General features: G+C 46.2%; 3 protein-coding genes across 3 annotated transcripts; 1 reads left to right on the top strand and 2 right to left on the bottom strand.

Moving 5' to 3' along the window:
• Positions 1 to 29,511: 29,511 nt before the first annotated feature.
• Positions 29,512 to 40,444, bottom strand: LOC123497069 (uncharacterized). The gene is made up of 3 exons (XM_073508399.1): positions 40,154 to 40,444; positions 30,995 to 31,078; positions 29,512 to 29,770 (listed from the first exon to the last, which is right to left on the bottom strand). The coding sequence occupies exons 1-3, from the start codon at positions 40,353 to 40,355 to the stop codon at positions 29,667 to 29,669; spliced, it is 390 nt and encodes a 129-aa protein (XP_073364500.1). The 5' UTR covers positions 40,356 to 40,444; the 3' UTR covers positions 29,512 to 29,666.
• Positions 40,445 to 40,553: 109 nt separating this feature from the next.
• Positions 40,554 to 47,395, top strand: LOC109742113 (NADH dehydrogenase [ubiquinone] flavoprotein 1, mitochondrial). Its single transcript, XM_020301187.3, has 2 exons — positions 40,554 to 40,800; positions 45,672 to 47,395. The coding sequence occupies exons 1-2, from the start codon at positions 40,747 to 40,749 to the stop codon at positions 47,133 to 47,135; spliced, it is 1,518 nt and encodes a 505-aa protein (XP_020156776.1). The 5' UTR covers positions 40,554 to 40,746; the 3' UTR covers positions 47,136 to 47,395.
• Positions 47,396 to 63,774: 16,379 nt separating this feature from the next.
• On the bottom strand, positions 63,775 to 64,560 carry LOC141040911 (uncharacterized). The gene has a single exon (XM_073507025.1). It carries the CDS (start codon positions 64,558 to 64,560, stop codon positions 63,775 to 63,777), a length of 786 nt encoding a protein of 261 aa, XP_073363126.1.
• Between the last annotated feature and the right edge of the window lie 7,529 nt (positions 64,561 to 72,089).

Raw genomic sequence — 72,089 nt, 5'->3', positions numbered from 1 at the left:
GGAATGCAAAATCAAGGAACATAACACCGGTATGACGGAAACTAGGGCGGCAAGAGTGGAACAAAACACCAGGCATAAGGCCGAGCCTTCCACCCTATACCAAATATATAGATGCATTAATTAAATAAGAGATATTGTGATATGCCAAAATATTCATGTTCCAACATGGAACCAACTTCAACTTCACCTGCAACTAGCAACGCTATAAGAAGGGCTGAGCAAAAGCGGTAACTTAGCCAAACAACGGTTTGCTAGGAAAGGATGGTTAGAGGCTTGACATGGCAATATGGGAGGCATGATATAGCAAGTGGTAGGTAGCGCAGCATAGCAATAGAGCAAACAGCTAGCAAAGCAAAGATAGAAGTGATTTCAAGGGTATGATCATCTTGTCTGCAAGGTTCCTAGAGTTGTCGAAAGTTTGCTCCTCGTAAGCGTTCTCAACAGGTTCCTCGTAAGCGTACTCGTCTCCCGACTCTACCCAAAGCAAGAACACAAGCAAAAGAACCAACAATCAATCACGGGAAATGCACAAGCAACATGATGCAAAACATGCATGATATGCGAGATGTGATATGCGATGCATATGCGTGCTCGGGAAGAAAAAGAATGAACAAGGCATCAACTTGGCAAACCAAGTATGCCTCTAGAAAGATGAGATGATTTCGGTCGAAATCGATATAAAGATCACCGGAAACGGATGCACGGTTTGCAAATGGCAAGCAAAACAAGAATGACACAATTCTGCGATTAACAGCACGATAGCACTTAGAATACATAAAGTAACTATGCTACAGCACCCCAACATAGCAACAAAGCATATGGCAGTGATCTACAAGAGATGCTTGACAAAAGATGCACACTGAGATACGGCTAGATCGCACAATAACAGGTTCAAAAAAGCATGGCAAAAGTGCAAAAGATATCAGCTTCCCAGACTTGGTGAAAATACTGAACATGGCTGAAACAGCACCAGGTAGCAATGTTCAGAGCAAGCAATCAACATGCTACAGGAACTTATCATCGGAAAACAAGGCATGGGATGAATCTACTAAAAGCATAGAACAGAAGTCCCTTACTGGCCATGAGCCAAAAAGGATCAGAAGATATGATGGCACCCATCTAAACATAGCAAGTTCCGTTAACAGGTTTCATACTTGGCAGAAAACAGAGGATGGCATTAACAGAATTATGAAGGCATCTTTGTGAGCTCGATTCACTCATCACAAAGCAATGCATGACAAAACAAGCATACCTACAGCAATAAGACATGTTCATGAAGGTATCCATGGCAAGAGCAAGTTCATAGCATGTATGAATCAACTACAACAACCTTGGCAAAATTGAATAGCATGTTAACATTCTGCCAGTAACATTTTATAGCAAAAGTAGAGCAAGATTGAGACATGCTAGGGCACTCCACAATTGCAAACAGGGCCATGGATGGATAGATAATAACCATAGGTTCAAAACATCCTTAATGAAGTATCTCAAAATAAGTATGGATCTCACTGTAGCATCAAGTTTACAAGGCATAAAAATAACAGCAGGTAAAGGACTTGGCAAAATCCTAAGTCCCTGAAAACAGAAACATCACGAAGCCTAGTTTGCATGCTTGTGCTAGTCACCACATAGATCACAAAACTACATGGCATACACCTCTATAAATATGGCATGGCATAGATCAAAACACATGTAGAGTTGATGCTCATAAGACGCACACATCAAATGCAACAAAAATAACAAAACATCAAGTTCTGATAAGTAACAGCAGTAAACAACATATAGCACTCTTGAATCAGAGATTTGGGCCTCCAGATGGACTCAAACGAGCATGGCACAATGGAACAAAATGAATAGTATCTCATGATGAACATTTCGATATATCACACGCATGAAACGGAGCAGTATGCAAGGAGCTATGATGCGATGAATAGAGCCACATAATATGAGCAATTTGGGACTTAGCAGAAAAATGAGGGGGGGGAGTCAACCTCGATCTAGGGTTTGTGGGCACGCGAGCTCGCCGGAGATCGTCGGGGACGGCGGAGGGACGGGGCCGGCGAGGTCGGAGATCGCCGGGGCCCGCCGGATCTGGCCGGGCGCGGTCGCCGGCGAGGGGAGGCGGCGCACGTCGGCTCGGGGAGGGGCGCGCCACCGGCGACCCGTCGGAGGAAGGACGGGGCCGGCGCTCGGGCGAAGGGCGCGGTGGCGGCGGTCGCCGCTCTCGGGCGCGGACGCCTGCGGGCGGCGGCGGCTAGGGAACGGGCCCCGCGGGCCAGGCGTGGGCTCGGCGGGCCTCGGCGATGATGGGAGGCGAGGAGCCACGTGTCGCTGCCTGACTGGCTCGGGGCGGCGGCGGCGGCGATTTGTCCGGCCGGACCGGACGTGTCCGGCGGCGGAGAGGGAGCGGCTAGGGTTTCGGGACCCGGATTTGGAGGAGGGTGCACATATTTATAGCTAGAGGGAGCTAGGAGACTCCAAATGGGGTGTAGTTTTCGCCCACACAATCGTGATCGAACGACGGAGAGCATGGAAGTGACTTAGATGGGTTATTGGGCTGTTTTGGATGGGTGTTGGGCTGCAACACTCAAAAGGCCTTTGCGGTTACCCGGTTAACCGTTGGAGCATCAAACGACCTCCAAATGGAACAAAACATGACCGGTGGCCTACCGGTGGTGTACCAAGGCCACTTGGCAAACCTCGGTCCATTCTGAGAACGTTTAACACCCGCTCACGAAAAGAGACAAGAGGGGTGGGCCGGTGCATGTGGGAGTGTCGGATTGCAAAACGGACAACGGGGAAAATGCTCGGATGCATGAGACGAACACGTATGCAAATGAGATGCACATGATGACATGATATGAAATGCACGACATGAACAAAATGCAAAACGAAAGACAAAACCCGACCACGAAGGGAATATCGTAACACATAGCCGAAAATGGCAAGGGTTGGAGTTACAAATATTGCAAGTTACATCCGGGGTGTTACAACACTCCACCACTACGAGAGGATCTCGTCCCGAGATCTAGGACTGAAAGAACTCCGGATATTCGGAACGGAGGTGGTCCTCGCGCTCCCAGGTGGCTTCTCGGTCAGAATGGTGTGACCACTTCACTTTCAGGAATTTGATTGACTTGTTGCGAGTCTTGCGCTCAGTTTCTTCAAGAATAGCAACGGGGTGCTCATGATAAGACAGATCTTCTTGGAGGTCAATCTCTTCGAAGTTGATGGTGCACTCAGGAGTCTTGAAGCACTTGCGAAGCTGTGACACATGGAACACATCGTGCATGTTCGCGAAGTTGGAGGGAAGCTCAAGTTGATAGGCGAGGTCGCCTCTTTTGCCAATGATCTTGAAAGGACCCACGTATCTAGGGGCAAGCTTCCCTTTGATACCGAAGCGACGAGTGCCTTTCATTGGAGAGACGCGGAGGTAGACATGGTCTCCGATCTCGAAAGCCAAGTCACGGTGATTGCTATCATAGTAACTCTTCTGGCGCGATTGCGCGGCTTTGAGATTTTCACGGATGACTTTACACATTTCTTCAGCCTCTGTGATTAAGTCATTGCCAAGAAGTTGGCGTTCACCAGTCTCTGACCAATTGAGAGGAGTACGACACTTTCTGCCATATAGGATTTCGAATGGGGCCTTGCCCGAACTCGCTTGGAAGCTGTTGTTGTAGGAGAACTCGGCATATGGAAGACAATCTTCCCACTTCATACCGAAAGAGATAACACAAGCCTTGAGCATATCTTCAAGGATTTGATTGACTCGCTCGACTTGGCCACTAGTTTGAGGATGGAAAGCTGTGCTGAAGCGAATGTTGGTACCCATGGCCTTCTGGAAGGAGTCCCAGAACTTGGAAGTGAAGATGCTTCCACGATCTAAAGAAATCACTTGTGGAATGCCGTGCAAGGAGACAATCCTGGAGGTGTATAGCTCTGCCAACTGAGCTGCTGTGATAGATTCTTTGATTGGAAGGAAATGAGCCACTTTAGTAAGCTTGTCGATGACAACGAAGATAGCATCATTTCCACGCTTGGACTTAGGAAATCCAGTCACGAAGTCCATTTCGATATGATCAAACTTCCATTCTGGAATAGCAAGAGGTTGGAGGAGACCAGCTAGTCGTTGGTGTTCTTCTTTCACCTTTCGACAGACATCACATTCGTTCATGAATTGAGCGATTTCTCGCTTCATTCGAGTCCACCAATACGACTGCTTGAGGTCATGGTACATCTTCGTACTTCTAGGATGAATGGAAATAAGAGAATTGTGCGCCTCGTTCATAATGACTTTCCTTAGATCACCTTTAGGAACCACAATCCGGTCCTCGAAGAATAAAGTGTCTCTGTCATCAATGCGATAGCACTTGTATTTGGAAAGACCCTTGTCAATACCACGTTTCACCTTCTTCACCATGGTATCCAAGAGTTGTGCCTCACGAATTTGATCTTCCAAAGTAGGAGAGACTAGGAGGTTGGCAAGAAAGCCTTGAGGAACAACTTGTAGATTCAGTTTGCGGAAAGCTTCGCAAAGATCCGGTTGGAATGGCTTGAGAATTAAGCTGCTGCAATAAGCCTTCCTGCTCAAAGCATCTGCAATGACATTGGCCTTGCCTGGAGTATATTCAATACTCGGATTGTACTCTTGAATCATTTCGACCCATCGAGTTTGTCCGAGGTTGAGGTTGGGCTGAGTGAAGATGTACTTGAGACTCTTGTGATCGGTGAATATGTCCACTTTCCTTCCCAACAAGAGATGTCTCCATGTTATTAATGCATGGACAACTGCCGCCAACTCAAGATCATGAGTGGGGTAGTTCTTTTCGTTGGGCTTCAACTGACGAGAGGTATAGGCCACAACTTTCTTCTCTTGCATTAACACAGCACCGAGACCTTGAAGAGAAGCATCACAGAAAACTTCGAATGGCTTGGATTCGTCAGGAGGAGTTAAGACAGGAGATGTGACTAGTTTCTCCTTGAGAGTGTTGAAAGCAACGTCACACTCAGGAGTCCAGACATACTTGACATGCTTCTGGAGGAGGTTGGAAAGAGGCTTTGCAATCTTAGAGAAATTCTCAACGAATCTTCGGCAATAGCTTGCAAGACCAAGGAAACTACGGAGCTGCTTGACATTCTGAGGAGGTTCCCAATTCACAATTGCAGACACCTTCTCGGGATTAACAGCGATCCCCTTGGCAGAGATGATATGACCAAGGTAAAGAACTTCATCAAGCCAAAACTCACATTTGGAAAACTTCGCATAGAATTGATACTCTCTGAGCTTGTCGAGCACCAGTCGCAAATGTTTGGCATGGTCCTTCTTATTCTTGGAGAAGACCAAGATATCATCGAGATACACCAGGACGAATTCATTGGTATAGGGGTTGAAGATGAAGTTCATCATTCGAGAGAATGTTGGAGGAGCATTGACAAGGCCGAAAGACATGACAGTATATTCATAAGAACCAAAGCTTGTTCTGAATGCTGTCTTGGGAATATCTTCTTCAGGAATGCGAATCTGATGATAACCCATTCGAAGGTCAAGCTTGGAGAATACTTTAGCACCCTTGAGTTGCTCGAATAGCTCATTGATGTTGGGAAGTGGATACTTGTTCTTTATTGTCTTCTTGTTCAATGGGCGGTAGTCGACACAAAGTCGGTCCGTGCCATCCTTCTTCTGGACAAAAAGAACACCACAACCCCACGGAGATGAACTCGGTCTGATCAGACCCAGACGCTCTTGTTCATCGAGCTGTTTCTTCAATTCTTTCAGCTCCTTGGGTCCAAGCTTGTAAGGACGCTTGCAAACGGGTTCAGTGTCAGGCTCAAGATCGATAACGAACTCGACTGGCCGGTGAGGAGGCATACCCGGAAGCTCTTCTGGAAAGACATCTTGGTACTCACAAACGACTGGAATCTGAGAGATTGCGTCTAGCTCGCCCTTCTCATTGAGAGAGAATAACCGAATGGTCTCATCACGAGCGGCATAGATGATCACATCCTCAGAAGAGTGTGTCAATTGAATTTCCCTGGCAGCACAATCAAGTTGAGCCTTGTGCTTAGAAAGCCAGTCCATCCCGAGAATTAGATCAATATCTGAGTCACCAAGGACAATTGGCTTAGACAGAAATTTATAGTCCCCCATCTTGATGGAAACATCCGAACCATGTAGCTTGCGTTCATGCATTTGCCCGGAGAGACAACTGCTAACGGTCTAGGCAATTCTTGGAAATGCAACTCATGCTTAGATGCAAATGGTCTTGAGATGAAACTAAGCGATGCACCAGTGTCAAAAAGAACTTTTGCAGGAAAGTCGTTAACAGGAAGATTACCCATTATCACTTCTGAAGAGTCCTCTGCCTGAGCTGCGTTCATCATGTTGACCTTTGCAAACTTGGGATTATGCTTGACCACTGCATTGCTGGAAGATCTCACAGGAGGAGGAGGCGGAAGGCGCCTTTGGTTGAAGCACTTGTTAGCATAGTGACCTTTCTGCTTACACTTGTTGCAAGTCACCTCTGAGAGTGGACGATGATAAGGAGCATTCGACTTTGGAGCTTGATTCTGAGACTTGTTCTGATAGCCAGGGTTGGGTGGGTGGGAAGATCCATGGCCACCTTTGTTCTTCTGCTGGAAAGGCTGACGAAACGGAGGAGGAGGAGGCAACAAGAACTTCTGTTGCTTAGCAGCCACTAGTGAGGAAGAAGAAGACCGAACTGCGTCCCTGACTCTCTTCTTAGAAGCCTCACACTTGAGCGGAGCAGCCTCTTGCTTCAGTGCCATGTTGTAGAAATCATCATACTTGGTCGGCTCAAAAAGCACGAGAGGTAATTGCAGATCTTCTCTAAGGCCACCTCTGAATTGATAGATCATACTCTTTTCATCGGGAACGTCTTGCTTAGCAAAGCGAGCGAGTTTCTGAAACTGGGTATTGTATTGATACACGGACATGCTGCCTTGCTTGAGATTGCGGAACTCCTCACGCTTGCTCTCAACAACACTTTGTGGAATGTGGTGAGCTTTGAAGTCTCGGCGGAAATCATCTCAGGTAATCACACGACCTCCTCTGGAATCTTTGTATTGTTGATACCACTCGGCAGCTTGATCCTTGAGTTGAAAAGAAGCAAACTTGACAAAGTCCTTAGGCCTGACATTGCTACATTCAAAATGCTTGTTTATGTCCACAAGCCAATCATCGGCGTATGTGGCCTCGGCACAGTAGTTGAAAGACTTCGGCTGATTTGCGTGGAACTGGTTGAGGATAGCGAAGTGAGGCTGATTGTTGCCTTGGCCTTGATTTCCTTGGTTGTCTTGCCCTTGGGTCCGCTCTTGCAAGAGTTGCAAAATCATCTGAGCATTGGCATTGGTGGCAGCCATGATAGCTTGCCATGCCTCCGGAGGCGGAGGTGGTGGCGGCGGGTTCGCCTGACTCCCCTCATTGCGTTCCGGATTCTGACGCGTTGGTGGAGCCATCCTGAAGAGGGTGACATCCGTTAGTATCTTGATAGACAGATAGACAAGTTGAATCAATGGATAGAAATTGCAACATATAGTCTTCACAATAAACATTTGAACGAGGATGAACGAATGAATTCCAAAGCTAACATCACACGTCCATTAAGGTGAGAAGCCACTTGATAAGAAATTGATGAATGAAATAACAAGGTGCAACTGGAACAAATAAGTGGTAAGGATTACCCAATCACAAACCAAATATCTGCGGGAAGAAATGCTAAGAGCTACTTGAATCCCACCTATAAACTCCCGAAACTTTCTGGTTATGCAATCTGGTGTTGGGGATACAGGGGACACAAAATATATCACCCAAACTAGCAATCCCTAGATCCAGCTGTATCCATCCGTCAACACATAACCAAGAAACCTTCGGAAATCGTGTACCTCAACCTTCGAAAAGCATCCGTTATACGAGTTATGGCAATACTCCCGAACTCCCGCCCCAGTACTGGGTGGCGTCGAGGTGATCTCACCAACAACTGCATAAAAGAGATTTTCGATGTCGGCGAAACTCAGGTATTCCAGAACTGCAACGATAAAATTGTGACGACAACACCTCGGAGCTCAACTCCCCGGGACACTGCCACAACCCCTAAATGTCAGGAGGCACCAAGAACAATGATCTCGTCACAAAACCATCGGAACGATTCCAAGATACCCGCGTGATCCTAAAACAAATTAGTGAAATTTGAGGAGAGGGAAGTCAAAACTTCTACGTCAGGAGGCCTCACCAGAGCGACGAAGGGACTGAGGAGTAAAAATAATCCTACTCTCCGATATATATAATCCTAAGACTCAAAACATTTTTGTTCTAGACTCAACAACGCCAGCGATTCGATCAAGCAGGGGGCTCCTAAGTCGGGGATGACTCTGATTACCAACTTGTAACACCCACGATGCGGCTATATCTCCCACGTGTCGAGGCACGACTTAGAGGCATAACCGCATTGTAGGTATTGTCGCAAGAAGGGTCATCTTCACACAATCCCATGTAATGAACAAGAATGGGATAACGAGAGTTGGCTTACAATCGCCACTTCACACAATACATAAATTAATTCATACATCAATCAAAATCCACACATAGACCGACTACGGTCAAAACCAAATGAAAAGAAGATAACCCCAAATGCTAGATCCCCGATCGTCCCAACTGGGCTCCACTACTGATCATCCGAAAACGAAACATAGTAACGACCATGTTCTTCGTCGAACTCCCACTTGAGCTAGGTTGCGTCATCTGCACTGGTATCGTCGGCACCTGCAACTGTTTTGGTAGAATCTGTGAGTCACAAGGACTCAGCAATCTCACACCCGCGAGATCAAGACTATTTAAGCTTATAGGAAGGATGGGGTAATGAGGTGGAACTGCATCAAGCACTAAGCATATATGGTGGCTAACATACGCAAATAAGAGCGAGAAGAGGAGCAACGCAACGGTCGCGAAGCTAGAAATGATCAAGAAGTGATCCTGAAACTACTTACGTTCATACATAACCCGAACCGTGTTCACTTCCCGGACTCCGCCGAAAAGAGACCATCACGGCTACACACACGGTGGATGTATTTTAATTAAGTCAAATGTCAAGTTCTCTACAACCGGATATTAACAAATTCCCATCTGCCTCATAACCGCTGGCATGGCTTTTGAAAGATAATACCCTGCAGGGGTGTCCCAACTTAGCCCATTATAAGCTCTCACGATCAACGAAGGATATTCCTTCTCCCGGGAAGACCCGATCAGTCTCGGAATCCCGGTTTACAAGACATTTCGACAATGGTAAAACAAGACCAGCAAAGCCGTCCGATGTGCCGACAAATCCCGATAGGAGCTGCACATATCTCGTTCTCAGGGCACACCGGATTGTCCAAACTTCCGATAGGCGAGCCCAGAGTTGCCCCTGGTGGCCACCGGCGGCTGACAGGTTGGACCAACACTCAGAGGAGCACTGGCCCGGGGGTTTAAAATAAAGATGACCCTCGGGCTCGCGAAAACCCAAGGGAAAAGGCTTAGGTGGCAAATGGTAAACCAAGGTTGGGCCTTGCTGGAGGAGTTTTATTCAAAGCGAACTGTCAAGGGGGTCCCATAAATCACCCAACCGCGTAAGGAACGCAAAATCAAGAAACATAACACCGGTATGACGGAAACTAGGGCGGCAAGAGTGGAACAAAACACCAGGCATAAGGCCGAGCCTTCCACCCTATACCAAATATATAGATGCATTAATTAAATAAGAGATATTGTGATATGCCAAAATATTCATGTTCCAACATGGAACCAACTTCAACTTCACCTGCAACTAGCAACGCTATAAGAAGGGCTGAGCAAAAGCGGTAACTTAGCCAAACAACGGTTTGCTAGGAAAGGATGGTTAGAGGCTTGACATGGCAATATGGGAGGCATGATATAGCAAGTGGTAGGTAGCGCAGCATAGCAATAGAGCGAACAACTAGCAAAGCAAAGATAGAAGTGATTTCGAGGGTATGGTCATCTTGCCTGCAAGGTTCCTAGAGTTGTCGAAAGCTTGCTCCTCGTAAGCGTTCCCAAGAGGTTCCTCGTAAGCGTACTCATCTCCCGGCTCTACCCAAAGCAAGAACACAAGCAAAAGAACCAACAATCAATCACGGGAAATGCACAAGCAACATGATGAAAAACATGCATGATATGCGAGATGTGATATGCGATGCATATGCGTGCTCCGGAAGAAAAAGGATGAACAAGGCATCAACTTGGCAAACCAAGTATGCCGCTGGAAAGATGAGATGATTTCGGTCAAAATCGATATAAAGATCACCGGAAACGGATGCACGGTTTGCAAATGGCAAGCAAAACAAGAATGACACAATTCTGCGATTAACAGCATGATAGCACTTAGAATACATCAAGCAACTATGCTACAGCACCCCAACATAGCAACAAAGCATATAGAAGTGATCTACAAGAGATGCTTGACAAAAGATGAACACTGAGATACGGCTAGATCACAAAATAACAGGTTCAAACAAGCATGGCAAAAGTGCAAGAGATATCAGCTTCCCAGACTTGGTGAAAATACTGAACATGGCTGAAACAGCACCAGGTAGCAATGTTCAGAGCAACCAATCAACATGCTACAGGAACTTATAATCGCTAAACAAAGAATGGCATGAATCTACTAAAAGCATAGAACAAAAGTCCCTTACTGGCCATGAGCCAAAAAGGATCAGAAGATATGATGGAACCCATGTAAACATAGAAAGTTTCGTTAACAGGTTTCAGACTTGGCAGAAAACAGAGCATGGCATTAACAGAATTATGAAGGCATCTTTGGGAGCTCGATTCACTCATCACAAAGCAACGCATGACAAAAAAAGCATACCTACAGCAAGAAGACATGTTCATGAAGCTATCCATGGCAAGAGCAAGTTCATAGGATGTATGGATCAACTACAACAACCTTGGCAAAATTGAATAGCATGTTAACATTCTGCCAGGAACATTTTATAGCAAAAGTAGAGCAAGATTGAGACATGCTAGCGCACTCCATAATTGCAAACAGGCGCATGGATGAATAGAGAATAACCATAGGTTCAAAACATCCTTACTGAAGTATCTAAAAATAAGCATGGATCTCACTGTAGCATCAAGTTTACAAGGCATAAAAATAACAGCAGGTAAAGGACTTGGCAAAATCCTGTCCCTGAAAACAGAAACATCACGAAGCCTAGTTTGCATGCTTGTGCTAGTCACCACATAGATCACAAAATTACATGGCATACACCTCTGTAAATATGGCATGGCATAGATCAAAACACATGTAGAGTTCATGCTCATAAGATGCACACATCAAATGCAACAAAAATATCAAAACATCAAGTTCTGATAAGTAACAGCAGTAAACAACATATAGCACTCTTGCATCAGAGATTTGGGCCTCAATATAGACTCAAACGAGCATGGCACAATGGAACAAAATGTAGAGCATCTCGTGATGAACATTCCGATATATCACATGCATGAAACGGAGGAGTATGCAAGGAGCTATGATGCGATGAATAGAGCCACATAATATGAGCAATTTGGGACTTAGCAGAAAAACGAGGGGGGAGTCAACCTCGATCTAGGGTTTGTGGGCACGCGAGCCGAGACAGGCGGCGGCTCGCCAGAGATCGTCGGGGACGGCGGAGGGACGGGGCCTGCGAGGTCGGAGATCGCCGGAGCCCGCCGGATCTGGCCGGGCGCGGTCGCCGGCGAGGGGAGGCAGCGCACGTCGGCTCGGGGAGGGGCGCGCCACCGACGACGCGTCGGAGGAAGGACGGGGCCCGCGCTCGGGTCAAGGGTGCGGCGGCGGCGGTCGCCGCTCTCGGGCGCGGACGCCTGCGGGCGGCGGCGGCGAGGGAACGGGCCCCGCGGGCCAGGCGTGGGCTCGGCGGGCCTCGACGGCAGTGGGCGGCAAGGAGCCACGTATCGCTGCCTGACTGGCTCGGGGCGGCGGCGGCGATTTTTCCGGCGGCGGAGAGGGAGCGGGCTAGGGTTTCGGGACCCGGATTTGGAGGAGGGTGCACATATTTATAGCTAGAGGGAGCTAGGAGACTCCAAATGGGGTGTAGTTTTTGCCCACACGGTCGTGATCGAACGACGGAGAGCATGAAAGTGACTTAGATGGGTTATTGGGCTGTTTTGGAGGGGTGTTGGGCTGCAACACTCAAAAGGCCTTTGCGGTTACCAGGTTAACCGTTGGAGCATCAAACGACCTCCAAATGGAACGAAACTTGACAGGTGGCCTACCGGTGGTGTACCAAGGCCACTTGGCAAACCTCGGTCCATTCCGAGAACATTTAACACCCACTCACGAAAAGAGAGAAGAGGGGTGCGCCGGTGCATGTGGGAGTGTCAGATTGCAAAACGGACAACGGGGAAAATGCTCGGATGCATGAGACGAACACGTATGCAAATGAGATGCACATGATGACATGATATGAAATGCACGACATGAACAAAATGCAAAACGAAAGACAAAACCCAACCACGAAGGGAGTATCGTAACACATAGCCGAAAATGGCAAGAGTTGGAGTTACAAATATGGCAAGTTACATCCGGGGTGTTACAGTTTAGGCTTGAATGGCCTTAATGCTAGTCTTTCCATAATTGCATAAGACTATATTATGTTTGGGTTGTTACCCGCCCTGGCTTTTGACGGTAAGTCGCCAGGGCATACGTTGTTTAAACTCTGTGCAGGATTTGCAGAATTATGACTTATATAAATGATTAAGTTCAAGCTCATCATCAAAATTGATGTCTCAAAAGGGTTATCCATTCTGGATTTTCTCAAAGGCTATAAGCCGCCGGGTTATAAAAATCCTGGCTTACAATAAATGTGCATTAAGTCGCCATCGGCTAAGAGCCACCGAGTATTTAAACTCCGAATTTACTTGTCAACCGATAAGGTATCCACATCTTTCATAGCCAAAATTGGCTGGATTTTCCTGATGATATTGAATGATTGAGGTCTTCATACCGGATTATATTATTCGAATCTTGAATAGCCAACATGGCTGGATTTTTATTATGGTTATCAATAACCAGTGCTATGATTGAGGTTTTCAAAGTCGCTTTAGCGCAATGGCTATTATTTTATCAATGGATATGATTTATTATACAATGGAAGGAATAGTCCCGAGTCGCTGCAGGCTTACGACCCGACACTTGGGGGCTACATTATTCACATCATGGAGCATGGAAGAATGCATAGGAACTGAAATATAACTGCATGCATGCTGATAGAGTTGGACACCACTTACGAGCTTAACCTTGATAATTGGGATCTTCTTTTTGTAGGTTAACATGGGTACATACCAAGCATATGCATTTCAACATGGTTATAACTATAATATACCATCCTATGTTAATTTGACTTAACCTTTATGTATAGGAACCTCGAGCATGGAAGAATACAGGGAAACATAAAATTCGCTAGCATGCTAATAGAGTGCCACCACCCAGCTTTACCTTGGTAACTCATATCTTCTTCTTGCTAACTCTGATCTTCCTTTCTGCAGATTAACATGGTACATATAAACTGCATGCAGTTTAACATGGTTCTTATATTTCATTAGTAATTTGACATTATCCATTATTATGTTTTCTATATTTTTTAGGTCTAGGCAATGATGATTTATCTAAATAGGTATTACCATTTTTGCCCTCCTTTTGGTCTCTCACGCATGTAATCTCAAAGGACTGCACTGACACCTACTCAAGTTCATTCCATCAGATTAGCCTTCCAGTGGTTTTCACTATGGAATATGTAGTGTAGTAACTCTTTATTAGATCATATTGGTGCTTGTAGTTGCACACCGACATGAGAACCAAACAACTGTGGCACACCATCGATCTTTGCCATTTATTTGAACAATAAGGGGTCATGCACAATTATCGATTGATTATTCCTTCTGCCATGAGCTAAACGATTTGATGTTATGTAGGCATGTGTTGTTTTTATTCTAATCAAACTGAACCACAATTTACCGCAACAACACACACAATTCTTTTAAATGTTGGAAAAGGTTATCTATATTTATATCAATCATGTGTTTTTGAAAGCAAGGATGTTTTGTTTGTCATAATTCAATGGACTTTCAATGGTAATCTGTAGTTCTCCAACCGATAATTCAAGGAAGGATCTTAATATTTAGCACATGTTCCCGCAACAACGCTCGGGGTATCATCTAGTTCCAACTAGTAGTGCTCATCATAACACTTCTATTAAAAATGCTTAAAGAAGTTAATTTTCCTGAGGTTTGGAGTCCATAGATATTTAATTACTGATGGTGGTTCACATTTTATTCATGATGCATTATGTAAACTGCTTGCTAAATATGATGTTAACCATAGAATTGCATCTCCGTATCATCCTCAATCTCGTGGTCAAGTTGAATTGAGCAATAGAGAAATAAAGTTATTTTTGCAGAAGACCATAAATAGATCTAGAAATATTGGTCTAAGAAACTCGATGATGCATTATGAGCTTATAGAACTGCTTATAAAAATCTATGGGTATGTCTCCTTATAAAATGGTCTGCGGAAAAGCATGTCATTTACCTCTTGAGTTAGAACATAAAGCATATTGGGCAATTAAAGAACTCAATTATGATTTAAAACTTGCCGGTGAGAAGAGGTTATTTGATATTAGTTCGTTAGATGAATGGAGAGCCCAAGCATATGAAAATGCCAAGTTGTTTGAAGGAAAAGTTAAAAGATGGCATGATAAAAGAATTCAAAGTGGGTGAGTATGTTCTATTGTACAATTCTCGTTTTAGATTCTTTGCAGGAAAACTTCTCTCTAAATGGGAAGGACAATATATCATTGAAGAAGTTTATCGTTCATGGATTTTTAAGATCAATAACTCCGAAGGCACTAATCCGAGGGTGGTCAATGGATAAAGAATTAAGCATTATATCTCAGCTACGCCTATTAATGTTGAAACTAACATTATTCGAACTATGGCACCGGAGGAATACATAAGAGAGACCTTCCAGAACACTCCAGGACCAAGGAAGCATGTCGTTGAAGCATTGTTGCGGCCGTCGAAGCACACCACGGGGTGTTCGAAGCATGTCGTCGTGCCAACTCCATGGTCGTCGCAGCATCATCGAAGCAGTCGAGATGTCGTTGCAGCGGGCGTCACATCACGCCTCATAGCATCACCGCGGCCGTCGAAGCGTGTCGTCGAATCATTGTCGTGCCTATCGAAGCACACCATGGGTGTTCGAGCAAGTCATCGTGCCAACGCCATGATCGTCGCAACATCATTGAAGTAGTTGGGATGCCGTCACAACATCACCGCGACTGTCGAAGTACACCATAGGCATTTGAAGCATGTCATCGCATCATCACCGCGTCACAGCAATGACTCCTAGCATCGCCACGGTCGTTGAAGCGGTAGGATGTCGTAGAGACCGTCGTCCGGTGTCGCAACATTGCCCGCGGCCTCATAGTGACGCCCATCGCAGCTGGACCACCCTCACAACACCATTGTCTCGGCTTGCAGTGCGTCATGATTCGTACACAACAACCACTTCACTGTTGGTCTTTGAAGCAGCTCACATCGCTGCAGCGGCGACTGCCACTAACAACGCAGAGGGTGTTGTGCTGCAGCACGCAAGGCCATGAGACACTTCTACGCTGGCGGCTAGTTGTATCGGCTGTGTGAAATGAGAGAGTTAAATATAAAAGCATCGGATGTGACGCGGCCATGCATGCGGTTGTGAGACGAGGAAAGAAAAGAGTGAGTTGGAGTTTTGATCTAATGGTCATAATGCCAATCAAACGTCTAGGGAGACGGCTGATCCCACGCAGGATCAGCCGGTTGATTGGTAGCACTGCCCTAGATGTCCTAGTAGTTATTTTCATTAGCTTGTAAATTCCTTGAACTCGCTCATCGCCTTCATCCTCGGGCGCTCTTCAACCATGGCTCAGATTGAAGTCATGGTGGGGTGGAAGATGAATCTTTGTGGGGTTTTTTTTGTGCGGAAACATTGGCGCACAAGGATCTATGTTTGTGAATACCAAATGTTAGGATCTCAATACAGATTCACTTAATTTTCATGAATGCGATTACAACTCTCAAATTTGAAAGGAAGGTGGAGATTAGAGAAATAAGAAGATGACAATGCCTATCCTAAGCTAGCGTGATGCCTCGGCGAAGCCACATGATCCGTCCAAGCCAAGTTGTGCGTAGCTGCCTGCCTTGTATTTGTAGTCCCAAGTGGCTTCGGGCTGGGCTGGGTGGTAATTGGAAGCCCAGCAAGGCCTAGATCGCTAACAGAATCTGCCCCCAATTAATGCGAGTAACTCTTGATGTAATCACACTGAGGGCATAATCACCGGAGAGAAACTAATTATTTGAAATTCGAATCAATTCACTCGAATCGACAGCCTCCCCGCCTTCTCCAATTAATGCTAGAACTGGGACTGAGATAGAGGAAGAAATGCTCGAAGACGACAAAGCCACCACCCTAGTTGCTGAAGTACTCTCTATAAGTTCCAATCCAGCCTCCTTCAATGGCCCCGGACCTCATCCCATGAGCTCCGCCACTTTCTCTCTCATCCGCCTCAGACACACTTCTGGTTCATGTGCTCGTCAGAGAAGCCCCCCCCCCCCGGCCGCTTGAAGGTGCTCCCACCACTGTCTATTTGCACCTCCCGAGGGCCTCTAAGGCTGGTGCCGTCACCATCTCTCACCACTGGTTGCATCGATGAAGCGCCTTGGCCATCGCAAGAGCCCTCCCTATGAAACGGTCAACACCCATTTCAAGATGATAATGATAACTCTCTCTTCTTGAACACAACACAATCGAAGATGATCACATACATGCATATACACTCACCTCTATGAACACACACATCTTCTATTCTTAAAAAGTTGATCCCAATTTCTTCAACATGCAGAGTGTCCACCTCAGCGTTCCCACTAAGCCATGCATTTAAGGCCTCTCTCCCATTAAACCATGCATTTTAAGTCTCGCACATAAGCAAGCCATGCATTTAAATTATAATTTATATTTATTTTTGCATTAGTCTATGCATGTAAACTGCGACATCATACATGCATGTTAATCATCCTTCACATTTTTGTTTCAAATAACATTTTTGATTGTAATAAATATTTTCTTATATTTTTCTCCTTTTAATTGATTTTCAAGCTTTTTTATAAACTAATTGATTTTAAAGCTTGTATTTTCTTTTCGTCTAGTTTTTTTGAAATAAAACATCAAACTTTATTCATTAGATATAACAGTTACATCGTCAGTAAGGAAAGATACAATGTTATCCATAGGCTCCTCAAACCAATCCCTAATTATAGAAAATTTCGCTAGCCTAGCAATTTCATGAGCAACCTTATTTGCTTCCCTATTACAATGTTCAAACCTCGTAATAGTAAATTCACAAGATATAAAATAGCAATCATCGAACACTGCCGCCACTCCCGCCGATTGTCCTCCATTTTTCATTGTGTCAATCACTTCCAAATTATCCGAGTTGACAATAAGGCGATTACACCCCACCTTCTGTGCAAGGATAAGGCCAAACCTTAGCGCCATTGCTTCTGCTGTTAGTACATCAGCACACCAGTCGATTCTCCAGCTTCCGCCTACAATGAACCTTCCTTTGTCATCTCCGAGGACTACCCCCGCCGTTCCTCTAAGCAGATCATGGTCAAAAGAAGCATCAACATTTAGCTTCACAAAACCCACAGGAGGTCTAAGCCATCCCCCTATTTTACTGATTGCCTTAGGGAAGTTTGCTTTGACATAGTTTGCTGTTATAGCACGAGCCGCCATCGAAGTTTGACATGCATCTTGAGACTTTCCTTCATGAACTAGTTTGCGTCTATCCCACCATAAATACCAAGTTGTTATTGCGATCAATTCACGTGCGTTCTGGATGCCCAATTCAAATATTTCTTGATCTCACATAAGTAGTAAAAATTCAAGAACTGCCTCTCCCGCCCGGTCGACAGCACAAGCTGTATTGATCACTTGATGCAAACCTAACTTAGCCCAGACCTGTTTCGCCTTCTGAAACAGAAACTGAAAGGATTGATATAGTTGACTAGAGGGGGGTGAATAGGCAACTAACAATTTTTAGCTTTTCTTTACCAAATTAAACTTTGCAACAAGATAGGTTGTCTAGATATGCAACTAGGTGAACAACCTATATGATGCAACAACAACAAGCACACAAGCAAGCAAGGGATATGACACAAATAAGCTTGCACACGTAAAGGCACGAGATAACCAAGAGTGGAGCCGGTGAAGACGAGGATGTGTTACCGAAGTTCCTTCCTTTTGAGGGGAAGTACGTCTCCGTTGGAGTGGTGTGGAGGCACAGTGCTCCCCAAGAAGCCACTAGGGCCACCGTATTCTCCTCACGCCCTCACACAATGCGAGATGCCGTGATTCCACTATTGGTGCCCTTGAAGGCGGCAACCGGACCTTTACAAACAAGGTTGAGGCTCCCTCCACAACTTAATTGGAGGCTCCCAACGAAACCCCGGAGCTTCACCACAATGGATTGTGGCTCCGAAGTGACCTCTTCCGTCTAGGGCGCCCAAGCACCCAAGAGTAACAAAATCCACACAACAAAGTATGGGGGAATCAAATATCCTTTGGTGGAAGTGTAGATCTAGGTCTCCTCCTTCAATCCCTAGCAAATCAACAAGTTTGGGTGGCTAGGGAGAGAGATCGGGCAAGAAAGCTTTAATGGCAGTAATGGAGGAGAGAGAGAGAGAGGCAAGAGGTAGGTGGGAGGTAGGAGAAGAACCTCCTTAAATAGGCCCCCCCAAGATCCAACCGTTATGTGCAGAAAAGCATGGGACCGGTACTTCCGCACAAGACACCGGTACAACCGGTGAATGCAGGGAACCCCTCCTAGGGCACCAGGGCGGTACTTCCGGTGGTGCGCCCGGTAGTACCGGTTTATCGGAATAAACCGGAACTACCACTCAACTACCGCATACATCTAGAAGGTTTACACCTCAGGCCGGTAGTTGGAGCGGTAGGAGGGTCGGAACTACCGCTGGGCTAGATATTCCTAGGTGATTGAGTCCGAGGCGGTACACCCGCCCTGGACACCGGTAGTACCGGTTTATCGAGTCAAACCGGAACTTCCGTTCCACCACCGGTCTACCACCGTACCCGGTACAGAAGGGAGTCACCCCTGAGCGGTACTTGGAGCGGTGGTCAGACCGGAACTACCGCCCAACGGTACAACCGCTCAAAGGAGCGGTACTACCGCCATGGGCAGGACTGCACATGTCAGAGGGCAGTGGGGAACCTCTCTCTCCTCGAAACGGAAGGTATATGCTGGGTGCAAAGAATGTGTACGTGAAGTGATTCACCCAAAACCTTCCGATGAGGATTCCCTCTTAATAGTATGGATATCCTACGACCAAAGGAATAAAAACGTCGGAAACTTCGTCTTCAATCTTTTCCGCATAGAGGGAAGACCTGACCGTCTTGCGCCACACCATGTGTACCTGAGAAAGCTATGGCGCACGATTAGTCCACGTGTGTTGTCATCATCACCAAAACCCTAAGGCAAAGGATGCCCTTACAATCTCCCCCTTTTTGGTGGATGATGACAACCACACGATTAGTCCGGGAGTTCTAAAAAATAAAGGAGGGGCTCCCCCTGAGTGTGAGCACTATTTAGAGTTTGCTTTTGGAATGCAAAGTGTGCACACTAGGGAATGCTCCCCCTGGATTTTATAGACCAACCGGAGAGCGCAAAACAACCGTAATAAACCTACAGCAGTAGAGACAACATATAATAAACCAACATATAATAAACTCTACTGAACGAAGAGTGCATAGATAAGCTGAACGACGCATGTATTACACCATGCACGAGATCACAACATAGAATACGTCCATAGAGCACTAGAAAGAGCAAGCAAATAACCTAAAAGACCAACAAACTAGAAAGACCAACTGCAAATAACCACCCATGCAACTCCCGTGACCTAATGGAGCTCTCTCCCCCTTTGGCATCGAGACACCAAAAAGGAAAAGAGCAAAGCTAGCACCCCGGGGCTCAGTAGACCTCCTCGCCAGTAGCCACAGAGCTGTCTGATGCATCATCATCAATATCATCGTCAGGATCCTGAGCCTCATCAGACTCCTCAGACCTCACAGTAGCTGCCTCAGGAACACGGACAGAGGAATAAGCTGGTGCCTCGTCAGACCACTGACAGTTCTCCAAGCACCAAGTATCCTCAGGAGTGATGGTCTTCTCGGAGCCACTCTTCACATCTGGCACATTGAGGTGCCTCATCAACTGAATCTGCATGCGACGTGCCATCTTCTCAGCAACGTGGGCCTTGTAGAGCTTCTTCTGAATATGGGTTTGCAAGCAAAAGGTCTTCTTGATCTTGGAAGTCAGCTTCTCAACCCAGGTGGGCTGGACCCCAGGCTCCAACTCAAAGTCCTCGCCATCCGAGGTAGCATACACATCCTCCTGATTGCCCGTAGAAAAATGGGGAGTCTTATGCTTCTTCTTCCTTAGCTCCTTGACCTCATGCTCCGTGAGGTTGGCAGGAGTGGTGAGAGGCTCTCCTGGCCTACGGACTGCCCAAACGGTGCTCAGAAACTGCATCACAAAAGGAGCATATATCGGTACCTTGCGGTACAACACCATGTTGTACATCTCCTCCCATAGCCACTTGAAGACATCAAACGTGGCACCGGATCCCCTCTTGGTCTTCATGGCCACAAGCAAATCCACCAGATAACCATAGATATCATCTTGATTCCCAACCTTGGGAAGTAGCACACAACAGAACACACGATGCATAATGTCATAGACTGGCAGAAGATCATTGGACTTGCCCACAATGCCATGTCCAGGGATGTATAGAGCGGCGAGCTTCAGCTTGTCCATGGGGTGAGCACGGTCGTGAGGACGGATGCCACCTTGATCCTCAATCCCGGTATCCTCATAACAAGAGCATTGCACAAGGCTCTCCACGGGACATAAAAGAACTCATCACGCTACATAAAGGAGAGATGGCGTTCCACATCAGAGCCGAAGTGGACTGTAGCATAGAACTGATGGACAAGCTGCACATCGAAATCACAGTTCACGGTCATGAGCTTGATCAAGTCAAACTCTTCACAAATCTCCAAAGCTTCTCCAAAGTAATCGAGGTTGTCTTCCAATGATCGATGTCAATGGACCACATCCGGGTGAACTTGTTCTTGTGATGCTCGAACACTTCTGACAATCCTCATCTGTAATTCATTCCGGAACTGAGAGTTGTTCCACCGAGGATTTGGTGCAACAGTGTAGGGATCCTGGAAACGAAACTTTTGCCAGTCCGGCATCTTCCATTTGTGCATGGGCACCGCAACACGTTGCTTGGCAGCAGCAGACTTCTCCTGATGAGTGGCCTTGGTAGGAATCACCACTTCATGAGAGTCCTCGTCGTCACCATAAGGTTTTCCCCTACGGGCCCTCTTCTTGGTGTTTGAGGCTTCCGAGCAGCACAGGAACTATAACCACCTGCAGACGCACACAGAGAGCACACAGAAACCCCAGCAAAGATGAGAGGAATGTACGCAAGATCAGATGAATATGTTTCATATACGTGGGTAGAAGAGAAACAGGGTACATAGGTTCAGAGAAACCGGTTGTTCCGGTTGGGCCACCGGTAGTACCGCCCGAGCGGTAGTACCGCTGGGAGCGAAACCGCCCGTTCTCGAATCTATATGTCATATTCCTATTACTACGTACGCACAAGAAGCAGAAGGAGGCTATACGGATCTCTCCCACAAACCATTTGGCCGAAAATGGGGGAGTACAAGCAATGCCCTAGGGTTGGATTCAAAACGAGGAACCCTAAAAAGGAGAAGAACAAGGCATTACCGGTATCCATGGAAGAGATCGAAGAGGAGGCGGCCTCCACGGAGCGGATCCGATGGAGGGCCGACCGATCTGGAGAGCCTGAGGGCGCTCCGGGGCGAAGGACGAAGCAACCGGCGGCGTGGGAGAAAAGGGGAAGACGAGCACGAAGGGGAAAAGAAAGACCCCTTCTGCCCGCGTCCCTTTTATACACCCCAGATGTCAACCGGTAGTACTGCTCCTAGGAGCGGTAGTACCGGTCCTGTAACTACCAGGCGGTTGAGAGCGGTACTTCCGCTCCAGAAGCAGCGGTAGTACCGCATCCAAACACCGGTTGTACCGGTCAGAGGTACTGGTACAGGCAGGAGCGGTAGAACTGCTCGTGCAGGACCGGAAGTACCGCTGAGACTGTACAATAGAGGGGAATACCGGTAGAACCGGTCTGACCATCGGTTGTACCACCAGGTTGCAACAGCCCAAGCACAAGGAGATCAAATTGTGTACATTTGGAAAGGATGGCTTGGGATAAGAAGGCTTAGGATAGAAACAGGTCACTGTAATATGATGAAGAAGACTGTCAAGAGTGCAAGAAGCAACCAAGAAAAGCCACTCTTTAGAGAATTCAAACATCTGGGCAAACGGAAACACCCAACAAGGAAAAATACCTAAGCACAAGGGCGGTGGCCGAAGCCACCTATGTTTGAGTTAAGAGGGCGCCGCCGCTGCGAAGAATTATCCTTGGGCCCATGACCACAACTCGTCTTTGAAGCACAAGTACCATCAACAATGGCTAATGTGAAAGAGTTGATCAATTTATGCATAATGGGGGGAGGAAGAGTTCATTGAGAGAACAACACTCCCTCTATGTCCATGCCCACACCTAAAAAAGATAACAAGCTGAGTATGGTGGGGTGTGCAAGGGTTCAAGCAACATTGCTCGAATCAATGATATTTAGCTCATGCCTTAACTCGCAAAATCTTGCTTCATCCAAAGGCTTCGTGAAAATATCTGCAAGGTTATCATGAGTGTTGACATAGTTGAGCTCGATCTCCCCTCGCCTAATGTGATCCCGGATGAAGTGATACCGAATCTCAATATGCTTCGTCTTGAAGTGTTGAACCGGGTTGAGAGAAATCTTGATGGCACTTTCATTGTCACACCAAAGAGGCACTTTGTCACAAATGACACCGTAATCCTTTAAAGTTTGCCTCATCCAAAGAAGTTGTGCACAACAACTATCGGCCGCCACATACTCCGCTTCGGTGGACGAGAGAGACACACAACTTTGCTTCTTAGAAGACCAACTTACCAAAGAGCAACCAAGGAATTGGCACCCTCTGGAAGTGGACTTCCTATCCACTTTGTCTCCCGCCCAATCCGAGTCCGAATAACCTACAAGCTTGAAGTTTGCTCCTCTTGGGTACCATAATCCAAAGTTTGGGGTATGAGCCAAATATCGAAAGATTCGCTTGACCGCCACAAAGTGGCTTTCCTTAGGTGCGGCTTGAAACCGTGCACAAATTCCCACACTCAACATGATATCCGGTCTAGATGCACAAAGGTAAAGCAAGGAGCCAATCATGGAGCGATATACCTTTTGATCCACCGCTTTACCATTGGGATCAATGTCAAGTTAGCACTTGGTGGGCATTGGAGTGGAAGCCGGCTTGACATCACTTAGCTTGAATCTCTTTAGCATGTCTTGAGTGTATTTGGCTTGGTTGATGAAGGTTCCTTCCCTTCGTTGTTTGATTTCGAACCCGAGAAAGAACTTCAACTCTCCCATCGAAGACATCTTGAACTTTGAGGTCATGAGAGCGGCAAATTCCTCATTGAAAGCTTTGTTAGGAGAACCAAATATAATATCATCAACATATAGTTGGCACACAAACAACGTCCCTTTGACCTTCTTAGTAAAAAGAGTGGGGTCGATTTTCCCAACTTCAAATCCACAATCTTGCAATAACTCGGTAAGTTGGTCATACCACGCACGTGGGGCTTGTTTAAGGCCATAGAGTGCCTTATCGAGTTGATACACATGATCGGGGAAGTGGGGGTCCTCGAACCCGGGGGGTTGTTTGACATATACCAACTCATTAATAGGACCATTAAGAAAAGCACTCTTCACATCCATTTGTTGCAACTTAAAGTTATGATGAGAAGCATAAGCAATCAACAAACGAATGGATTCAAGGCGAGCAATGGGAGCAAAGTTTTCACCGTAGTCGATACCCTCGACTTGGGAGTAGCCTTGTGCTACCAATCTTTCCTTGTTGCGAACTATTGTCCCATGAGCATCTTGCTTGTTCTTGAATATCCATTTGGTTCCAATGACATTGTGGTTCCCCGTTGGCCTTGGCACCAATCTCCACACCTTGTTGTACTCGAAGTTGTTTAGTTCTTCATGCATGGCATTGAGCCAATCCGGATCTTCGAGCGCCTCATAGACCTTTTGGGGTTCAACACAAGAGTTAAACGCGTGATGTTCGCAATAGTTTGCCAATTATCTACGAGTGCTTACCCCCCTTTTGAATGCTTCCAAGCACATTCTTCATGAGATGACCCTTGGTAGAGAGCTTGGATGCAATCTTGGCGGCACGACGCTCCAATTCCTCCTTGGAGGTGAGTTGAGGAGCGGTCACTTGATCATTTTGAGCGCCGTCTTGAGCTTGTTCTTGACCTTGAGCTTGCTCTTGGTCTTGAACTTGCTCGGAGGAGAGAACTTGACCTTGGGCATCACTTGGTGACTCAACACCGTCTTGAGGTTGATCTTGCCCTTGGTCATGTTCATGAGGTTGAGGGCCTTCACTTTGTTCTTCGGAAGCGTGTGGGTCTCGGGTTGGTGATGGTTCCACATGAGTGGAACATTGTCCTTCTCCTTCGGCCACAAGGGGTTCCTCAATGGGTAGGATATGACCAACACCCATTCTTCTTATGGCTTGGGGAGGAATTTCATCACCTACATCACAAGTACCACTTTGCTCCACTTGGGAGTCGTTATTCTCATCAAACTCCACGTTACACGCCTCCTCAATAAGGCCCGTGGACTTATTGAGAACACGGTAAGCATGGGAGTTTGTAGAATAACCAACAAATATGCCCTCATAAGCTCTAGCCTCGAATTTAGACAAACGAACACTTTTCTTGAGAATGAAACACTTACACCCGAAAGTACTTGAGGTTGGGCTTGTTACAGGTGAGTATCTCATATGGAGTCTTGTTCAAGCCCTTGCGGAGGTAGAGCTGATTGGATGCATGACACGCGGTGTTGATGGCTTCGGCCCAAAAGTTGTATGGAGACTTGAACTCCGCCATCATGGTCCTTGCCGCATCCATCAACGTCCGGTTCTTCCCTACCGCTACACCATTTTGTTGAGGGGTGTATGGTGCGGAATATTGATGCTTGATCCCCTCATCACTAAGAAACTCATCCAAGGTGTAGTTCTTGAACTCGGTGCCGTTGTCACTTCTTATTGTCAAGATCTTTGCATTGTGTTGACGTTGGGCTTCATTTGCAAAGTCAATGACGGTTTGTTGGGTCTCGCTCTTCCTTTTGAAGAAATAAACCCATGTGTATCTTGAATATTCATCCACAATCACCAAGCAATACTTTCTACCCCCAAGACTATCGAAGGATGGAGGCCCAAAGAGATCCATGTGAAGGAGCTCCAAAGGCCTCTTCGAGTAAATGATAGTCGTGGGAGGGTGAGCCTTCTCATGTAGCTTTCCTTCGATACAAGCATTGCAAGCATGATCTTTAGCAAAACTAATATTTGTTAGTCCACGAACATGGTACCCCTTGAGAAGACTTTGCAAAGATCTCATATTGACATGGGCTAGACAGCGATGCCAAAGCCATCCCACGTCAACTTTAGCCATTAGGCATGTCGCGGTCTTAGTGGGTCGCTCCGAAAAGTTAATCACATAGAGACCATTCTCGACATGCCCAACAAAGGCTACTTTAAGATTCTTGCTCCACAAGAGGGCCACAGTATCAATATCAAAGAAGGTGGCAAAACCCATGAGTGCGAGTTGACGAATGGAAAGTAAATTGTATGCAAGGGACTCAACAAGCATGACCTTCTCGATCGTGAGATCATGAGAAATGATAACCTTGTTGAGTCCCAATACCTTAGAAGATGAGGCATCACCCCACTCGACATTGGTGGGAATAGATGGAATCTTGTGCACGTCCACCACCAAGTCCTTGCTTCCGGTCATATGATTTGTAGCTCCACTATCAAGCAATCATGATCCCCCACCGGAAGCAAACACCTACAAGAGATCAATGCTTGGTTTTAGGTACCCATTTTGTAATGGGTCCTTTGATGTTAGTGACAAGGGTCTTAGGAACCCAAATAGACCATTCAATGTGCTCATAAGGAGAACCAACAAATTTGGCATAAACATGTCCATCACTAGCACGGCACAACACATAAGAAGGGTTAAAGTCGCCGGCTTTGTTGGAAGGGGTGGCATTGCCCTTCTTGACACCACCACCCTTCGCATTGTTCTTCTTATCCTTGGAAGCACCCTCTCCCTCCTTCACAAAGGTTTGCTTAAGAGGAGGAGGTCGTTTGGTCTTGTCATTCTTCTTCTTGTTTTTGGGCATGGGTGCGAACCCAATCCCCTCCTTGGCCACGACTTCCTTTTGATTGCTCAAAAGGTCTTTGAGGTTCTTCTCACCTTGTATGCATGACACAAGGCCTTTCTCAAGTTGCATCTTCAACTTGGTATTCTCCTCAACAAGATGCACATGCTCACAACATGGGTTAGTGCCATTTGCATTATCAATCAAAACCATATGAGGAAAAGTGGCTTTCTCCTTGGTTAGCTTCACTTGGAGTTGATCGTGAGACTCTTTAAGACTAGCATGGATACCTTTCAAGGCTTTATGGGCCTTGTCAAGTATATCAAACTCTTCCTTGAGTCTACCAAGATCAACTCCAAGTTTGGCCTTCTCGGAATTTAGCACACGAGATAAGACACTAGCATGATCAAGATCTTTCTTTAATTTAGCATGATCATCGTTGTGTGACTCCTCAAGAGCCAAACGAAGACCACGCTCTTCCTCAAGAGCATTAGAGAGATCCGATATCTCATCGGCATAATCACGACTATGCCCCTCCATCTTAGAGATGGTTTCTTCGTCAGCCTCGATGGTGTCATTGGCTTCACCAAGTTGTTCCAAGAGAGCAACAAAGTGCTTCTTGGACTTACCCTTGAGCTTACTCATAAAGGAAACAAACTCATTTTCTTCCTCATTAGGCCCCGCATTTTCATCAATGCAATCCGTCAAGGAAGGATTAGAAATGATGGTAGTTTTGATGTTGGGGGTTACCTTGTTGGTTTCTTTAGCCATGAGGCACTTGGCGATGATGTTCTCATTGGGTGAGTCGAAGAGGGATACCCGAGGAGTTGTTGCAATAGCCACGGAGGCCATAGCAACCGAGTCACCGCCTTCATCGTCATCATCATCCTCATTGTACTCTTCTTGTGCAACCAACCCCTTGGGAGGAGTCCTCTTGGTGAAGTTGCTCTTGTTAGGGAAAGACTTGGCTTTGTCCTTTCGAATGAGCTTGCCACCATTGTCCTCTCTTTTCTCATAAGGACATTCCGCAACAAAATGGCTCACATTGCCACAATTATAGCAAGTTCTCACACATTGCTTGACCTTGTTGCCACTTGAGTTGTTCTTGTTCAAGTTGGGCCTTGAGTTCTTCTTACTCCAAAATTGCCGTGAAGCGAGAGCCATGTGCTCATGATAATCATACTTTGTATCTTCGGGGTTGCACTCCTCTTCTTCCTCTTCTTCCACACTAACCTTGGCCTTCAATGCAAGGTTGGGCTTCTTTGCTCTTTGAGAACGAAGCACCGCATTGTCGGCGGTCTTGTCCAGGATGCTCATAGCCACAAACTCATCCAACACTTCACTTGAGGACAAAGTGTGGAAGTCCGGCCTTTGACGAATGACGGAGGACATGGCCTTGTGGTAAGGCATCATTGCCTTGAGGAATTTGCGCTTGATCCAATAGTCATCCATGTCCTTCCCATGATCTCGGAGTGAGACCGCGAGTTTGGTTACTTTCCGATAAAGCTCACGAGGTTCTTCATCTTCTTTCATTGCAAACTCATCGGCTTCATCTTGCACCACTTCATAGTTGGAGCGTTGAATGCTTGCGCTACCCCGGTAGAGGGAGACAACACAAAGCCATGCATCTTTGGCCAAGGCGAAGGGCCGAAGATGAGGGAGATCTTCAGGTGGGATTGCATCTTGGATGATGAAGAGAGCATTCTCATTGAATTGATTATCCACGGCTTCTCTAGGGGTGAAGTTTCTTGGGTCATGCGGATAGAAACCTTCTTCAATGATTCTCCAAAGACTAGTATTCACATGATTTAAATGACGCTTAAAGCGATAAACCCAAGAATCAAAGTCCTCATTTTTCACAATCTTAGGGGGAGGACCGACATGATTCAAATGAGTAGAAGGAATCGGTCCACCATAAGCAAGTGGAGGTTCCACATGGGCAAAGATGCCGGTGCCATTCTTACCACTAGTAGAAGGAGCTTTTTCACTAGTAGCTTCCCCCTTATCGGAGTTGGCATCCGTCACCTTGTTAGTGGGATCACCCACTTTCAATGGTGCGGTGGATAGTTTAAGCCCTTCTATGAATTTATTAAACATGCTTTCAACCTCGGTCGTCATGGAGGTCTTCAATGTGTCCAAAGCCACATTGAATTCCTCACGAGAGACCGCGGTTTCCCCATCGGCCGTAGACGAGATTGGATTCACACCGGAGTGCTCCTCCACGCCGTCTACGGTGTCAACCATACTCTTAGGACGGCAAAGTCCTTAATAAGGAGACGAGGCTCTGATACCAATTGAAAGGATCGATATAGTTGACCAGAGGGGGGGTGAATAGGCAACTAACAATTTTTAGCTTTTCTTTACCAAATTAAACTTTGCAACAAGATAGGTTGTCTAGATATGCAACTAGGTGAACAACCTATATGATGCAACAACAACAAGCACACAAGCAAGCAAGGGATATGACACAAATAAGCTTGCACAAGTAAAGGCACGAGATAACCAAGAGTGGAGCCGGTGAAGACGAGGATGTGTTACCGAAGTTCCTTCCTTTTGAGGGGAAGTACGTCTTCGTTGGAGCGGTGTGGAGGCACAATGCTCCCCAAGAAGCCACTAGGGCCACCGTATTCTCCTCACACCCTCACACAATGCGAGATGCCGTGATTCCACTATTGGTGCCCTTGAAGGCGGCAACCGGACCTTTACAAACAAGGTTGAGGCTCCCTCCACAACTTAATTGGAGGCTCCCAACGAAACCCCGGAGCTTCACCACAATGGATTGTGGCTCCGAAGTGACCTCTTCCGTCTAGGGCGCCCAAGCACCCAAGAGTAACAAAATCCACACAACAAAGTATGGGGGAATCAAATATCCTTTGGTGGAAGTGTATGTAACGCCCACGATGCGGCTATATCTCCCACGTGTCGAGGCACGACTTAGAGGCATAACCGCATAGTGGTTTTGTCGCAAGAAGGGTCATCTTCACACAATCCCATGTAATGAACAAGAATGGGATAAAGAGTTGGCTTACAATCGCCACTTCACACAATACATAAATATCATTCATACATCATCCAAAATACAATCATATAGACCGACTACGGTCAAAATCCAGATGAAAATAAGACAACCCCAAATGCTAGATCCCCGATCGTCCCAACTGGGCTCCACTACTGATCATCAGGAAAAGACACATAGTAACGACCACGTTCCTCGTCGAACTCCCACTTGAGATCGACGCCATCGTCTGCACTGGCATCGTCGGCACCTGCAACTGTTTTGGAAGTATCTGTGAGTCACGGGGACTCAGCAATCTCACACCCGCGAGATCAAGACTATTTAAGCTTATAGGACAAGGAGGTGCAAGAGGTGGAGCTGCAGCGGCAAAAGCATATATGGTGGCTAACTTGCGCAAATGAGAGCGAGAAGAGAAGCAAAGGAACGGACGTCATCTAGCAATGACCAAGAATAGGTCCTGAACACCTACTTACGTCATACATAACACAGACCGTGTTCACCTCCCGGACTCCGCCGAGAAGAGACCATCACGGTTACACACGCACTTGGTGTATTTTAATTGGGTCAAGTGACAAGTTATCTACAACCGGACATTAACAAATTCCCATCTGCCTCATAACCGCGGGCACGGCTTTCGAAAGATAATACCCTGCAGTCAACTTAGCCCATCATAAGCTCTCGCGGTCAACGAAGGATAAACCTTCTCCCGGAAAAACCCGATCAGTCTTGGAATCCCGGTTTACAAGACATCTCGACAATGGTAAAACAAGACCAGCAAAGCCGCCCGAATGTGCCGACAAATCCCGATAGGAGCTGCACATATCTCGTTCTCAGGGCACACCGGATAAGTCAAGCTACGAGTAAAACCAGACCTCGAGTTTCCCCGAGGTGGCCCCGCAGGCTGCTCGGTTCGGACCAACACTCGAAGGAGCACTGGCACGGGGGGGTTAAAATAAGATGACCCTCGGGCTCGCGAAAACCCGGGGGAAAAGGCTTAGGCGGCAAATAGTAAAACCAAAGTTGGGCCTTGCTGGAGGAGTTTTATTCAAGGCGAACTGTCAAGGGGGTCCCATAAATCACCCGACCGTGTAAGGAACGCAAACTCAAGGAACATAATCCCGGTATAACAGTAACTAGGGCGGCAAGAGTGGAACAAAACACCAGGCATAAGGCCGAGCCTTCCACCCTTTACCAAAATATATAGATGCATTAATTAAATAAGAGATATTGTGATATCCCAACATATCCATGTTCCGACATGGAACAAACTTCAACTTCACCTGCAACTAGCAACGCTATAAGAGGGGCTGAGCAAAAGCGGTAACATAGCCAAACAACGGTTTGCTAGGAAAGGATGGTTAGGGCTGACATGGCTAAAATGGGAGACATGATATAGCAAGTGATAGGTAGCTAGCATGGCAAAAGAGCGAACAACTAGCATAGCAAAGATAGAAGTGATTTTCAGGGGTGGTCATCTTGCCTGCAAGATTCTCAGAGTTGTCGAAAGCTTGATCCTCGTAAGCGTACTCGACAAGTTCCTCGTTCACGAACTCGTCTCCCGGCTCTACCCAAGACAAGAACACAAACAAGCGGAACCACAATCAATCACGAGGAATGCGCGAGCAACATGATGCAAAACATGTATGATATGCAAGATATCATATGCGATGCGTATGCGTGCTCCGGAAGGAAAATGATGAACATGGCAGTAACTTGGCAAACCAAGCATGCCACTGGAAAGATGAGATGATTTCGGTCGAAATCGATATAAAGATCACCGGAATCGGATGCACGGTTTGCAAATGGCAAGCAAAACAAGAATGACACTAATCTGCGATAAACAGCAAGATAGCACTTAAAATACAACAAGTAAAAAAGCTACAGCACCCCAACATAGCAACAAAGTATATGACAGTAATCTACAGGATATGCTTGACAAAAGATGAACACTGAGCTACGGCTAGTTCACAACATATCAAGCTCAAACAAGTATGGCAAAAGTGCAAAAGATTACAGGTTCACAGACTTGGTGAAAAACTGGACATGGCAGAAATCATCATCAGGTAGCAATGTTCAGAGCACGAAATCAACATGCTACAGAAACTTAACATAGAAAAACAAGGCCTGGTAGTGTTCTACTAAATGCACATGACAAAAGTCCCTTACTGACCATAAGCCAAAAAGGACCAGAAGATATGATGGCAAGCATGTAAACATAGCAAGTTTTGTTATCAGGTTTCAGACTTAGCAGAAAACAGAGCATGGCAGAAATATTAATATGTAGGCCTCTTTGTGAGCTTGATGCACTCACTACAGAGCAATGCATGACAAACCAAGCATACCTACAGCAAGATGGCATGTTTATGAAGCTATCCATGGAAAGAACAATTGCATAGCATGTATGGATCAACTACAATAAGCTTGGAAAAAATGCATCTCATGTTAAGAATCTGCCAGAAATATTTTATAGCAAAAGTAGAGCAAGATTGAGTCATGCTATGGTACTCTAAAATTGCAAACAATTGCAGGAATGGATCAATTACAACTCTAGATACAAAACATCCTTACTGAACATCTCCAAAATATGCATGGATCTCTCTCTAGCATCAAGTTTACATGGCAACAAAATTACAGCAGACTAGGACTTGGAGAAATCACTAGTCCCTGAAATCAGAAATATTACGGGGTCTACTTTGCATGCTTGTGCTAGTCACCACAGAGATCACAAAAATACATGGACTATACCACTGGAAAGATGGCATGGCATACCTCAAAACACATGTAGAGCTCATGCTCAAAAGATGCACAGATTAAATGATACAAAAATGACAAATCTCCAAGTTCTGATAAGAACCAGAGATTAACAGCAACTAGCCTTCTTCCAACGAAGATTTGGGCATCCAGATGACCTCTAATGAAAATTGTTCAATTGAACAAAATGAAGAGCATCACGAGACGAACAATTTGACATATTATACGCGCGAATCAGAGCTACATGCACAAAGTTATCGCATCGGGAACAAGAGTACTTGCAGATAGAATTCTCAGACAGAAAAAAACGGCGCGAGGGAAGTCAACGGGGAGGAGTTACCAGATCGGATCCCGTGCTCGAGCTCGATCCGAGGCCGACGGCGGCGAGGCAGGACCGGCGGGGGAGGAGCGCCGGCGACGGGGCCGGAGGCGGCGGAGGGGCGGCGGCGGCGGTGGGCCCGAGGCGGCGGCGAAGATGGCGGCGGTGGCGCCCGGCGGCGGGGCAGGCGCGCGGCGGCCGGCGGCGGGGCAGGCGCGCGGCGGCGGGCGCGGGCCGCGGGGGCCGGGGTCGGGCTCGCGGGCCTCGGCGGTGGCGGCGGCGAGCGGGCTGACGTGACGGCGCGCGATTCGTCCGCCGGCGCGGGCGGACGTTGTCCGGCGGCGCGAGGGATTTTGCTAGGGTTAGACTGTGATTCCGTTTTCGGGATGCCCACTTATAAATAGGTAGAGGGAGCTAGGAGGCTCCAAATGAGGTGCGGTTTTCGCCCACACGATCGTGATCGAACGACCTAGAGCATGGAAGAGAGTTTGGTGGGCTTTGGGCTGGTTTTGGAGGGGGTTTTTGCTGGACATTCAAATGGACTTTGCGGATGCCCGGTTAACCGTTGGAGTACCAAACGACCTCCGAATGGAACGAAACTTGACCGGTAGTCTCCGGGTGGTATATTAAGACCATTTGACAAGCCTCGGTCCATTCCGAGAAAGTTTGACACACGCACACGAAATAAAACTAGGAGGGTGCACCGGAGGAGATAGGAGCGTCGGATTGGAAAACGGACAACGGGGAAAATGCTCGGATGCATGAGACGAACACGTATGCGAATGCAATGCACATGATGACATGATATGAAAAAGCATGACATGACAAAATACAAAACGAAAGACAAAACCCGACAACGGAGGGAAAAACATATCACATAGCCGGAAATGGCAAGAGTCGGAGTTACAAATATGGCAAGTTATATGCGGGGTGTTACAGTGTAGATCTAGGTCTCCTCCTTCAATCCCTAGCAAATCAACAAGTTTGGGTGGCTAGGGAGAGAGATCGGTCAAGATAGCTTTAATGGCAGTAATGGAGGAGAGAGAGAGAGAGGCAAGACGTAGGTGGGAGGTAGGAGAAGCGCCTCCTTAAATAGGCCCCCCAAGATCCAACCGTTATGTGCAGAAAAGCATGGGACCGGTACTTCCGCACAAGACACCGGTACAACCGGTGAATGCGAGGAACCCCTCCTAGGGCACCAGGGCGGTACTTCCGGTGACGCACCCGGTAGTACCGGTTTATCGGAACTACCGCTCCACTACCGCTCAACTACCGCATACATCCAGAAGGTTTACACCTCACCGGAACTACTGCTGGGCTAGCTGTTCCTGGGTGATGGAGTCCGAGGCGGTACAACCGCCCTGGATACCGGTAGTACCGGTTTATCGAGACAAACCGGAACTTCCATTCCACCACCGGTCTACCACCGTACCCGGTACAGAAGGGAGTCACCCCTGAGCGGTACTTGGAGCGGTGGTTAGACCGGAACTACCGCCCAGCGGTACAACCGCTCGAAGGAGCGGTACTACCGCCATGGGCAGGACTGCACATGTCAGAGGGCAGTGGGGAACCTCTCTCTCCTCGAAACGGAAGGTATATGTTGGGTGCAAAGAATGTGTACGTGAAGTGATTCACCCAAAACCTTCCGATGAGGATTCCCTCTTAATAGTACGGATATCCTACGACCAAAGGAATAAAAACGTCGGAAACTCCGTCTTCGATCTTTTCCGCATAGAGGGAAGACCTAACCGTCTTGCGCCACACCATGTGTACCTGAGAAAACTATGGCGCACGATTAGTCCATGTGTGTTGTCATCATCACCAAAACCCTAAGGCAAAGGATGCCCTTACAGAAACAAGACGTGTTTTGTGTCTTCTGGCCCATTAGAACATGATGGGCATATGGGCGAGACTTTCATGTGTCTATTGGCAAGCGTAACTCGGCACGGGAGGGTACCATGCAATGTACGCCAGATGAATTTTTTTTACCTTTGCCGGACAAGATAGCTTCCATATCTTGCTCCAAATAGGATTAGCATTAGCTCTACCCATCCCATTTGTATGTTGCAATCTCCTCCCATGTTGTTGGTTCCATTCCTCCCAATATGCTGATCGAACAGTAAACAAACCATTTTTTGTGTAGCTCCAAGCAATGAAGTCGCTCATGTCATGCATCGGAAGGGGAATCGCGAGCACCCTTTGAGCGTCAATTGGCCACAAAGTTTGTCTCACCAAGTCTTCATCCCAATAACTCGTGATTGGATCAATAAGATCATATACCTTTGACAGAAGTTGCCCCCCTCTAGGAGTAATTATTTTCCTATTTGCACAATTCGGGATCCAAGCATCTTCCCAGATATCAATATTTTTTCCATTTCCAACTCGCCAGATATAACCATTCCTTAGAGAATTAATCCCCGCCATAATGCTTTGCCAGGTAAAAGAAGAACCCTTCTTTAGATTTGCATTCATCAAATCGCCATTCGGGAAATATTTAGCTCTCAAGAGTGTGGAACATAAAGATTCTGGATTATCAAGCAAACGCCACACTTGCTTGGCTAGCAAAGCCAAATTGAAACAATGTATATCTCGGAATCCCATTCCTCCTTGGTCTTTTGGGACACACATCTTCCACCATGCCATCCAATGCATCCTTTTCTGATTGTCCTCGTCACCCCACCAAAATTGCTACATCGCGTCAATGATTCCTTTGCAATTTTTTTAGGAATTTTAGAGACGGACATGGCATAAGTGGGATAGCTTGTACAAGCGATTTAAGTAGGATTTCCTTCCCTCCAGCAGATAACAATTTCTCTTTCCATCCACTAATTTTTTTAATAATGCGATGAATTAAGAATTGGAAACAATCACTTTTATCCATACCCACATTTGCAGGCAAACCCAAATATTTGTCATTGAGCGCTTCGGTCATAATATTCAAGGTAGTGCAAATTTGCACTCTATCTTCCACTTTTGTATTGGGGCTAAAGAAAATACTAGACTTTTCAATGCTCACCAATTGCCCCAAGGTAGCACAATAAGCGTTCAAAACTGATTTCAACGCCTCCGCATTCATAGCATTTGCTTTCATAAGGATCAAAGAATCATCGGCGAATAAAAGGTTTGAAACCGATGGGGCATCTCTACAAACCTTAACTCCAGAAATATTACCATTCTCCTCTGCATTAGCTAGTAGGGCAGTCAGCCCCTCCGTGCATAACAAGAATAAATATGGGGAGAGGGGTCTCCCTGCCTCAGACCTCTAGTAGGTTTAAAACTCTCAGTCTCTTCATTGTTAAAACGAACCCGGTACTCCACAGAGGATACACATTGCATAACTAAATCTACCCACTTCTTTTGGAAACCCAATTTCAACATTATTTGCTTCAGAAAAGACCACTCTACTCGGTCATGCGCCTTATGCATATCCAGTTTGATGGCACACATACCCTCTTTACCACTCCTTTTTTTCTTTATGGTATGAAAACACTCGTAGGCCACTAAAATATTATCTGTGATGTACAAATGCACTCTGAGTCGTACTAATAATATCTGAAAGGATTATCTTCAAGCGAGCCGCAATCATTTTTGAAATAACCTTATACACCACGTTGCACAAACTGATCAGTCCAAATTGAGTTACCTTTTCTGGAGAACCCACCTTTGGGATCATTACAATTGCAGTATTATTCCACCCATCAGGTATAGTACTAGTATTCAATGCCTGGAGTACCTCTTCGGTCAGATCATCCCCTAACATAGACCAAAATCTTTTATAAAAAATGGCGTGAAGTCCATCCGGGCCTGGCGCTTTTAAATCTCCAATATCAAATAGCGCCTTCCGAACCTCCTCTGCCGTATAAGGGGCGAGGAGAGCATTATTCATCTCATCTGCCACTTTCCTTCTGACAAGAGATAAAACATCTGGATTTGGTTGCGCAACTTCTGATGTAAAAAGATTAGAAAAATACCCCATAATATGGCTCTTCATCTCCGTATCTTGCACCCAAATACCATTTTCATCAAGCCATTTTTTAATCTTATTTCTCTTTTTCCTAGCCGTTGCTGCATTATGGAAAAAGAAGTGTTATGATCACCATGCAATAGCCAGTTTACACGATCCCTTTGTAGCCAATAAATCTCCTCTTGCTCCAAAAGATTTTCAATTAGGACCAGAATCTCCTTTTGTCGTGCTTGGGACTCCACGTTCATAGGACCCCTTGGTAGCTTTTCTAATTCTTTTTTAATTTATTAATTCTTTTTTTCCGTCCTCTGAGAATATCCCGATCCCAAATATGTAAATCCGCATTCACCGCCCGTGTATGCTCAGCAAGAGAGGGCCCAATACCCCGTAATTTTGCTTTTTCCCACGCTGTATGTACAATTTCTTCAACGGTTGCTTCTTTGAACCATCAGGCTTCAAATTGCTTCTGTCGGCTTTCTGGGTGGTTAAAAATATTGCCATCAAAGTATTCTGTATCCAGAATGATAGGGCGATGATCGGAATGTACATGTTCTTCATTTATTACTGCCGACCTAGGGAATTTGTTTTCCACATTACAAACCGCACGGTCAAGCCTCTCCCTAACATCGCCCCTCCTCCAAGTGAAAGGGTCCCCAATACATCCCATATCTTTGAGCCCGCACTCTCCCTAACAATTACGAAATTCCCTCATCATTGCGTTAGGTCTTGCATTGCCTCCCTCCTTTTCGGAAGACAGTAGAATTTCGTTAAAATCTCCCAAAACCACCCAAGGGTGACCCCCTTTATTGTGCAAATTATGAATATCCTCCCACGACAAATTACGATCCCTCCAATTCGGATGACCATAAAAACCCGTAAAACGCCATTGTACAACATTGTCATTCAGAAACAGAACATCTATCAAATTAGCCGACACATAGTTTAAAACAACTTTATTCATTTTGTGGTAAAACATAATAAGGCCACCGGTCCGACCATCACTCTCCACTACAAACATCGAATCAAAATCAAAAACACGACATAGCTCACCGGCTTTATATTTATTCAAATGAGACTCCGAAAGAAAAATAAGTCTACCTTGGTTCGCCCTTGTAGATCCAAGAGCCCGCGAACTGCCGTGGGGGAGAGCATACCACGGCAGTTCCAATCTATGATTTTCATTTGGCCCAGCGGACCTCCTCCTCGGAGGCCGCCGATGCGCCATCATCTCCAACCGATTCTCTCCTCTGCTGCACATATGCCTCTTCTTTCCCCTCTGTCTCCTTTGTTACATGTGTAGTTACCCCATCTCCATCCGTTACTGTTTCCACCCTACCTGTACACACTCTCTTAGAGGAAGCGTACATATCACCATACAACACACGCTCATAACTATCCATGGTTTTTTCAAAAGAGAACTCTATGTCACTGCCTGCTGGTGCGACTTCAAATGGGTTTCTTCCTTTTTCCCCTAAAAGTTTACTACGCGCGTCCTCAGCCCTCTCAATTCCTCCTTCCTTTTTTTTCTTTTCCCCCTTACTCTTTGGCTTAACCTGCATAGGCTTCTTCTTAGCACTAAAGTTAAACACATCACCAGTATTAGCACTTGCAGCAGCAAGCCTTGCAGCCACCGCTCCTGATAAGGCCTCCAGCACCCCTGGTTTAAACAAGATTTGATCAGGTTGATCATTAGTAGTTGCATGGCTGGTTTCACCCATGAGCAGGACACCCTGACCCTCTTGGGCTGCATTGTAACAGAGATGATCAGCCAGCCGCATCACCCCTTGGCCCTCCTGTCCAGGAGAGATACCCGGACGGGTGGTTTCCATCAGCGCCGGCCCCTGGCCAGAGCTGGCATGGGCGCCCGAGTCTGCTACCCGATCCTCCTGATCAGTAGCAGACCCAAGACTAGCATGCAGTGGTGCCTCAGGGGCCCGACCCTCCTGGCCGAACGGCAGAACACCCAGATGGGTGCCTGCTATCGCCACCAGCCTCAGGCCCTCCTGGACGAGGCTTGCAGGGGTGACCAGGGCTGTATTCCGGTCCTCCTGACCAGAACCAACCCCGCGAGTGGCCGCCGGAGTTGCCACAGGAGCCTGGCCCACCTGGCTGAGCTGGAGGCCCCCTGGCCTGATCCCCCCGTCGCCGGGGTGCCCGTCATCGTGACCACCGCATTTCCCTTTTCCGTCACCGCGAGATCACTCACGACCTTAGTCACCTTGATCATCATTCCCTCTGTAGCCCTGGCATAATGTTACTGTTTGGGCCATTGAACATAATAGCTCTTTTGCTTGCCAATTGTCCTTTCCAGTAAGCATCTACACTAAGATTTTTTGGAAAAGATGCTACTCTAATTTCCTTCGGAATTCTGCAGAACCTCTCAGATGTGTGGCCTACAAGCCCACAACACTCACAGTACAATGGCAATTTTTCATAGCGCACATCAAATTGAATACTCTCATCGCCGCCTAAAGGGGTGAATTCTACCCTATGCTTGAGTGGCTCATGTAGCGGAATTTTCACTCGAATTCGCAAAAACTTCTCTACAATCATGTGATTTCGGTGTGATACGGCAATCACCTCACCAATTTGGCCCCCTAGGGACCTGCCCACACTCTCCGTTTTTATCTCGAATGGGAGGTCACGAACCTGGGCCCATATGGCCATAGCTCCAAGGTCAATCTCCGCCGGGTCACCCTTGTCGTCGAACTCGGCGAAGATGATACCATCGAGCTTGTAATGCCATGGCTGGGCCTTCAGGACAAACTTTCTATCTTCTTCGATGGAGAAGTTGAGGACGAACCTCCCGTCTACGCTGGCCACCTCTTGAACGGTGACCCCACCTTGTAGCTTCCATGCCGAAATAGCACGGAGTTCATTGACGAGGATCTGCGGATTCACTTGGAAGGGCGATAGGAAACACCCCACCACTAGGGAACCACTGATAGCCCTCCTCGCCGCCTCCATGTCGATGATCAGTGGGGAACACCCCCCTCGGGGGCGTCTCTCCACCGCCCCCTCGTTGTTATGTGGCGTGGAGCCACCCCCGCTGGGGACCGCCGGCTCACGTCGCGCCGCCATCGTGTTCATCTCCTTCTCCGCCTCCCCTTTCTTTTCCATGTTTCCCCTACAAGCCCAAAACTGCACAGCAGGGGACAGACACAAGGGAATAGGCAGAAGACTCTTTTCTTTGATACGAGTTGGATTGCCAAAGCATAGCGATCTGGAGCTAAAATAGCTATTCCTCTCTCCCAAGGTTGAAATCGCCGGGACAGAATTTATGCATTTAACAAGAAATAAAAGATCTTGAATAGGCAGTTTCCAAAGGAAACTCGCTCTAATTTCTCCCTTTCCTCTAATTATATAGATATGAACGCTCCCTTTAATTCCTAATTTCCCCTTACCGTCTCTCAACGGAAACAGCTCCCCTCCCCCCGGATCAGTGGAATTTTCCTCCATAGAAATCGACCTCAACAGGATTTTCCATTTCAAAGATAGAAACGAATTTTCCCCATTTATTTCCCTTGATTCCACTGGGATCCTCATATTCTTGCCATTGCACCCGTGGGTCGTGACCTCCCCTTCCAGATCAGATACGATCTCACCTGGGCTCCCGTGGAGTAGATCCTTTGCCCGCTTCTTCATCCTTTCCCAGCATCTCGCTCGATTTGTGGATCGCCGCAGTATGCGCCTGGACTTGGCCTTGATGTCGTCCCATTCCAACACAGGGATGAGCCCCCCGCCGGAGCCCACGCCCGTATTGACGCCTCTCCTCGCCGGAGTCTCCGCCGGATTTGCCGCCGCCATCTCACCACCTCTTTCTCTCCGTCGCCGCCAGATCGCCAAGCGATCGCGGGAGCTCTGTTTTTTTTTCCATCTAGTTAACTAAGAAGAAAGTCAACACGTTTTTTTTTAGAAGAAAGAAAGTCAACACGTTGTCGTGAGAGAGTGCCGTGGGGAATGGGCCTGGCCTGGGGAATAGAAAATGAAGCAGCGACTCGTGGGCTGGGCCGCATCTCCTTAGCACGGGAGCTGGCAAAAGCCCCCTCCACACACGACAGCCGCGGCCTCGAAGAGCGCTGGTTTTCCCCTCCTGCACCTGGCCTGGAGCTCGCCCCGTTTCTCCTCCCCACACCACACTAGCCTCTCCCCGGTTTTTCCCCAAATCCGACGGACTCGAGGCCAAGCGGAGGCGGAGATGGCGCTGCGGTGGGCGCTGCTTAGATCGGCGGAGATCTCTCCCGGTCGCAAGGTACAAACCCCACCTCCTCCCCCCTCCCCCATACCCACCCGGGGCTCGCGCTTGGATCTGCCTGTTGTCTGTAAATGTAAATGTAAACGGAGAGAGTGGCGGATTTGAGGCGCCGAAACCGGAGAGAGTGCCTGTTGTCTGCCTGCTTCGAATCTGTTTGGGGGATTTGATTTCTAACTGTGAGGACGAGATCGAAGTAGATCGTTGGGTGGCCATAGGCAGCTCGTACGAGTCCCCCTGTCCGTTGTTTCAGCTGTAGAAATACAAGTGGTTAGTATATAAGTACGCCTGACGTTTGGCAGGACGAACGCTGCTTATACATATATTTCCAATCATGGAGGGAGATTATTGTTTGTTGTTAGTTCATGTGCTTGACAGGTGTAGTTTGATGTAGCCCAGATTGTTTTTCTATTTTTCTTCCACAGCACTAGTAGATTCTATACTAGTTGCTCACGTCGCGGTTGTTGTGCCTTTTTGCATGGGTTCTGATGCGTGTGCCATCAAACCGCACTATGGGTGTTGTGTTCCTCTTATAGCTTTATTAATAATGTTCTTTGTGATGAAATGAGACACATCTCCTGTAGTTTTCATTGTTTCCTGATTGACTGGGGCATGTGGTCAATTGTTGCACTGGAACACGTAAGATAAAATATCTGCTACTCTCCTTACCTTTGCCAAAATGAAAAAAAAGTCTTTGCTCTTTAGACTAGATTGTTTTCCTACCGGATATGAGATCAGAATTCCACAATAGTGGTGCTTTTCCCATTTCAACTTATAGGTAAACATGGACATGTGTTTATGAAGATCTCACATACAGGGATAAAATGGGTTTAGTAGAGATAATCTTGGGTTTAGGCTTTTAGTGTTAATTGAAAAGGTTACAGATGTTGGAAGTGTTACTTTTATTTCCTTTGTGACTACTTTGGTTTTGTAGCACGTGACCCACTGTTACAGACTTACAGTTACATCATCTGTTTCTCGGCGTTAATTCGTTAGTAATCCTTTGGTAGGTAACCTGGAAGTCATATAGCCTATGCCATTGATGGGTTTCTTTCCTGTGATAAGAATGATATCCTATAAGTTGTTCTTAACCAAGCATTTGGGTTTACAGTGCTATCTTAGATGTCTGTGAATTAGTAGTATGCCCTTTTTGATCTTTGCTAAGCTGCCATATACTGGATTCTTATTTATTTGTTTTTACAGTGCATAAATTAGGAACTGACATGCAAACATGAAGTTTGATCATGCATTCTCCACTTCACTGTCCATAATCTATCCATATTTTGTTTATTTTTTGTTCATGCAGTATACTCTATGCTGCTCACTAGTTGAGACTTATAATGATGGGAAGGGTATCCGATCTCTGGATGCATTTATTTGTCACTTCCTGATGATCACTATAGCAATTTTTTATGTTTTACAGGAAAAGGTTTTTTGCCCAGCCCCATTTACTAAACTGAAACAACCACAGTAATCAGTTAATTATTTCTGACAGAGTTAATTTGAGAACCAAAAACTGTGGCACCACTGGGCTCACAGACTGTACATGTACTTCACTACAGAGTTAAGTCTGGAAAATAAAGAGTAATTAATCAAATTAATCAGCCCATTCCTCAAACTTGTGACCTCCGATGTGCTTGCATTTGGGCAGACCATCTAGTTTCAACAGTTCAGGGTGTGAAGTATTTGATTCTGTACTTGAGGGTTGATTCAATCTTGGTAAATGGTTGAGGGTTTGTAACATGCACATTTTCTTTCTCTTTCCTAGTGCTTTTATTAGAGATGCAATCTGAGTTAAATCCTGTAAATAGCTTGCGCACCAAAATTTGGTGAACTAGATGATACCCTGCATGTTGCTGTGGGATATTGTTGCAATATATTTTGATGGATTTGGTTGTATGAAACATGAATATTTGGATTAAGCAGATGAAGGCTAAAATTGAGGATATATATGATCAATGTTCAAAAAAGCGGTAAGCGTAAGCGGAGCAGAAGGCCACAACTTAGAGCAATGGCCGCTTAAGCGCAGCTTAGCCAGGATTAAGCGATTTTTTTTAAATTGGCCAGAATTTGGCTGTTTTTGAATAATATGCACAAGAAAATAGGAAACATAGCACATATGGATAACTGAAAGTCTGAAATAGATAAGGTTTAGTGGTTCACACAGCAAGCATCTCCATGTCCATCTTAAGCCTTTTGTCCCAAACAAGTTGGGGTAGGCTAGATATGAAACTCTTTCACGAGGACTTCCCAGGAGGTCACCCATCCTAGTACTACTCTCGCCCAAATGGGTTTCATACCCAAAGGACTGGCTAGTTTTTACGTTGGCTCGCCAAGCCTATCACAACCCTTAGATATGAAACCCTTTCACGAGGACTTCCCAGGAGGTCACCCATCCTAGTACTACTCCCGCTCAAATGGGTTTCATACCCATGGGACTGGCTAGTTTTTACGTTGGCTCGCCAAGCCTATCACAACCCTCCTCCTTTACCCGGGCTTGGGACCGGCTATGCCTAGAAGACATAGGCGGAGTTTCACACAGCAAGCATAAATGCATAAATAGCATATAAGATATAAGATAAATGGCAGCAGCTCAAGCAGCCAAGCAGCAGCTCAGGCAGCCAAGCAGCAGCTCAATCTTTGATCTTTTTCTTCTTGGATAATCTTTGCTCTCTCTTCTGCTGCCGTTGCTGCTGCACTAGCATCACCATCATTTCCTCCTCCTGACTCCATACTAACACTAGACCACTAAACTGCTGCCGCCTGCTGTTGGAATTAACCAAGGACCAATGAATGAAACTATGAAACAAACAACTGATGAACTGAACAAGAAAGCAAACTGCCGGTGTTCTGATCCAGTAGGGGTGGACATCCAGGAGGAGGAGGAGCTGCTGGCGTTCAGATCCAGTAGGGGTGGACGACCAGGAGGAGGAGCTGCCGGCGTTCAGATCCAGTAGGGGTGGACGTCCAGGAGGAGGAAGAGGAGCTGCCGTCGCTCCCTAACTGAGTATCCCTAGCCGAACAGTCCAGTTTTGGGCAGGCCTTTATAACCCCTCCCCCCTCCTTCCCTCCCGCATGTGGCCCAGGCTTCGCTTTTTTATCGCTTAAGTGCGCGTAGCGCTCACTTAACCAACGCTTAGTGCTAAAGCGGCCGCTAAATCTCGCTTTTTTCCGCTCAATGCTAAAAGTTGCGCCTAGGGCAGAAGCGAAGCGTTTCGCTTAAGCGCTGCCTAAAAACGCTTTCTTGAACAGATTCACTGTATTAACTATTGAGGTGGGCCTATTACTATGCATGTTTGCATGTTGAGGTGGCTCTTTTCCCATGCATGCTTGCGTGTTGAGATAAATAGGTTACCGGGGCTCAACTATTTAGTTATATAGGATATCAGGCATTACAAAAGATTGAACAGATTAAACAATAAGTATCATATCAAATTACAAAATTAGAAAGAGAAGCATGACAATATGACCATCAAACCAAGTCCGTAGGGTGTCAGTATTGTCCAACACATCCCACGTTGTCTGCTCCAAATCCCCCAGACTGAAGCACCACACTTGCCCACCCACAAAGTCGTGTCCATCCAACCATAAAACAAATAGGAGGCAGAGAAGGAGGAAAAAAAAACCGTACGCCACATTGCCCACTGTTGGCTCCTGCGCTGCCGCCAGTACGGTTTGGGTCTGCAGCAGCTGGATGCTGGCCACAGGTGAAGTACCCGTGCAGGCAGCCAAGGATTCTGCATTTCTGGAGATCGCCACCAAGGGGGTAGACAACCCTGAGCGCCTCTTTCCCCATTCCAACTCCAGATATGTATGTGTGTCTGGGATTTGGGTGTTTCCTTGATCTGGGGTTGGGTTTGGCTGGTGGGAGTTATGGAGAGCTGCTGTCATGACCTTGTTCATTGCAAGTCTGGGGTGATGGGAAACTTAGGCTACTGCTTGGTTAGTGGTTGTGGATTCGTCCTGGTAACATGTTGTGATTGTTGAGCTGATTTGTTTGAATAGGACAAAGTGGAATAATGCTGGTCAGGAATTTAGTTTTTCTATTGGATTTTAGGGTATTTATTGGCCATTTGGATTTGTTGTAATTTTCGGCACACAATTCCCATTTTTAGCCGTAATTATGTGTCCAGATAATTGGTAAGGACAATTGCGATTTATATGAGTTATGATCACATCATATATAGTGCTTCTTCTGTTATACTCCCTCCGTCCGGGTTTATTAGGCCAGTGAGCAGCATAGGCATGCCCATATTTAAAAGGCCGTTGCCTCAATCAAGATGTGGAAGCGCTTCACTTTTTCCTGGAGCTTCCCCATTCGGTTCATTTCCCGCCGCAATTAACTCCCACCCGTTAGCAAAATAGATGGGATGGTGGGCTCAGTTCTCAATTAAAACGGACACACGATCAGCTGGTGCGTGCACTGCTTATTCGGTTCGGATTGGCCATGAATTGGCCAAGATGGGGGTGCACACGAGTAATAAGCGTGAGAAGGGTGTGGTAGCTACTAATGCGGATCAGTTAAGGCATTAGATTATATGGTTTCTGGAGCGTCCGCTAATAACCAGTGGTAAACCCGGGGTTCCTTGGTCCTGCCGATTTGGCGTGCTGGCCCACTAAACCCTGACAGAGGGAGTACAATCACACTGCGCTGTGCTGTTGCTTCTGTACTTTGTCCAAGGCTAGTGTGCAGCTTCATCCACATCGAGTTAGCTTGCTTGCTGGCATCATTGCCTTATTAATCCTTCTTTCCTTTTAAATTACCATTGCCTTATTGGTCTTCCTTTACTCCAAAATTGGCTCATATAGTTCTAGTCAAATTAAGAATATTGGCATATCCCTCATTTTGTTTTGTTTTTCCTTCGTTCCAGGCTGCACTTGAGTACTTGCATTCTCTATCAAAGGCACAGCCTACTCGTTCTATCTCATGTACTGGCCTGCATCCTGCTGGCAGATCATTCAGCACCCAGGCTGCTACTACATCAAGCACACCACAGCCTCCACCACCACCCCCACCTCCAGAGAAGACTCACTTTGGTGACCTTAAAGATGAAGATCGTATTTTCACCAACCTCTATGGTCTTCATGACCCTTTCCTGAAAGGTGCAATGAAGAGAGGTGACTGGTATAGAACCAAGGATTTAGTGATTAAAGGGGCAGACTGGATAGTGAATGAAATGAAGAAATCAGGTCTACGAGGGCGCGGAGGTGCAGGTTTTCCGTCTGGCCTCAAATGGTCCTTCATGCCCAAAGTGTCTGATGGACGCCCTTCTTATCTTGTTGTTAATGCTGATGAGAGTGAACCAGGAACTTGTAAAGACAGGGAAATCATGCGTCATGACCCCCACAAGCTTCTGGAAGGGTGCCTGATTGCTGGAGTTGGAATGAGGGCATCAGCTGCTTACATCTACATTCGAGGTGAATATGTGAATGAGCGTCTGAACCTTGAGAAAGCTCGGCAGGAAGCATATGCATCAGGACTTCTTGGTAAGAACGCTTGCGGGTCAGGCTATGATTTTGATGTACATATACATTTTGGTGCTGGTGCCTACATTTGTGGTGAAGAGACTGCCCTACTGGAGAGCCTTGAAGGCAAGCAGGGTAAACCAAGGCTGAAACCACCTTTCCCTGCCAATGCTGGGCTGTATGGCTGCCCCACAACTGTCACAAATGTTGAAACTGTTGCTGTGTCTCCAACAATTCTTAGGCGTGGCCCAGAATGGTTTGCGAGTTTTGGACGCAAGAATAACTCGGGAACAAAACTTTACTGCATCTCAGGTCATGTGAACAAACCTTGTACCGTTGAGGAGGAAATGAGTATACCTCTGAAGGAATTGATCGAGAAGCACTGTGGAGGTGTGAGAGGAGGATGGGACAACCTGCTTGCAGTTATCCCTGGCGGTTCATCTGTTCCTCTGTTGCCAAAGCACATATGTGATGACGTGTTGATGGACTATGATGCACTAAAGGCTGTACAGTCCGGATTAGGCACTGCAGCAGTTATGGTGATGGACAAATCCACAGATGTAGTTGATGCGATTGCTAGACTGTCATACTTCTATAAGCATGAGAGCTGTGGGCAGTGCACGCCTTGCCGTGAGGGTACAGGATGGCTCTGGATGATCATGGAGAGGCTCAAAGTGGGCAATGCAAAGCTAGAAGAGATCGATATGCTTCAGGAGGTGACGAAGCAGATTGAAGGCCACACGATCTGCGCCCTCGGGGATGCTGCAGCATGGCCTGTGCAGGGTCTTATCAGGCACTTCAGGCCTGAGCTGGAAAGGAGGATCCGCGATCGAGCTGATAGCGAGCTGCTGATGGCAGCTTCTGCATGAGCACCACTTCTATTTTCCTGATTTTATTCACAGAAATAATGCAAACCGGTGAAGCTCTTCTGTACAAGCAGATGTAGCTTACCTTATTGGTTTGAACCTTTTATGTCCATGTTTATTTGATGCGCTGATGAAGCCTTGTGTGCTTTGATGGAGAAGTAGAAACGAATTTGAAGCATTGTACCCTGTATGTTACATGAGCCTGTTTTTCTTCTTTAAGTTATAAAGAATGACTATCCTCATAATCTGAGTGAACTCTAAAATTATGTCGGCATCTGATGGCTAATGTTTGCTCTAGTTGATATTAATAATGGATTTGTGTTCCACAGTAGAAAGGTAATATTCACCGCATTGTATTGATCATAGGGCATGGCCCTTTATATACAGGAGAGTACAACAGAGAGGGGGTCATGGCCTAGCTCTACGTGGCCACGATCACCGCGTGGGTAGTGGGCGTGCAAACGTGCCCGAGTCTGGCTCATGAGAGGACGAGGTCTTCCAACAGCCCCCGCAGCCACAGCACGGTCTTTGACGATGTTGAGGCTGGACCGGAACTCAGTGAAGATGGCAGTCGGCAGCCCCTTGGTGAAGATGTCTGTAAATTGGGACGTCGAGGGCACGTGGAGTATGCGCATGTCGCCAAAGGACACGCGCTCGCAGACGAAGTGGAGGTCGATCTCCACGTGCTTGGTGCGCTGGTGCTGTATTGGGTTGGAGGAGAGGTACATGGCGCTGACGTTGTCGCAGTAGACGATCTCGCGTTTGCCGGCGGCCGGTGCAGCTCATGAAGGAGTTGACGAAGCCAGCATGTGTCAGCCACGGCGTGCGCCACCGCGCGGTACTCGGCCTCCGCGCTTGAGCGCGACACCGTGTGCTGCCTCTTGGAGGACCAAGAGACGAGATTGTCGCCGAGGAAGACGCAGAAGCCTCACGTAGAGCGCCGTGTGTCCGGGCATCCTGCCCAGTCGGCGTCGGAGTAAGCCACGAGGTTGGTGCCGCTGCTGCCGCGTCGTAGGTGAAGCCCGAGGTGAGCGGAGCCGCGCACGTACCGCAACACGCGCTTGAGAAGAGTGAAATGTGCCTCACGCAGATCATGCATGAACAAGCATAATTGCTGCACGGCATAGGCGAGGTCCGGCTGCGTCAGTGTCTGGTATTGCAAGGCGCCAGCCAAACTCTGATACAGCGCGCGGTCGGAGATGGGAGCGCCGGCGAGCGACAAGAGCTTGTTTTTGGTGTCGGCTGGCGTGGCGACGGGCTTGCAATTGAGCATGGCGGCGCGATCGAGTATCTCGAGGGCGTACTGCTGCTGCGAGAGGAAAAGCCCGGAGCTGGTGCGGTGCGTGGTGATGCCGAGGAAGTGGTGCAGCTCGCCGAGATCGGTCATGGCGAACTCAGCGTGCAGAGGGGCTATGGTGGAGTGCAGCAGGTGGGTGGAGCTGGCGGTGAGTAGGATATCGTCTACGTACAACAAGAGATACGTGGTGCCGGCGACGCTGTGGAGTATGAAGAGCGATGGGTCGCATTTGGACGCATGGAAGCCGAGTGACAGGATGAAGTCGTGGAAGCGGTGGAACCATGCCCGCGGCGCCTGGCGCAGCCCATAGAGAGACTTGCGGAGCTAGCAGACGTGCGTGGGCCGAGCGGCGTCGACAAACCCCGAGGGTTGCTGGCTGTAGACGATGGAGTCGAGCTCGCCGTGTAAGAAGGCGTTCTTCACGTCCAGTTGGTGAATGGGCCAGTCCGACGACACGGCGAGGCTGAGGAAGACCCGTATCGTCGCTGGCTTCACCACCGGACTGAAGGTCTTGCCGAAGTCGATGCCGGGTCGCTGAATGAACCCGCGGAGCACCCATCTCGCTTTGTAACGGGCGAGAGTGCCGTCAGGATGCAGGTTGTGGCGAAAGACCCACTTCCCTGTCATCGTATGAGCACCTGCAGGACGAGCAACAAGAGACCACGTATTGTTTTGCAACAGAGCACGATACTCATCACACATGGCGGCGTACCAGTTCGCATCCTTAAGAGCTTGTTTGTAGGCAGAAGGGATGGGCGAGATGGCAGTACTGGTGGCCTCGGCGACGAGAGAATGAGGTGAGAAGAGGGCTTTGGGTTGCAGAAAACCGGACTTGCCCCGAGTCTGCATGGTCTGGGCGTTACGACGCGGCGTGATTGGAATGGCGCGGGAGGGGGGGCAAGGGACGGCCAAGTGCCGAGCATGAACTGGCCAGGGGGTCGCTGTCGCAAGTGGCCGACAGCGGGCTAGGGGAAGGTACGGGATTGGCGGGTGGTGAGCCGCACGTGGGGGGTGGGGTAGTGCGTGCTGATCCCGGTGGAGATGGGCGTGCAGGTCTGGCGGGCGGCGATCCCGGAGGGGATGGGGGGCATTGGGTTGGTTGGGGCGTACGAGGTAGGTGCGCCAGTGGGTGCAGTCGGATTGGGTGCGGGGTAATCGAGGAGGATCGGGTATGGGGATCTGGTCACGGGATTGTTTGTGGCGTGGGAGGCTGGTGTGGCATCAGTGTATGGGAAAACACTCTCGTCGAAAATGACGTGTCGGGAAGTGATTACTTGCCGCGTCTCGAGGTCAAGGCAACGATAGCCTTTGTGCTCACGAGGGAGACCGAGGAGGACGCAATGACGTGAGCGCGGGGCTAATTTGTGGGGAGTGGTGGCGTAGAGGTTAGGGTAACAGAGGCACCCAAAGGTATGCAAATGATCGTACGTGGGGGGTACGCCATGCAACGTAAAATGAGGAGTGTTGTTGTCAATGGCTCGTGATGGACGAATGTTGAGGAGATCAGTGGCAGTGTTTGAAGGAAATATGCCCTAGAGGCAATAATAAAGTTGTTATTTGTATTTTCTTATATCATGATAAATGTTTATTATTCATGCTAGAATTGTATTAACCGGAAACTTAGTACATGTGTGAATACATAGACAAACAGAGTGTCACTAGTATGCCTCTACTTGACTAGCTCGTTGATCAAAGATGGTTAAGTTTCCTAGCCATAGACATGGGTTGTCATTTGATTAACGGGATCACATCATTAGGAGAATGATGTGATTGACTTGACCCATTCCGTTAGCATAGCACTTGCTCGTTTAGTTTTCTGCTATTGCTTTCTTCATGACTTATACATGTTCCTATGACTATGAGATTATGCAACTCACGAATACCGGAGGAACACTTTGTGTGCTACCAAACGCCACAACGTAACTGGATGATTATAAAGGTGCTCTACAGGTGTCTCCGATGGTGTTTGTTGAGTTGGCATAGATCGAGAATAGGATTTGTCACTCCGATTGTTGGAGAGGTATCTCTGGGCCCTCTCGGTAATGCACATCACTATAAGCCTTGCAAGCAATGTGACTAATGAGTTAGTTGCGGGATGATGCATTACGGAACGAGTAAAGAGACTTACCGGTAACGAGATTGAACTAGGCATTGAGATACCGACGATCGAATCTCGGGCAAGTAACATACCGATGACAAAGGGAACAACGTATGTTGTTATGCGGTTTGACCGATAAAGATCTTTGTAGAATATGTGGGAGCTAATATGAGCATCCAGGTTCCGCTATTGGTTATTGACCGGAGACGTGTCTCGGTCATGTCTACATAGTTCTCGAACCCGTAGGGTCCGCACGCTTAACGTTCGGTATTATGAGTTTATGTGTTTTGATGTACCGAAGGTAGTTCGAAGTCCCGGATGTGATCACGGACATGACGAGGAGTCTCGAAATGGTCGAGACATAAAGATTGATATATTGGATGACTATATTCGGACACCGGATGAGTTCCGGGGTTCACCGGATAATTATCGGAGTGCCGGGGGGTTATCGGAACCCCCGGGGGGACTACTGGGCCTACATGGGCCATAGGGAAGAGGGGAGGCAGGCCACAAGGGGCAGCCGCGCCCCTCCCTATAGGGAGTCCGAATTGGACTAGGGAGGGGGGCGCCCCCCCCTTCCTTCTCCTCTCCCTCTCCTCCCTTCCCCCTTCCTCCTCCTAGTTGGACTAGGAAAGGGGGAGTCCTACTCCTACTAGGAGGAGGACTCCTCCCCCTCCTTGGCGCACCCCAAGGGACGGCCGGCCTCCCCCCTTGATCCTTTATATACGGGGGCAGGGGGCACCCTAGAACAGACAAGTTGATCATTGATCCCTTAGCCGTGTGCGGTGCCCCCTCCACCATAATCCACCTCGGTCATACCGTCGTAGTGCTTAGGCGAAGCCCTGCGCCGGTTGCTTCATCATCACCGTTATCACGCCGTCGTGCTGACAAGCTCTCCCTCGACACTCTGTTGGATCGTGAGTTCGTAGGACGTCGCCGAGCCGAACGTGTGCAGATCGCGGAGGTGCCGTACTTTCGGTGCTAGGATCGGTCGATCGTGAAGACATACGACTACATCAACCGTGTTGTCATAACGCTTCCGCTTTTGGTCTACAAGGGTACGTGGACAACACTCTCCCCTCTCGTTGCTATGCATCACCATTATCTTGCGTGTGCGTAGGAAAATTTTGAAATTACTACGTTCCCCAACAGTGGCATCTGAGCCAGGTCTATGCGTAGATGTTATCTGCACGAGTAGAACACAAGTGAGTTGTGGGCGATAATAGTCATACTGCTTACCAGCATGTCATACTTTGATTCAGCGGTATTGTTGGATGAAGCGGCCCGGACCGACATTACGCGTACGCTTACGCGAGACTGGTTCTACCGACGTGCTTCGCGCACAGGTGGCTGGCGGGTGTCAGTTTCTCCAACTTTAGTTGAATCGAGTGTGGCTACGCCCGGTCCTTGTTGAAGGTTAAAACATCACATACTTGACGAAAAATCATTGTGGTTTTGATGCATAGGTAAGAATGGTTCTTGCTCAGCCCGTAGCAGCCATGTAAAACTTGCAACAACAAAGTAGAGGACGTCTAACTTGTTTTTGCAGGGCATGTTGTGATATGATATGGTCAATACATGATGAGATATAAATTGTTGCATGAGATGATCATGTTTTTGAAATTATCGGCAACTGGCAGAAGCCTTATGGTTGTCTCTTTATTGCATAAGTTGCAAGCGCCAAATAATTGCTTTACTTTATCGCTATGCGATAGCAATAGTTGCAAGAGCAATAGTTGGCGAGACGACCATGTGACGGCACGTTGATAGAGATCAAGATGATGGAGATCATGGTGTCATGCCGGTGATGATAGAGATCATGACGGTATTTTGGCGATGGAGATCAAAGGCGCAAGATGATCATGGCCATCTCATGTCACATATTTTGATTGCATGTGATGTTTATCCTTTATGCATCTTATTTGCTTAGTCCGGCGGAAGCATTATAAGATGATCTCTCACTAAATTTCAAGGTATAAGTGTTCTCCCTGAGTATGCACCGTTGCGACAGTTTGTCGTGCCGAGACACCACGTGATGATCGGGTGTGATAAGCTCTACGTTCACATACAACGGGTGCAAGCCAGTTTTGCACACGCGGAATACTCGGGTTAAACTTGATGAGCCTAGCATATGCAGATATGGCCTCGGAACACTGAGACTGAAAGGTCGAGCGTGAATCATATAGTAGATATGATCAACATAGTGATGTTCACCATTGAAAACTACTCCATCTCACGTGATGATCAGACATGGTTTATGTTGATTTGGATCACGTGATCACTTAGATAATTAGAGGGATGTCTATCTAAGTGGGAGTTCTTAAGTAATTTGATTAATTGGACTTTAGTTTATCATGAACTTAGTATCTGATAGTATTTTGCATGTCTATGTTGTTGTAGATAGATGGCCTGTGCTGTTGTTCCGTTGAATTTTAATGCGTTCCTGGAGAAAGCTAAGTTGAAAGATGATGGTAGCAACTACACGGACTGGGTCCGTAACTTGAGGATTGTCCTCATTGCTGCACAGAAGAATTAGGTCCTGGAAGCACCGCTAAGTGCCAAACCCGCTGCAGGAGCAACGCCAGATGTTATGAACGTCTGGCAGAACAAAGCTGATGACTACTCGATAGTTCAGTGTGCCATGCTTTACGGCTTAGAACCGGGACTTCAACGATGTTTTGAACGTCATGGAGCATATGAGATGTTCCTGGAGTTGAAGTTAATATTTCAAGCAAATGTCCGGATTGAGAGATATGAAGTCTCCAATAAGTTCTACAGCTGCAAGATGGAGGAGAATAGTTCTGTCAGTGAGCATATACTCAAAATGTCTGGGTATAACAATCACTTGATTCAATTGGGAGTTAATCTTCCTGATGATAGTGTCATTTACAGAATTCTTCAATCACTGCCACCAAGATACAAGAGCTTCGTGATGAACTATAACATGCAAGGGATGGATAAGACAATTCCCGAACTCTTCGCAATGCTAAAGGCTGCGGAGGTAGAAATCAAGGAGCATCAAGTGTTGATGGTTAACAAGACCACCAGTTTCAAGAAAAAGGGGTAAAGGGAAGAAGGGGAACTTCAAGAAGAACGGCAAGCAAGTTGCTGCTCAAGTGAAGAAGCCCAAGTCTGGACCTAAGCCTGAGACTGAGTGCTTCTACTGCAAAGGGACTGGTCACTGGAAGCGGAACTGCCCCAAGTATTTGGCGGATAAGAAGGATGGCAAGGTGAACAAAGGTATATGTGATATACATGTTTTTGATGTGTACCTTACTAATACTCGCAATAGCACCTGGGTATTTGATACTGGTTCTGTTGCTAATATTTGCAACTCGAAACAGGGACTATGGATTAAGCGAAGATTGGCTAAGGACGAGGTGACAATGCGCGTGGGAAATGGTTCCAAAGTCGATGTGATCGCAGTCGGCACACTACCTCTACATCTACCTTCGGGATTAGTTTTAGACCTGAGTAATTGTTATTTAGTGCCAGCGTTAAGCATGAACATTATATCTGGATCTTGTTTGATGCGAGACGGTTATTCATTTAAATCAGAGAATGATGGTTGTTCTATTTATATGAGTAATATCTTTTATGGTCATGCACCCTTGAAGAGTCGTCTATTTTTATTGAATCTCGATAGTAATGATACACATATTCATAATATTGAAGCCAAAAGATGCAGAGTTGATAATGATAGTGCAACTTATTGGTGGCACTGCCGTTTGGGTCATATTGGTGCAAAGCGCATGAAACTCCATTCTGATGGACTTTTGGAATCACTTGGTACTTGCGAACCATGCCTCATGGGCAAGATGACTAAAACTCCGTTCTCCGGAACAATGGAGCGAGCAACAGATTGCTGGAAATCATACATACTAATGTATGTGGTCCGATGAATGTTGAGGCTCGCGGCGGGTATCGTTATTTTCTCACCTTCACAGATGATTTGAGCAGATATGAGTATATCTACTTGATGAAGCATAAGTCTAAAACATTTGAAAAGTTCAAAGAATTTTAGAGTGAAGTGGAAAATCATCGTAACAAGAAAATAAAGTTTCTACGATCTGATCATGGAGCAGAATATTTGAGTTACGAGTTTGGTCTTCATTTCAAACAATGCGGAATAGTTTCGCAACTCACGCCACCCGGAACACCACAGCGTAATGGTGTGTCCGAACGTCGTAATCGTACTTTACTAGATATGGTGCGATCTATGATGTCTCTTACTGATTTACCACTATCGTTTTGGGGTTATGCTTTAGAGACGGCTGCATTCACGTTAAATAGGGCACCATCTAAATCCGTTGAGACGACACCTTATGAACTATGGTTTGGCAAGAAACCAAAGTTGTCGTTTCTTAAAGTTTGGGGCTGCGATGCTTATGTGAAAGAGCTTCAACCTGATAAGCTCGAACCCAAATCGGAGAAATGTGTCTTCATAGGAAACCCAAAGGAGACTGTTGGGTACACCTTCTATCACAGATTCGAAGGCAAGACATTCGTTGCTACGAATGGATCCTTTATAGAGAAGGAGTTTCTCTCGAAAGAATGAGTGGGAGGAAAGTAGAACTTGATGAGGTAACTGTACCTACTCCCTTATTGGAAAGTAGTTCATCACAGAAATCTGTTTCGGTGACTCCTACACCAATTAGTGAGGAAGCTAATGATGATGATCATGTAACTTCAGATCAAGTTACTACCGAACCTCGTAGGTCAACCAGAGTAATATCCGCACCAGAGTGGTACGGAAATCCTGTTCTGGAGGTCATGTTACTTGACCATGACGAACCTACGAACTATGAGGAAGCGATGATGAGCCCAGATTCCATGAAATGGCTTGAGGCCATGAAATCTGAGATGGGATCCATGTATGAGAAAAAAGTGTGGACTTTGGTTGACTTGCCCGATGATCGGCAAGCCATCGAGAATAAATGGATCTTCAAGAAGAAGACTGACGCTGACGGTAATGTTACTGTCTACAAAGCTCGACTTGTTGTGAAAGGTTTTTGACAAGTTCAAGGAGTTGACTACGATGAGACCTTCTCACCCGTAGCGAAGCTTAAGTCCGTCCGAATCATGTTAGCAATTGCTGCATTTTATGATTATGAAATTTGGCAAATGGATGTAAAGACTGCATTCCTGAATGGATTTGATAGTGTGATCAAAGCATATGGTTTTATACAGACTTTTGGAGAAGCCTGTATTTACAAGAAAGTGAGTGGGAGCTCTATAGCATTTCTAATATTATATGTGGATGACATATTGTTGATTGGAAATGATATAGAATTTTTGGATAGCATAAAAGGATACTTGAAAGAGTTTTTCAATGAAAGACCTCGGTGAAGCTGCTTATATATTGGGCATCAAGATCTATAGAGATAGATCAAGACGCTTAACTGGACTTTCACAAAGCACATACCTTGATAAAGTTTTGAAAAGATTCAAAATGGATCAAGCAAAGAAAGGGTTCTTGCCTGTGTTACAAGGTGTGAAGTTGAGTCAGACTCAATGCCCGACCACTGCAGAAGATAGAAAGAAAATGAAAGGTGTTCCCTATGCTTCAGCCATAGGCTCTATCATGTATGCAATGCTGTGTACAAGACCTGATGTGTGCCTTGCTATCAGTTTAGCAGGGAGGTACCAAAGTAATCCAGGAGTGGATCACTGGACAGCGGTCAAGAACATCCTGAAATACCTGAAAAGGACTAAGGATATGTTTCTCATTTATGGAGGTGACAAAGAGCTCGTCGTAAATGGTTACGTCGATGCAAGTTTTGACACCGATCCGGATGACTCTAAGTCACAAACCGGATACGTGTTTATATTGAACGGTGGAGCTATCAGTTGGTGCAGTTCTAAGCAAAGCGTCGTGGCGGGATCTACGTGTGAAGCGGAGTACATAGCTGCTTCGGAAGCAGCAAATGAAGGAGCCTGGATAAAGGTGTTCATATCCGATCTAGGTGTCATACCTAGTGCATCGGGTCCAATGAAAATCTTTTGTGACAATACTGGTGCAATTGCCTTGGCAAAGGAATCCAGATTTCACAAGAGAACCAAGCACATCAAGAGACGCTTCAATTCCATCCGCGGTCAAGTCAAGGAGGGAGACATAGAGATTTGCAAGATACATACGGATCTGAATGTTGCAGACCCGTTGACTAAACCTCTCTCACGAGCAAAACATGATCAACACCAAGACTCCATGGGTGTTAGAATCATTACTGTGTAATCTAGATTATTGATTCTAGTGCAAGTGGGAGACTGAAGGAAATATGCCCTAGAGGCAATAATAAAGTTGTTAGTTATATTTCCTTATATCATGATAAATGTTTATTATTCATGCTAGAATTGTATTAACCGGAAACTTAGTACATGTGTGAATACATAGACAAACAGAGTGTCACTAGTATGCATGTACTTGACTAGCTCGTTGAATCAAAGATGGTTAAGTTTCCTAGCCATAGACATGAGTTGTCATTTGATTAACGGGATCACATCATTAGAGAATGATGTGATTGACTTGACCCATTCCGTTAGCTTAGCACTTGATCGTTTAGTATATTGCTATTGCTTTCTTCATGACTTATACATGTTCCTATGACTATGAGAATATGCAACTCCCGAATACCGGAGGAACACTTTGTGTGCTACCAAACATCACAACGTAACTGGGTGATTATAAAGGTGCTCTACAGGTGTCTCCGATGGTACTTGTTGAGTTGGCATAGATCAAGATTAGGATTTGTCACTCCGATTGTAGAAGAGGTATCTCTGGGCCCTCTCGATAATGCACATCACTATAAGCCTTGCAAGCAATGTGACTAATGAGTTAGTTATAGGATGATGCATTACGGAACGAGTAAAGAGACTTACCGGTAACGAGATTGAACTAGGTATTGAGATACCGATGATCGAATCTCGGGCAAGTAACATACCGATGACAAAGGGAACACCGTATGTTGTTATGCGGTTTGACCGATAAAGATCTTTGTAGAATATGTGGGAGCTAATATGAGCATCCAGGTTCCGCTATTGGGTATTGACCGGAGACGTGTCTCGGTCATGTCTACATAGTTCTCGAACCCGTAGGGTCCGCACGCTTAACGTTCGGTGACGATCGGTATTATGAGTTTATGTGTTTTGATGTACCAAAGATAGTTCAGAGTCCCGGATGTGATCACGGACATGACGAGGAGTCTCGAAATGGTCGAGACATAAAGATTGATATATTGGATGACTATATTCGGACACCGGATGAGTTCCGGGGGTCACCGGATAATTATCGGAGTACCGGGGGGCTATCGGAACCCCCCGGGGGGGACTATTGGGCCTACATGGGCCATAGGGAAGAGGGGAGGCAGCCCACAAGGGGCGCCGCGCCCCCTCCCTATAGGGAGTCTGAATTGGACTAGGGAGGGGGGCGCGCCCCCCTTTCCTTCTCCGCTCCCTCTCCTTCCTTCCCCCTTCCTCCTCCTAGTTGGACTAGGAAAGGGGGAGTCCTACTCCTACTAGGAGGAGGACTCCTCCCCCTCCTTGGCGCGCCCCAAGGGCCGGCCGGCCTCCCCCTTGCTCCTTTATATACGGGGGCCGAGGGGCACCCTAGAACAGACAAGTTGATCATTGATCCCTTAGCCGTGTGCGGTGCCCCCTCCACCATAATCCACCTCGGTCATATCATCGTAGTGCTTAGGCGAATCACTGCGCCGGTAGCTTCATCATCACCGTTATCACACCGTCGTGCTGACGGAGCTCTCCCTCGACACTCTGCTGGATCGTGAGTTCGTGGGACGTCACCGAGCCGAACGTGTGCAGATCGCGGAGGTGCCGTAATTTCGGTGCTAGGATCGGTCGATCGTGAAGACGTACAACTACATCAACCGCGTTGTCATAACGCTTCCGCTTTCGGTCTACGAGGGTACGTGGACAACACTCTCCCCTCTTATTGCTATGCATCACCATGATCTTGCGTGTGCGTAGGAAAATTTTGAAATTACTATGTTCCCCAACAGTGTTGAGGCTTTCTACCCAAAATTCCGGCGGCATATGAGCTTGGAGAAGGAGGGTGCGCATGATGTCGTTAGTGGTGCGGATGGCCCTCTCAGCTTTGCCATTTTGGGGGGAGGTGTGCGGGCAGGAGAGACAGAGAGAGATGCCATTCTCAGAGAGGAAGGAGCGTAAACGAACGTTGAGGAATTCACCCCCGTTGTCACAATGAATACACTGAATGCAAAGATGAAACTGCGTGAGCACATAGGCATAAAAGTGTACGAGAATGTCAGTAGCATCTGATTTGTGACGGAGGGGGAAGCTCCATGAGTAATGGCTAAAATCATCAACTACGATTAAATAATATGCATAGCCGGAATAGCTAGGAACTGGTGATGTCCTGATGAGGACATGACTACCTTGGATACGACCAAAAATATTGCATACATGCATATTTGTCAGGTGATTTCTAGTGCAAACTATTCAATAATCTATTTATGTTATCCAGAACAAAAATACTTCACACACTTTTGTGTTTTGTCTAATTGCAGGTGTATGGGACATTTTTACAATCCACATATGAAGATAAGGCAAAAGGAGAAGTTTAGGTTCTGTTCAAAAAGTCCTCTCACGTCACTTTTGGGCCAAGAGAAGATAGAGTCCAAGTCTCTCACATTCTGGATTCAGATTCGGACTGCACAGACATACCTGACTCAAAACGCCAACAACTTTTTCATACGGACTCCGAATTGGGTGATTCGTTTTTTGTTGGAAACTAGATTTCGTGCTCTTTCCAACCCAATTGGATTCACCTTTAAATTCGTCCGGAGCATTGAGTTATGGTCGAAACAATCTGACGTTGCACCAGAATCCGAGTCAAACTACAAGTCCAAAGGTGTTGCATCACCTCCACTTGGGCCCATGAGCCTTGTACGACCTAGGGTTGGTTTTAGGCTGCCTTGGGACGTCCTCCCACCTCCTTGGCCGCCACCCCTTGCTCCTATATAAGTAGATCCATCTAGTAGCTTTTTCCTGGGGATTTGTTTAGTTAAAAGTTAGCCATTGCAACTTCGTGTACTTCGTTTGTGTCCAACGACCAGACCAAGACCACTTACGGATCCCCACCATTATCAATACTTCATATATATTCGCAATATTCAGATTGCATTATCATATTCTTGCTCGTTCTTCGATTGCTTGCAAGAATAGACCTTCGTGGTCAGGCTGATCGTGCTTCCGGCATCGTCAGTAACCTCAGGAGATTGGTTTAGCAATTGCTAAGGCGCAACGTCGTGCACGTTTGTAGTCGGATCGTCAAAGTCGTCTCCACCAAATCGATAGTTATCATCTCATCGAAAGATCGGGACACCCTCGCCTCTATCAAGCGGTATCAGTTTTCAGGTTGCTCGGTGAGAATTTCCAGTTTCCCCTAGATTAGATTTATTTTCTTACCTATTGTCCAAGAAAAAGCCACAAAAAAGTTAGATCTATTCATCCTTTTGTCCAAGCCAGTCTGAGCCTTTGCAATTTTCTTTTCATTGTTTGCATTATTGAATTATCGTTTGCATCATCGTGTCGAGTTGCTGGTCTTAGGGTCTAGTTCGTTTAGAGTTTCGAGTTCTGTTCACATTAGTCACGTCGCCGCTGCATCGTTATCCCTTCCGCTGTCCACCACACCATCCATCACTTTCTACCACGTGCTACCCATAGTTCATTGTCGCAGTCATAGTTAAGGTCGTTCACATCTTCGCTTGATCCAATCTGCATCTTATCTAGTTTGTCTTGGAAAGAGGGATAGAAAAAAAAGACAGAGAAAAAAAAGAGAAAGAAAAAGAAAAAAAAGTGTGAGGAAAAAAAAAGAGAAGAAAAAAAACAAAATTCGGATCTATCTAGACTCAATCTCGTAGTTGAATTCGGATTGGAATCTGTTTTGTGCACTGTTTAGTAAAACAGGCATAACTTCCTCATACGAAGTCCGTTTTGGCTCCGCGAGTACTCAAATGAAAGCTAGCGACGAGCCGCATCTAAATAGTTGCAGAGACTAGTTCAATATTTGATACCTCAAAATCGTCTTCTAAATAGGTCTTTTTGCCCTCCGAAGTTCGCGGACACAGCTTATTCCAGTTTTTCAAGCCAGTTTCAGAATTCTTTGACTCCTCATATCAACTCGGAATTGAGTGATTCTTTTTGCATTGGAAAGCTTGAGTTAGTAGCATTCTTTGAAAAAATTTATCAGAAAATTGGCACAAACTTTTCAAGAGGAAAGTTGGAGAGAGTTGTTGTATATCCTGCTTGGCAGTTGTTTTTCATCATTATCTTTACTGCCGTTGTGATCTTCACTTATATCTTGCTGTCCAGAGCTACTTAGTATCCTTCATTGATGCTAGTTGTGCTACGCCGTGACCTCATTAGTGTTCTAGGCTCGCGTCTCTAGTCCGGTCTAGCCTAGGACCAGCACAGTACCGTCGTTGAGCGTTTATTCAACATTGCATCTCTGAATTGATTAGTGCTAATATTTTGCTACCATATATAGCCAACCCAGCTCCACATATTTCTACACCGTGTATACGTACGTTCCCCTGGCAATCGCTTTACTCAATCTTTGGAGTTATTTGACACCGCTGGTTGCCTGTCACCACCTGCTGCTTGGTAAGAACTTGTAAGATATTGATATTTGCTTTACTGTGAGCGCTTTACCACCACATCCTAGTAGTTCATAGGAACATTATTCTTGAATTTTGTTTCTTGTTTCTACTAATCATGACAGGATCTAGAGTCAATTCATGGGGTTTGTCGATCGTGGGAGATGTGCCATCACCTATGCAAATACCACAACCGTCACGAGAGGTGCACAAACATCCAAATGCACATGATCAGGTTAATGTTTCTATACCACCATTTAATGGCCGTTTTAGACCTGCTTTATATATTGAATGGGAGTTTGACCTAAATAATATATTTGCTTCCAATAATTTTGATGTACGTAAAAAAGTTAAGGTTGCGGTTGGTTCTTTCACTGGTTATGCTGTAGTTTGGTGGAGTGAATATTGTCGGTTACACCCTAATGATATACCTACTACTTGGGATGATTTGAAACTTGCCATGCGACATACATTCGTTCCCGCTTATTATACTCGTGACATGATTACAAAGTTGCAACATTTAAAACAAGGTAGTGACACCGTAACGAAATATTATGATACTTTACAAACTACCTTGCTGCATTCCTCTTTAGAAGAAAGTGAAGAAGATTTTATGGATAGATTTTGGGGAGGATTAAATCATGACATTCAGGAGATACTAATACATGAAGAGTGTTATCCTATGGACCATTTATTTCATCTTGCTTGCAAAGCTGAACAGGAAAAAAAACGACGTGTTGCGCACAAGGAGAACAAGCGCGAGATGCACATTCCAAGAGTTGATACGGAAGTCTCTCACGTTCTGGATTCAGATTCGGACTGCACAGACATACCTGACTCAAAACGCCAACAACTTTTTCATACGGACTCCGAATTGGGTGATTCTTTTTTTGTTGGAAACTAGATTTCGTGCTCTTTCCAACCCAATTGGATTCACCTTTAAATTCGTCCGGAGCATTGAGTTATGGTCGAAACAATCTGACGTTGCACCAGAATCCGAGTCAAACTACAAGTCCAAAGGTGTTGCATCACCTCCACTTGGGCCCATGAGCCTTGTACGACCTAGGGTTGGTTTTAGGCTGCCTTGGGACGTCCTCCCACCTCCTTGGCCGCCACCCCTTGCTCCTATATAAGTAGATCCATCTAGTAGCTTTTTCCTGGGGATTTGTTTAGTTAAAAGTTAGCCATTGCAACTTCGTGTACTTCGTTCGTGTCCAACGACCAGACCAAGACCGCTTACGGATCCCCACCATTATCAATACTTCATATATATTCGCAATATTCAGATTGCTTTATCATATTCTTGCTCGTTCTTCGATTGCTTGCAGGAATAGACCTTCGTGGTCAGGCTGATCGTGCTTCCGGCATCGTCAGTAACCTCAGGAGATTGGTTTAGCGATTGCTAAGGCGCAACGTCGTGCACGTTTGTAGTCGGATCGTCAAAGTCGTCTCCACCAAATCGATAGTTATCATCTCATCGAAAGATCGGGACACCCTCGCCTCTATCATGTCCACAAGTCACTATGGATAAGCTGAAATGGAGAAGTAGTAAATGTAGAGGTAGGAAAAGGTAGCCGTGGCTGCCGCCCTAACAAGTGGCCGGGGGAGGAATGCTAGGAGTACATGAAAGGAAATCTTTAGCTAAGCTAGATAAGGAGGCGCAGCTAGGATGCCATAAGCGCCGATGCCACAGGGCGCCCACGTCGACGGTGAGAGCGGTAGGTGACTCGCCGAAGAACGGGTAGAGGCCGGTGGAGCTATTTGACCTCACGAGAGGTGTCCTGGTCGCCAGATCCTTCACAAGAAAGCCATGAGGGGCAAACTCAACAGAAATGGAATTGTCAGTGGTAAATTGTCGAACAGAGAGAAGGTTCTTAATGACGGAAGGGGAGAAAAGAACATGGTTGAGAGAGAATGGGCGGGGTGGGAGGGAAGCGGTGCCGGTGGACAGAACATACATGTATGAACCATCGCCTACCAGGATGGATGGGTGCTCTGAAGAAAAACAAGACGAGCTCAAGTTACCTGCGTTGTTGGTGATGTGGCTCGAGGCGCCCATGTCGAGGTACCACTCTCCGGCACCAGCAGGCTGCAGGGACATGTTGTTCATGTCGGTGTGGAGCAGCCCAATCTGGTCCCATGAGGGTGGTGGTGGAGCGGCGAGCTGGGGTGGTGACGGTGCTGTGCCGTATGGTGGAGCCGTGCCGTACGTCGGAGGCGCGCCGTAGACCATGGGGTAGGCCTGGTGCGGGACGCCGGGTCGTGGACTGAGCACGCCGCGGCGTTGGTCGGCACCTAGGGAGCGCGACCAGCGGGAGGGAACGGCGTGCCCCACGGAGCGAAATACCCCATCCAGGACTGCTGCGACGGGAGGGAAGCGGTTGGGGGCCCGCCACGGCCACCGTAGCCGCGTCCACGGCCGCGGCCGCGTCCACGGCCGCGCCCCCCGCGTTCGGAGGGGACAGAGCGATCTGCCTGGCGTGGCTGCTGCTGCGCCCCGCGGTCTCCTGATCCGGCGGTCCCCGAGCCGCCAGCGCCCGAGGAGGAGCCGCCGGTGGTGGCGTTGAGGGCGGTGGTCCCCACGGTGCGGGCACGTGCGTCCAGGTTGATTTCCTACAGCATCAGCCTGGAGCGGGCCTGGACGAAGTTGGGAAACGGGACCTGCATCGGCAGCAGCGACGCCATCACCTGGAACCGCGGAGAGAGCCCGCGGATGAGCTCCAGGGTCAGAGTCTTGTCTGAGACGTGCTCGTCGAGGTTGTCGAGCTCGTCGGCTAGCGCCTTGAGGCGCCGGCAGAACTCACCGATCCAGAGGTCACCCTGGACCGTGGACCGGAACGCGGCGCCGACGTGAACGGCGCGGCCCGCGAGGTTATCGCGGAAGAAGGCATCGAGGAGAACCCAGGCGTGATATGCGGTGATATCTTTGGCAGAAATGACATCATAGAGCTCATCGGTAATCGTACCGTAGATCATGAGAAGGATCTGAAGATCATCATAGCGCCACTGAGCCGTCTGCTGGAGGGGCTCGGAGTGGACGAGGACGTGGCTCTCCACGCTGGACTTGCGAAGGATGAAGGACATGATGCGGCGCCACTTCGAGTAGTTGTCGGAGATGGGATCCAGCTTGAAGTCGATGTGCGCCCCGATGTTGACGGCGTGGATCGATGGCGGCGGCGCAGTGGAGGAGGAGGCGCCGTCAGAGAGGGCTGCCCCCAGCGGTGACACGGTGAGGTTCAGCGAAGCGGTGGCTGGGGGAGCGGTGCTAATGGGTAGCGGACTGATGGTGGTGGGTAGTGGAGAGGAGGTGGGAGGGGGAAAAGTAGCAGGCAACGGCGCGCTGCCATGGGGCAGTTCCCCGGAGTCAGAGCCGGCGTCGGAGGCATGAGAGCCGGCCATGGACAGGAAGGAAAGAACTGGCTCTGGTGAAGTAGAAAGGTAATATTCACCGCATTGTATTGATCATAGGGCATGGCCCTTTATATACAGGAGAGTACAACAGAGAGGGGGTCGTGGCCTAGCTCTACGTGGCCACGATCATCGCGTGGGTAGTGGGCGTGCAGACGTGCCCGAGTCTGGCTCGTGAGAGGACGAGGTCTTCCAACATCCACTTCTATTCGGCTTCCTGAACAGGAGCCAGACGAAGCTAAAATACCTTGTTGGCGATGAAGCACCCTGTACAACACGTGGACTCTGAGAAGTGGGTTTGGGCCACCACATTGTTATCAAGCCTCCTTTGTCCTTCGTGGCACGTAATTCCTTCATGATTTGGCTGTTGGCCTGATTCTCTTCCTATTGAACACAGAGTGTGGTAACCTTACTAAGCACGCCGTCTTATAATCCTGCAGACTAATCTTGATCGACTTATGAAGTTGCTGCAATAAATAGTGAGAAAACTACAAGCCACGGTGGCTCCTATCCTGATGGACAGGGGATGATGAATGATGAGTAACATGTAAGTTGCGTTTTTTACCCATATCTAAAGATAAAAAACAAGAATGGAAAATAAATTTCACTTAGTGATAAAGTCAACAAGCGCACATGAGAATATTCACCTTACACTTTTGATCCCCAACAAAGGCTCCAGAAAAGAGCCTGATAATCTCCAAGTGCAATAGCACTTTTCAATGATGGAGAGGCTAAGTATGGATTGTCGAACCCACATGGAGCTAAAGGTAATATTAATATGCCACTTATACAACCCTACATACACCAAGCGTTTGCTTTATCTAGCAAATAAAACTAGAACTACTTTAGGGTATGAAAGGATAGCTTTGCAAGATAACAACGACCGTGAACATAAAAGTTAAGTGCTGCCTAAGTAATAGTACAATATTATACAATATAATACAAATAGGGAGTGAGAAATAGTGGTGGTATGGTGTGCGGAATTGTCCCTAGGTAATTAGCTAAGTTACTAAACCGATTATCATTGCAAGTTTATACGCGGGAGAAGTCTCTGCTAACATACTATCCATACTTTGAGTCATACGTTCTTATGATTGGAGCTATTAGAAAACATCCACAATTACTAACAAGTTCATTAAGGTAAATACAACCATAATATTAATATATATTGCCCCCCCCCCCTTCAATCCCATATGTATCAATTTCCATGGTGAGGTGAGGTTTCAGTCACTCCTGCTGCCATATGCATAGTCCTATAAACATACTAATAACCCTAACGTGTGGTCCATGCGCCCGCTCCTATGATGGGCACCAAAGGATAGTAACATAACCACATGCAACTTAAACCAATCACAACAATTCAACAATTAACCCATAGGACAACAATACTCTACTTGGACATAAAGAAGATGCAATAAATCATCATCATAATAATCAATAGCATCGATGTTCAAGTAGGGGATTACAGCGGGTTGCGGGAAAGTGGATCGCTGAATAGAAGTGAGGAAGGTGGTGGAGATGTCGGTGATGATAGTTCCCCCGGCGGCACTCCGACACCATTGGGAGAGAGGGGGAAAGAGCCCCCTCCTTCCTCCGTGGCCTCCGTCCTAGATGGAGAGAGGTTCTTCCCTCTTGTTCATGGCCACCATGGCTCCCGGAGGGGCGAGAGCCTCTCTAACATTGTATCTCTCCTCCTCTTTTTCCCTCTGTTTTCTTCTCTGTTTCAGAATTGTTTCTGTGGCTGAGCACGTTTCCTAAATATCCGGAGATTCATAACTCCGCCCGGGATGATTTTTTGACCCTATCCCCCTACCAAAAATTAGCTTTCCTGCGGTGAAAGAAGGGCATCAACTGCCTTAAGGAGCCTTGACACAACCACCTCACACGACCTAGGGCTTGGTCGCGCCCCTAGGCTGTGTGGGGCCCTCGCGCACCACCTTACGTTGATTCCTTCACCCAAAAATCCGATATTGTCTATAAACAATTCACATTTTTTTAGCTTCCGGATTCCGTGAATTTTTGACTTATATTTGAAAAAACAATAGAAAACAAGAACTTGCTTTTGGCACTGGATTAATAGGTTAGTCAAAATAAATATTGTGCCAAAAACATAAATAAATGATGCAAATAAAGCATGAATACTTAAAAAATTATTGATATGTTGGAGACATATCAGTGCTACATGGATCAAGTTAATTGGATTAACATGCAGTAGATATGGTATGTTCAGTGGATGCCACAATTATAGATGGAGGTTAATCATGGATGAACATGGCATAGGATGGTGATGGATATAAACTAAGACTATCTACTTATTTTAAATGAAGTGGGAAATCATATATAAAGAACCTATTTATATATAAAAAGTAATATACGGGCTAACCAAAAAATAGATAAATATGCTAAAAATTACCACAATAATTAGAAAGATCCAACCGTTGAATCTAATTTGTCATTAACGTTAATTAAATCTCAGCCAATAAATTTCATTAATGCTTTCCACGGCTGCCCCCGCCATGTGCGGCTTGTACCTAGACCCACGTAAAAATCATGCCTGAGCTCCAATTAGATTGCCAACAAATCTTTGATCAGAGTAAAAAAATGTGATAACCTAGCGCTGTCGGCGGCCGCCAGCTGCGTTCTCCGTAGGGATCGTCGTTGTCCCGCTACGGCGTCACATCCATGCAGAAGGAATCGGCCAGACATCCCAGGTAGATCCCACGGGCATGCGTTAGCGACGACTGAAGTAGAGGCAGGTTGATCGATTCTCCCAAGCTATCCAACGCACAGCTATACTGCTCTTTGTATGCATGTCCTTATTTTTTCCCCATAGCTATTTTGTACTTTTAATTAGTCCTGTAGAACGCATACAAGTAGAACGTATAGAAGTTCATGAAGCGCCATGTTTATTTCCCTTTTCAATTCAACCTGATGTTACATCTTACATGAAAGCAGAACATGCATCCGAGAAGAAACTATTGTTTCATTACTACCAGATTATAGTACAGATGGACATCTACATAAACAAAACATACTTTACCAGAAAGAAAGATCTCCTTCAAGATATACTCAGCAATTCCTGCTACACCGAGGCACCCAAACTTCCTCAAGAGAACCCTACCTTTCTCCTTCAAGATGTCCTGAATTTTGAAGGTCTGTCCACAAAGCACCGGCCTGGACACAGACATACGCCATAAACTGCATGGCCTCCATGAGGGACTGAAAACCGACTTCTCCCATCGAACCGACACACTGCTGCTCGATGCGGATGTTGGACCTGACAAGCAGCCACAGGTGTTAGACCTGACGGATCAGTAAAAAAGAACTGGGATGCTCTAGCACAGCCACCATCTCCATTGGAATTGTTCTTGCACTATGCAGCGTTAGCGGCAACCAAAGCCAAGGCAGGTATCGACTCTCTAAAACCTATACTACCGCTCTTTGCATGCAACGCCTCTTCTTTTCCAAGAACTGTTCTATTCTTTAATTAATAATAATACTCTGTAGCACATCTAAAAGTTCATATCCACCCGTTCTTTTCATGAATCCCATTGTTCTAATTAATAGCACATATATAAGTTTATATTTGCGTTGCCAAAATATGCCCAACTAACAAGTTTAAGCTCAATTCGGCAAGCCACTTAGTTTTATTTCCACTAAATACTATTGAGCTTGTAGGACATTGTACATAATATTGAGGATTGTCCGATCAACTCCAGCCAGCAATGACGCAACCTACATCATTAGTTCCATCTAGCGACAACACCACCTCTAGCAGGTACCATCTTCTACACGAAATCAAGCCACCTCCAGCAGGATCCATATTGGAAAACAAGTTCAAATAGTTTACCAAAAGTATAATGCAAGTATTTTCTTTATAAAGCAAACTGGAAATCCAAGGAACAGAAGTGACGAATGAAGCAAAAAAGGTTACAGAGAACAAACTTCTCAATGACCAGGTATTTCACTTCTCATCTTCTACATGTGTTAAATAATTGTCGTTATTTTATGAATTTCCAAAAACTGCAGGCAAATCTATTCGAAAAGAAAGTGTGTCCATATGTAATTACTCCCTCTGTAAAGAAATACCACTATGTACACTAGAAGATGATTCAAATGAAGACTATGGAGAAACTTACACATGTTAAAATTCTTACCGACAACAAATTTAAAAGAGTACCTGAAAGAACACTTTACACATGTCAAAACTTTACATTTCTAATTTAAGAAAAAACAAATGTCCTATTTCATATTCCAAACTACTCCCTCCATCCAAAATTATTTGTCGGAGAAATGGATGTATCTAGACGTATTTTAGTTTTAGATACACCCATTTTTCATTCATTTATGCGACATGAAATTTCGAACAGAGGAAGTATAAGGTATAGTATCTTACTTTACAGGCAGGACAGGACGAAAATCATGACCATTTTAGCATTGATGTTATCAATGACGAGGTACTCTCATCTAAGAAAGAAAGTTCATATTTTAAAATGTTCGGACGGACATGCACTAGCATCTTGGTGCTACAATGCCCCATATGCATCTCTGAACACAATTAAATTCTACTAAAGCTAGCCTAGCAGGGAAATTATGTTACTGACATTCAAATTTTAGTGAACGAGTAGGATTCAAAATCTACAGGAAAAAAGAAAAAAAGACGGCATTTAAAACTAGGAGAAAAGGATCAATAGAAGACAAGAGAATTAAGAAAGCACCTGGAAGGAACACAAGCTAGAACAAGGCAGTAGCAAGTGCTAAACTACAAACTTAATCCCCTTGGTTGTACTTACACAAATATATTCTAGATACTCTATATACTTTGTACTCCCTTCGTTCACTAATATAAGATGTTCCAATTTTTTTGTGAATTGGATGTATATAGACACGTTTTAGTATGTTTGTTCACTCATTTCAATCTGTATGTAGTACATATTGAAATATCCAAAACATCTTATATTTGTGAACGGAGGGAGTAGTAATTTGCATTGGCATACAATTGTGTTTACTTTAGAGTCCATGAGAACATGGATTTAACTAATTATGTGTGCATGCAGACAAATCTACTTTGAAGACTATGAATGTTTAGTCGTGCTCATCTTAATATAAAATTATGCAGATTCAATTGATATTACATCTTCTGTTCTAATATGCACTTAGATTTTCTTTAGTATCACAAGGAATTGATAAAGGAGGCTTTTGTTTATAACGACAATAGAATAAAAAAGGAGGTGTACTCAGTTGGTTATGTAGATCCATAACATGTCTGACCCGCATAATCATTCCAGAAAATCACCAGATCCTTTTGATAGATGTGCGCCTCTCTAACACGCATTTTCACCTTTTACCATTCATATTCAATGAATGATTACAAATATGAGGACAGGTAAAAATAATTTTTTAAATAGGGGTTCACATTATTAACCTACTGACTAGCAGCATCCACGGACTATGGGATTATTGGAATCTCCATTGTACCGCAGGACTAAATGGTCGACATAGCAAATCTTGGCAGTGCTTTACACATATTGTGCTTTACACATCAAACATGGAGAGTCAAAACTGATTTCACTCAACTAATTATAAATTATCAGTTTTGTAGTCTAAGGTACCATCATCCATTATCTCTTTGGGAATGTAAAACATAAGAGTTGTCCATGCACTCAACCCAAGTGCATGTATACACTGATCAATACAAAACAAATGATTTTGTCAGGCATTAAAAAAGATTTATTAAAAAGAGCATGCGCCCCTACTTCCATACATATGAACTAGATGGGTGTGGACTTGAACATTCGCCGGGCAGAGGCCATCTTCTTCGCCGTGAACTAGATGGATTTTAAAAGCCTTTTATATAACCATAAGTACATGGATATGTGTACTACTCCGCATAAGCATTGGAAACATGCATCAACATTTGATGAAAATAGTTCAATAATACCAAACATCGACACTCTATATAATCTGATATTTCAAGCCTGTTCTATAGTACAATCCAATGGTTATATATTATATTGCAATCAGACCTAATTTTACTATTCAGTTATTAAAATCACAAATACACGAATTATTTCCTTAATTTTGTGAATATTAATGGGCGTAGGGGGGCAGAACACTGCCAATTTCAGTCACAAGCCCGGAAAAAAGTGGAAAGGACATAAACTAAATAACATTTTGCCTTAAACTGTGTTAGGCGTCCCGAACTTACTAGTGCCATTTTGTAGATCGACAAGAAGTCAATCTGGATGAAAATCAATAACAACCAGTATACATTTGTCACTAGCAACTACAGTAGCAAGAAGTACCTTAAAGTATATTGGTTCAATCGTACGAAGACCAAAAAAAGGGAGAAGAGAGATGGGGGCGGGGGGGCCTGCAGGTGGAAGAATGCAGTGCCGAAGCTGGGCTGCAGCTGTTGAGGATGAAGACGATGCATCGGGTGCCTCGCTTGGGGACAGCATTGACGCCTCCGGCTCGGCGCTTGGGGATGGACAACACCCCCAAGATTCACAAAATCGCGCAGGAGCTAAGGGGAACGAGATCCACTACTTCATCGCCCCCATGGACGCAAACTGGAAAGGAACCACGAGTTCGACGAGCTCGCATCCTCCATCACACAGCTGCTATTAGGGCCCTGCTCCCATTGATCGGCCCGGGAGATCGACGAGGCACACGGGGATCCAAACCAAGCGTAGTCCCAGCCACGAGGTGCCAGCAGGTAACGACCAGGAAGTTGGAAACCGAGGGGGAGCTTGGGGGTGATCCTCAGATGTGGTGGTCTGGTGGATCCAAGCTGGCTCAGCCTTTTCCATGGCTGGGAGCTCCGAGAAGACAAAGAAGACTCGAGAAAGGAGGAAAATGAAGGTCCATGTTGGTGGGACCCCTGAAGCCACAATACGTAATACTAATAGTGTGGATAATGGGTATGATTAGAGCAAACTTTGTAAGATAATGGGCATGGAGTAGTTGAGAAGATGAGTCAACGCCGGTCCTGCTTCCGGTATAGTAGTACTACGTGTTATAACTTTTTTTGACAAATAGTAGTAGTACGTGTTATAACTTAACTCACTCAGTGTCCATGAAAGAAAGAAAAAACTACCACAAACCATTTTTATGAATATATTGTATATATATTCCCTTTTACTTCATATATACCAAATTCAAAAAAAAGTCCACTAAGATGTTCAAACATAACTGACGAATATTATAGGCACACACATCCACAACTATAATAGGTTAATATAGAAAATATTACAAAGCATTAGCAAATAAACATAGAGAAAATGATAAGAATATTGTAAAAGACTCATATTTGTGAATGTGATCACATTTGATTCCAATTTTCTTTGGATAAAACAAAAAAATTATTATCCCGATAAAACTTATAAAATTCAAGCACTTACTTAAATTTTTTAGAAAGTTAATAAGAAACACATAACTAAATTGTCGATAATCCAAAGTAAATACCAAAGAAACTATTCATATTGATAATTAGGTGGCCCAATAAGCTAACATCAAGT

This window comes from Aegilops tauschii, chromosome 2 (genome assembly GCF_002575655.3).
Source record: "Aegilops tauschii subsp. strangulata cultivar AL8/78 chromosome 2, Aet v6.0, whole genome shotgun sequence".
NCBI lineage: Eukaryota > Viridiplantae > Streptophyta > Magnoliopsida > Poales > Poaceae > Aegilops > Aegilops tauschii.
This window is presented reverse-complemented; position numbering and strand designations above follow the sequence as displayed.

What these genes read in the sequence shown, in the direction of transcription:
- LOC123497069 (XM_073508399.1), bottom strand. Translation starts at nt 40,355, where the DNA reads ATGGCGGCGGCAAATCCGGCGGAGACTCCGGCGAGGAGAGGCGTCAAT. An exon ending in TCTACTCCACGGGAGCCCAG is followed by an intron (nt 31,079 to 40,153) that starts GTGAGATCGTAT and finishes TGTCTTGGGTAG; the next exon opens with AGCCGGGAGACGAGTTCGTG. An exon ending in CAACTCTGAGAATCTTGCAG is followed by an intron (nt 29,771 to 30,994) that starts GCAAGATGACCA and finishes CTTCCAAAACAG; the next exon opens with TTGCAGGTGCCGACGATGCC.
- LOC109742113 (XM_020301187.3), top strand. Translation starts at nt 40,747, where the DNA reads ATGGCGCTGCGGTGGGCGCTGCTTAGATCGGCGGAGATCTCTCCCGGT. An exon ending in AGATCTCTCCCGGTCGCAAG is followed by an intron (nt 40,801 to 45,671) that starts GTACAAACCCCA and finishes CCTTCGTTCCAG; the next exon opens with GCTGCACTTGAGTACTTGCA.
- LOC141040911 (XM_073507025.1), bottom strand. Translation starts at nt 64,560, where the DNA reads ATGGCCGGCTCTCATGCCTCCGACGCCGGCTCTGACTCCGGGGAACTG.